General features: G+C 39.8%; 1 protein-coding gene across 1 annotated transcript; it reads right to left on the bottom strand.

The window, feature by feature from the left end:
- Positions 1-18,144: 18,144 nt before the first annotated feature.
- On the bottom strand, positions 18,145-65,594 carry LOC120525682 (rho-related GTP-binding protein RhoB-like). Its single transcript, XM_039748194.1, has 3 exons — positions 64,894-65,594; position 64,481; positions 18,145-19,915 (listed from the first exon to the last, which is right to left on the bottom strand). Exons 1-3 carry the CDS (start codon positions 65,427-65,429, stop codon positions 19,478-19,480), a joined length of 975 nt encoding a protein of 324 aa, XP_039604128.1. The 5' UTR covers positions 65,430-65,594; the 3' UTR covers positions 18,145-19,477.
- Between the last annotated feature and the right edge of the window lie 6,495 nt (positions 65,595-72,089).

Genomic DNA, 72,089 nt, shown 5'->3' with positions numbered 1-72,089 from the left:
AGCATTTATACTATACTATATTTTATTCTGTTTCACCAGCTAAGTATCAGCAGTAAATGGTTGTGTACCAGTGTGCACCAGCACCTAATGATCTATTAGCATATTGAAACTCACCCCGCTCTTCAATATACTTATAACAATGTGCTCTAAACTCCGATGGAGATCCTATCAATGTTGTATAATAATACAATGTGAAAACATCCAAGGTGGTGAATACTTTTTATAAGCACTGTACATCCATCCATCCATTATCCAACCCGCTATATCCTAACTACAGGGCCAACTGTACATCACCCACAAATACCACAAAAATACAATGTGACATGAAACAATACCATGCACTGAACATCACTTTAAATATCCAAGATCATTTTGATTAAATAAAAATTAGCAATATACAGGCATACAGTATGCCATTATTGTAGAAAAAGATTCAAAATGCTGCAAACTAAGTTTCAAAAAATGACTTCTATAGCTCCTTATTTGCTTTTATCAAAAAGTACAAGAAATCTAGCGACAGGACAATAACATAAAGAAAATAAAGGACAAACAGCTTCTGGGTCTTCCCTTAGGTACATCTGCTCTCATCTCACAGTCTGTTGAGGATAACAGGCCACGCAGGGTAGACCAGAACCCCCCTCTCTGAAATGACAGGCTGCCTCTCCTTCTGGCAGATTCCACAGCCAGCCCAGCATGCGTCACCAGGACAATGACTCACTGACCAACTACTCATGCTTTACTTTCCTGAGGTTTACAACAGACATTACGTGTTTCCTTCTCTTATTCAAACACAGGGCTGATTTTTTTTTTCCTTTTTTTGCTCTTTGGCATTTGAATTCAGTCATTTAGAACCAATTACCCTATGTTTCTCCTATTAGATACACAGCAGAGCCTAATAGTTAAGGAAAAGGACTATAAAATGCAATGTTGTCAATTGAAGTTTGTTTTTGGAGTCGCAGTGTGACCCTGAGCAAGCAACTTAACCTATATTAATAGCCACAACTGTAAGATGGGAATTTTCTGTGACAGCACAATATGGTCATAATAATGTTAACACGTTTTTTAATGTTTTGTGATACATTTGTGTTGCAATTGATTTCTATGATGTTTTCCTAGTTATTATTCCCTTTTAATATAACTACTTTAATCTACCAACATACATGTACTTATAAAGCACTTTGGGATCATGTTCACTATTGAATATAACTATATCACTATATAAAATAAAGGTTTTTAGTTTTCCTTCTGGTGGCCTCTAATTCCTCTCTATCCTCATATACTGTAGTAATTAGCTTTGTAGTTTTATATATATAGTGTCTAGTGGTGTTGTTCACTAAATAAAATAAAGTGTGCTTGCTTTGTTCTTACATTTCTGCTAAGAATGTTAAGGCTGTAATGCTTTTGTGGAGAATGAAGTTTAATGGTTAATGATTTGGTCACATAAGACAAAGCTGACAGTTCAGTTCCCAACTTTAACTTGCTCTGTAACTCTGGACATGTTACTTAGCATGCCTGCGTGGCAACTGTAAAAAGAAATTTACTATAATATAAAAAAGTTGAATCCAAAAACAATGACACTGCTATAGATAGCGTAGGCCAGTGGATATGGAACTGGTCAGTTACAGATGTGGTCTCCAGTTCAACATTACAACACTACCTCCATGTGTATCCCAAAGCAAGTGGCTTAACCTGGCAGTACTGCACTACTCAATAAATGTTCTGCTCCTGTGTACTCTTAAAACAGATTAGGACAAAGTTCTAAATGAAGGCTCTATACAGAATAAAATGTCTTAAGATAGCATTGATGCTTGTTTACATGGTGGATAAGGAACTGGAGCATGAAGCATCTTGGGATGACACTCACTGTACAAAGGTGACACATCAAAAATGGTTGGTTGTCTGCCTGTTATTAGCATTCAAATGGTTGCATCTGCATTTCCCTTTCTTTCTGTTTTTGAGTGTGTAGGCGAGCTTCTTGATCTCGGGCTGTTGAGCAGATTGCTCTTTTGTCTACTTTACAGGATATTCATTAAATGCCTTACCCTGATTTTCTTCTCTTAAACGCTTTGCCTTTTATGCATGAATTAGCAGATCTTTCTCTCATGCCTCTCTGTGGATGTCCTCGAAAGTGAAGATGAGATGATGGGGGAAGGGGGACATGGAGATGGATTGGGCCCCATCTGTGATTGAAGAGCTTTAGGGTGATATGGAATTAACCAGTTGCTACCCAAAATATCGGCTAAGCTGCCTAGAGGCTTCTTTGTTAGTAGGTTTACAGGCTTGCAGTGGTGCCCAGGATTTCCATTGCAGCATTCATCTCTTCATTTGCTTCTAAAAGCACAATTGGCAACATGGAGAAAATGAGTGTTATGTGTATTGTTTATTCCTACATATAACAGGGAACAACTGCTGCCCACTTATAGTGCAATGAAATATGCTTATACAATGCATATCTAACTGTAAAAAGGCGAACATCAAAGAAATAAGGAAACAGAGCTCAAAAATGACGACAGTGTCCTATATATATATATATATATATATATATATATACAGTGCATCCGGAAAGTATTCACAGCGCATCACTTTTTCCACATTTTGTTATGTTACAGCATTATTCCAAAATGGATTAAATTCATTATTTTCCTCAGAATTCTACACACAACACCCCATAATGACAACGTGAAAAAAGTTTACTTGAGGTTTTTGCAAATTTATTAAAATTAAAAAAGCTGAGAAATCACATGTACAGAATTATTCACAGCCTTTGCTCAATACTTTGTCGATGCACCTTTGGCAGCAATTACAGCCTCAAGTCTTTTTGAATATGATGCCACAAGCTTGTCACACTTATCCGTGGCCAGCTTCGCCCATAAACCTTTGCAGCACCTCTCAAGCTCCATCAGGTTGGATGGGAAGCGTCGGTGCACAGCCATTTTAAGATCTCTCCAGAGATGTTCAATCGGATTCAAGTCTGGGCTCTGGCTGGGCCACTCAAGGACATTCACAGAGTTGTCTTGAAGCCACTCCTTTGATATCTTGGATGTGTGCTTAGGGTCGTTATCCTGTTGAAAGATAAACCGTCACCCCAGTCTGAGGTCAAGAGTGCTCTGGAGCAGGTTTTCATTCAGGATGTCTCTGTTCATTGCTGCAGTCATCTTTCCCTTTATCCTGACTAGTCTCCCAGTTCCTGCCGCTGAAAAACATCCCCACAGTGTGATGCTGCCACCACCATGCTTCACTGTAGGGATGATATTGGCCTGTTGATGAGCGGTGCCTGGATTCCTACAAACGTGACGCCTGGCATTCACACCAAAGAGTTCAATCTTTGTCTCATCAAACTACAGAATTTTGTGTCTCATGGTCTGAGAGTCCTTCAGGTGCCTTTTGGCAAACTCCAGGCGGGCTGCCATGTGCCTTTTACTAAGGAGTGGCTTCCATCTGACCACTACCATACAGGCCTGATTGGTGGATTGCTGTAGAGATGGCTGTCCTTCTGGAAGGTTCTCTTCTCTCCACAGAGAACCTCTGGAGCTCTGACAGAGTGACCATCGGGTTCTTGGTCACCTCCCTGACTAAGGCCCTCCTCCCCCGATCGCTCAGTTTAGATGGCCGGCCAGCTCTAGGAAGAGTCCTGGTGGTTTCGAACTTCTTCCACTTACGGATGATGGAGGCTACTGTGCTCATTGGGACCTTCAAAGCAGCAGAAATGTTTCCGTAACCTTTCCCAGATTTGTGCCTCAAAACAATCCTGTCTCGGAGGTCTACAGACAATTCCTATGACTTCATGTTTGGTTTGTGCTCTGACATGAACTGTCAACTGTGGGACCTTATATAGACAGGTGTGTGCCTTTCCAAATCATGTCCAATCAACTGAATTTACCACAGGAGGACTCCAATTAAGCTGCAGAAACATCTCAAGGATGATCAGGGGAAACAGGATGCACCTGAACTTAATTTTGAGCTTCATGACAAAAGTTGTGAATACTTATGTATATGTGATTTCTCAGTTTTTTATTTTTAATAAATTTGCAAAAATCTCAAGTAAACTTTTTTCACGTTGTCGTTATGGGGTGTTGTGTGTAGAATTCTGAGGAAAAAAATGAAATCTTAGCAAGTGAAAAGTACTTATATCATGACGTTAAATCTTTTTTTTCTTATTGTAAGAATTATTGACTTGTCAAAAAACTTGTATTTACAATTATTTAGCATGTTTTGAGAAATCTTGTCAAGTAAATTTTGCTTATCCCATTGGCAGATTTTTTTTGCTAAATAAAAGCAAAACAACTCTCATTTAAAATTTTTTTGTCTAGATTTTGCATATGCATTTTTTGCAGTGTACTATATATATATACTAGGAGGCTCTGCCCACTGCTTGCTTTGCTCATCAAACATAGGGCCCACTTGGCCCACATCTATCCTGCAGCTGAGTCACTCTGTCAGAGAAAGTGATTATATTTAAAGATATGTTACTAGCCCCCCTGGCGTGTTTGGCGCCCAACCCCCAGTTGCAGCCTAGTAGGCCGCCCCACGACTGTCTTGATATTTCAGTTTATAATTTAAAAATGGAATAAGAACCTGAAAATCTAACATCACCTTAAAGTTCGATAAATTCTGAAAAGAATGATACCAAAATATATATTAAGGTTTTAAAATAAGCCCCATTTAAAGCGTGACAAAAAACGTGACATAAAAAGGTCACATAAAATCATTGCACTTTTAGGCTTAGGATTTTATATATATAGAGTAGATATTGTCAGGGATGCCAGGGACGACGACCCGGCCGGGACGCCCTGAAGGACCGGAAGAGGGTCTATGCCCGCCCTGAATCACGTGGGGGCCACCACCCTGGTTGCTTTGGGGGCCACGGGTAGAGGGCTTGGAAGCCCAACCCTGTAGGGGCCCGTGGTCACCGCCGGGGGTGCCCCGATGCCTTTGGAGCCCTGGACCTCAGCACTTCCACCACACAAGGAAGTGCTGGGGGGAAGAGAAGAAGGGACACCCGGAGAGCTTCCGGGAGTACAGCTGGCTCTTCCGCCACACAGGGGCGTGTCGGCGGGTGATTTCCGGGGAGCAAAAAGGGGCCACCTCCCTTCGTTCGAGGCTGGAGTCGGGTGGAAGTAGGACGAAGTAAGAGGAGAGTGTTGAGGCGGCCTGAAGAAAGGTGTTGTGTGGCCATTACTTTGGGGACTTGGGGTGTGTGCACTTTGAATTGTAAATAGTTTTAAAATAAACATGTGGTGGTGACTTTACAACATGCCTGCCTGTCTGTGTCTGGGCCACGTCCACAATATACAAAGTATATATATGTCAAAGGAGATGCGGCCACTCCTCCAAAACTCCTCTTCAATGGTGATACAATGGGAAACAAATACATTTTTTTAACCTCCTCTTTGCTCGATCAGCTGCTGGGTTGCTGGTGCTGCCGTGCTGCGTGATCTGTATTTCGTACAGCACTTCGAACGTTTAAAAGCTTGTACAGCACCTGTCTTTTTATCTAGCGGGGCATGAAAGTGTCTCTCTGTCTCTCTTCAAAAGATCTCTCTTCCAAAGATCATGTCTCCTCGCAAGATTTTTTTTATAATAGAGAGATAATATTTTGTTCCAGTCATTGTCTTTGTGGAGTTTGCTGTAGGTGATAATAATATATTCTGTTGATATAGCAGCTTTCCTATTTTCAAAATGCCTACTTTCCACTTTCTTCCTTCTTTCCAAAAACATACAAATTAGGTTGATGAGTACTATAAACTGGTCCTGTAGGAATCATTCCGTGTATGTAAGTGAGTGCACCTTGTGATAGACAGCAACCCAGTTCTTGACAGAATCGAAAACCAGGTAATTCACCCAAAATAAAAACTATGTTGATATGAGGAAAACATGTCTGCTGCTCAAAGACAATATCCAGGTCAGAAGCTGAATCTGAGTTTTGAGTATAACGGGACTAACCACTGTCCCAGCCCCATAATGTTCATTTCTGTATTGAATGACTACATTTAAGTTATTAATTTCTCTCTATTATGAAAAAAAAAATCCTGGAGAGAAACATTAGGGTGACGAGACGTGATCTTCATGTTAAGATCACGGAAAACACTTAAAAGACCCGCAAGACTAAACAGATTGGCCACGGAGCATCTCACGGGGACCTTAAACATGAGACTTTGTTCCAAGAGATTGACCCAGGACCGTCTTGTGATGACGTAGAACATGAGATTCTTGCAAGACACGCCCTACTTACAACCAATACAAATAAGAGCACGGCTCTCAGCAGCACACTCAGTCATGTTTTGGCTTTGAGCACACACAGATCCAGGGCTCTCAGCGCATATAAAGCGTATAAGGACAATACAGTACGTTATAAATGAAATGTAGACGACTAAGCGAAGAAGAAAGCAGCGCGGAGAAAAGAGACTCAAAAGTGTTGGAGAGACACAAAAGAGAAAGAATAATCTAGATGCAAATTCAGAAAATAAGGAAAGTAATTATCAGCCCGGAACTAGTGGAATTGAAAAAAAAAAGCACATCCAATCCGGACGTTGGTGCTATACACATTCAGAGCAGGTTAGAGATTATGAAAGCAGTGGAATTCGAAAGGCTCAAAAAAAAAAAAGTGGGCGCGATACACATGTGGAGAAAGTTAAAGAATATGAAAGTAGGAAAATTAGAAAGTATAAAAAAAAGTCATTAAACACACGTCTCAAAAAGATTCAGCACATTGGGACTCGAAAGATTCCAAATATTGTTTTTACAGAAGTTCTGAAATAAAAGTGAAACTAATGAAATAGCAACAATTCAAAGAAAAAAAAATCTTAAAAGTGTGTATCAGTGGTATTTATAAAAACTAACCAGTAATTATTCATTTTTGCAAAGTCCTATTCATAGACACAGGAGAGGACAGTATATGAATCCAAAAGTCACTCCACTCTGGCCACCTAAACTTTAATTTTTATCTGCATTTACTGCAGTCTGACCTGAATTCCCATAACCCAGGGTTATAATACTTCACGCTGCATACTGGTTAGAGAGCTTTAGCAAATGCAGATTAAATGCTGCAGGTATAACTGACATATGATCATTGTCTAGCATAATGGTTGAAGTAGCACGCACTTTAAAACGTAAGGCTGTTTTTGACTCACTGTGTGACCCTTAAGCTACTAATCCTCTTTTGATTAGGGGGATATGTAAAAAAATGTACCGTAAAGCACCTTGGAATAGTGTTTACTATAGACAGGAGCTATATAAAGAAAAGACGGTTTGGTCAGACACCTTACAACCCCATGGATAAAATATCAATAGAACACAGGACACACACAGAGGCCATACTCACTCAGCACCTGCTGATTTTTTTAAAATGACCTCAAGGAAATGGATGGTAAATGGATCAAGTACATGTTCATACACTGTTCCTCCACAAGTTTTGGATAGACATCATATAAATCAATGCACGCTGAGTAACAATTGCAGTGGGGCAATTCATATTAGATAATGGGCCTGAGAGTGTGTGGTGAGACAATGCATACGGGTTTCTGGAAATCAGACAAGGAGATCAAGCAAACTCCATATGAAAGGCATCCCTAATCTGAATGTGAAGTGGGGATTGAACAACTTCAAGCAAAGGCAGAATCTGTCATGCCATAGGTCCATTCCCCATTATGTCCTTGATTGCAATATTTAATGTAGAGACTGGACCTAAACACATGCAATTAAAACAGTACGCTAAATAAATTACCTTTATTAAATGTTCAAAATCATCTTCACCATTATTGTTATTGCTATTATTATTATGTGGCATAACAGCACAGTAGTTAGCACTACATAGGTCCAAATCCCAAGCCCATTTGTTGCCTAAGTAGAATCTATATGTTATCTTCATGTTTGCATGGGTTTTTCTCCCACATTATCAACTCCAATTTGTCCCTGTGCGAGTATGGGAGTGTGCATGAGTAATATGAGTAGTAGTATTAATAGTATTTCCATGTGTACAAAACAATCTGAAACTTTTACTTGCATATCTGACTATCAATAATGTGCAACCCAACACCACTTTCTGGTGCATTATAAACTGGACCCTGTAATGTCCAGTGTTGGTTCCTGCCTTGCATCTGATGTTTCCAGAATATGCTCTTGGCCACCATAGGTCTGAAATGGCTTAAGTGAGTTTGAGTTTGTTATTCTATTCTTATCATTATTATTATTATTATTATTAGTAGTAGTAGTAGTAGTAGTAGCAGAGCCACCACAGTGGTTAACTCTGTTGTGTTACAGTTCTGGAGTCCTGGAGTTTGCATGTTCTACCCATAGCTCCATGGATTTTAGTCCCACATTCCCAAGTTGTGCATGTTAGACGAGACATGCAATTCAAGGTTGTTTTTTTCCCATGTGTCTGATGCTATTGGGAAGTGTAAAGTACATACACCTCTGAACTGGAGTAGGTAGGTTCAATAATGCATAGGTGGGTGGATAACAACAACAACAATAATAATAATACCCTGCGATAGACTCGTGGTGTTTGTACCTTATGTTTTGTGCTTGCTAGGATAGGCTTAAGCTTCCCTGCAACCCTTCCCTGGATAAGAAAATGGAGAGATAGTAGTAATAATAATTATAATAATAAAAACAATAATAATAATAACCTGAGCACTTACAACTGCTTGCCTAGGTCTCCAAAAGTATCCTAATGAAGTGAATGCTGTCAAGATGAAGAAAACTACCATACTTGGAACTGCCCACATACTTTGTAAAGTCCTGACCATCAGGCAGTAAGACCTAAGCAACATGGTAGGTTCTAGGGAAAAAGCAACTAACACAAACTGAGAGATAAATAATAATAATGTAACAATTAAAAAAAATAGGTAAAGTGACCCTTGATTGCTCACTTGACCAGGCATTTTAATAGTTGTGTTAAATGGCTTGTGATAATGTACATGGTGAAAGGCACTACACTATTTTAGGTGTTTCTCATGTCTTATGCTGGATTAAATTGGGCACTCAATTTTGTATCCTGAATTGTAATCTACATCATTGTAATAAAAAGAACAATTTGATAAAATTTAAAAAAGTGTTGCAAGCATATGTTAGCCTTTGATTTGTGAAACCTCAGGTCAGGCACTCAGAAGTGAGTGGCAAGGTTCCAGGGGATTGGGTTCAGTTCTAATTTGAAATGGAATTCCTGGAAGTAGTTGGTTTGTCAAGCATAATCAGAAGCATTTATTATTTTATCTTAAGTCATTATAAATCAGCCCTTTCCTAAAGCTCTCAATACGCCCAATCCATCAGTTTAGGTGGTTCTCTTTTAAAACAATTCCATATATGTAGCCATTGGAAGGTCTTGTTGCTTAAAAAGCAACTATATATAGTCAAGAAACATTGCATGATATTACAAATTGAACAGGTCAACCAGAAGAGAGACTAGTTTTGGATGAATTCATTATTGGTATAATTGTAGGTATTTTAGGTTTGCCTTCAGGGCATTTCAGCAGCCTAGTGATAAGATCTTAAGTCAATGCCTATCAGAAGCAGATGTGACCTCTGAGCTTAATAAATGCACATGATGCACAATACATTAACACTTTAGGAATGACTGAGAATGTTAGCCGTTAGTCATGTGATCTTGTCTGAGCTTTATGTTTGGTTGGGTGTGGTGTAGCTGCCTTTCTTCTACTGGAGCAATATTAACGATATAATATAGAAATAAGAAAATCACAATATTTTCCATCCATCTTCAGGGACAAAGAAGCCAGAGTTTATCCCACAGCAATAAGTGCAAGCCAAATAACATGGATGAAATGCCAGTCCATCAAGATGTATAGTTACTGAGTTATTTTAAGGTTCATCATCAATCTGACAGTAGGACTTACAACTTTAGGAGGAAATGGGAGCTTCTGAAGGGAACATACTAGGCAATAGAAGATAATGATTGAGAGAGATGAACCTTTTCAATGTAAATAAACTGAGATTAAGAGGAGACATGACTGAAACATTCAAAATTATGAAGAGAATTACTACAGTGGGTGTTATTTAAAAATGACTTAATCACCAAGAACACAGATGGGAACTGGTTAAGAATACATTTTGCACAAATGTTACAAAGCTTTTCTTCACAAAGAGAACCAAAGATACATGAAATAAATTACTAACTAGTGTGGTAGATGGTGATATTTTAGGGACATATAAAAACTACACTTAAAGTTGCTTTAGACAAATTAGTTGAATAGTATCGGCAAGCTTATTGGGCTGAATTGGAAGAATCACAACACTTTTACTACCTAATTCAACTGGATTAGATTCCTGCCATCTCATCATAAGAAAGAGTTAAACTTCTTCGACACTTGAACATTAGTTGCAAGACAAGTTGGCAAAAGCATTCGCTTTTTGCAAGGTGGATAGGACTAAATCTAGTCAACTTTTGACATGTTTTGTGCAGGCCACTAAAATATGAACGAATTACCTCTTTATTCATAACAAGAAATGCACAAAATAAGCTATCAGAAGACAAGTAAACGGTTACACAAAAAATACATGTCTACATTCCTCCCATGTTGGAAAAACTGTTATCTAAGAGCCCTAGCACTCTGTTGTGACAAGTCTTCAGCATGCAGGAGTCCAAAGTATGTGATGTGTTTCCTACTTTGTCTTAGCACTTCCCTCCAATGTTGTTTCAACAAAATTAACTGTTGCAGACCTTTTTCTTTTACTAAATGTGTAATAGGCTTAGTGTGAACCACCATAAAAAGATACAGTATGCCACCAAAGGCAATCAAATTGGAATTTTGGTATTGATATGGTTTACAAATAACTGTCACCTTCTCAACCTAGTGATGCAGGGATTACTTAAAAAAAGGTCATAATGAGACCTGGAGGATATTTTTTGCATATTAACATTAATGATATTTTGGAAAGAATGACCAGCTTTATATTCTTAAGAGCCTGCATCGCTAAAGATCTCTCATGGTATCTTAACTCAGCATATCTTCTTAACAAGACTCAACAGAACCTTTACTTTTTGTGTAGGTTAATGAAATTAGAATCCATTATCCTCACCAGTGTCTACAGGAGCACAGTAGAAACCATACTGACTAGAATGTGTCTCAAAAACTTCTTATGCAAACCAGGACCCAATTGTCGAAAGTGTTCCAGGACATGCTCATCAAATGTAGAAGGTTCACAAATCTTTGGGGCAAGACAGGAACCAACCATTTATAGGGTGCCTGTCTATAGCAGCACACACTGACCCACATCCATCCTCACTCATATATTTAGTCAGCATGGGTCACCACTTAATCTAGCATGTATGTCTTTCACATGGAGGAGGAAAACAGAAACGGGGTGGACCTACACACTCCACAAAGTAATTTCTCAGGCTAGGATTTGAACTCAAGAGCTTTGGAGCTGTGAGACTGCAATGCTCACCACTGTGATACCTCAAAAGGAACAGAATATAAAATAACCTAATTAATGTGATGTTTAATGTATGCCAATACAATTTCAGTCTCTCTAAGTGGTGCAAGTTTTACTTCCCAATTGTAATTGTATTTAATCTTAAATTAACACAATCTTGCCACTGATTTTTGGACCATCACCAATATTTCCTGTTTATTTCATAAGGTTAGTGTTGAGGTTTGTGTAATGAACAGCTAGTAGACATGTGAACTGATGGCATCTTTCTAGCATGAACATACAAGTTTCATTTCATTACTAGCAGGAGTACCCGGTGTTGCCCCGGAATCTATAACCTGTGAATTTCCGAAATGAGAGAAACAGAATATAGAAATAGAACAAACAGTTTTCTGATTCACATTCTATTGTAATTGATAATATAAGTGCTCATTCCAGAGCCTTTAGATTAACTATATTTTTTGTTTCCCTTGTGGTGAGAAAATGAACAAATTCTGAGGATTGCTGATTCTAGAACATGTTACATAGAGTTGTGAGTGTGAAAAGCATGGATTTTCAAAATTGATGCCTGCAACTTGTAGTGATCGCCCTTGAGCCTTATTAATTGACATAGCAAAAGCGAAACGAACAGGAATTTGGAGCAGTTTGAAATCAAAGGGTAAATCATTCGGAATCAGCGGTATTCTTGGTATGAAAACATCTTTACGTCTTGGGCAATGTGTCATGATAGTCGCTGCAATAATATTTGGATGGAGAGTCTTGACACAAAGGGAAGTGGTATTACACAGTACGGAGCGTCTGTGTTGACCTGTGCTGCTATCTAACTGACGTTGGCAATGGTAACTACAGAGAGAAGTGACATACAACCGCTGCTGCGTATGTGAAAAATGGCGGGGGAAGGATACTGTCTTTCTAAGGCGAGTCTCCGTTCAAACGTGCTGCCATATAACAGACGATGGCAAATGAAATACAGCACTATTAGTGCGTGTGTGAGTGTGACTCGCGGAAAAGTGGGAGTGTCATTAGGTCATGAGGAACAGGTCGTTCACGTTTTACATCTATGCAGAAGTTCCTTTTCAACCGATCAAAGTAGTCGGCCTTCTCATACTTGGACACTTCCTCCATCTCTTGGCAATTTAAAGAAACATGGGTAAAGAGCAACACACAGAGACCAAAGCTGCTGCTAGATGGCGCCACGGTGAAGTTCTGTTACAACGTGCGGCCATCTTAAGTATGGAGACGTGTGCCAAAGGTTGTGTCGGTGAAAAGGTGCTTTGCGGTTCACCAAGAACATTTTTCTGAACGAAACATACCCCATGACCTTCTCCTGGTCACAAAGGAACCCTATGCCCAGTTTGGTGCCGATCGGACACCCGGTGCAGATTTGTATGGCGGACAAACAAACATACATATACACACACACATACATCGACTCTGCTTTATATATTAGATTAGATAAGCAAACAGAATATTTCGAAACATTTTAAAATCTTGGATTTGGAAAACTTAACAGTGTGTTTAATTTTTTTTAACACTGACAACTTACCATACTGTATTATGTTTATTGTTCATTATTGCATGATCAGATATAAACAAGATGATTGTTATTTTAATTAACAAACTGACAAATTTTAAATAGTGATGCTGTACGGCACAGATGATTTTCACTTGGTAACTAATACCTATTATTCAATACAGCCACCATTTCTATGTGCTGCACCCATGTTTGTGCATTGTAACTTTAGGCAATGCATGTGTATGTGAAAGACACCCAAGATTCCTGTAGAAAGAACACCAAAAAAATAAACAATATGACAGAAAATGTAAACAACTTTTCTTCATCCAGTTCAGCACCTACTTATCCAATTCATGGTCATGATGAACTAGCGCATATTGTGCATATGTGGGGCACCGGTCCATCACAAGGTACTTTCACAAGTATAATACCACTGGGCCAATTTAGTCTTACCAGCTTAACTAAAATGCATCTTTTCAGAAACAAAAAGCTGAGTATCTTATAAATTACCAAAGCAGACATAAGCATACATGAAAACTCCAAGCAGACAGACCAGGGTTTGAAGCCAGAACTCTTGAGTTATAATGGAGAAGCACTAACCATCTTATCACCTGAAAATAAGGATGAAACACTTAAATAAAACTACCATTAAACTATTCAACAAACATACAACATAACACAGCAATACACTGTAATGTAAATTATTCAATAACTACCATAACAGTACCAGTTTGCAGACCAGCATTGTTTGAAAGGTCCTCTACTTGGGACAAATAACTTAACAAATCTGAAAATCCTACATCCACCAGGGTCTACATGTTTAATGGTGACAGGCAATAGAACAAAAAAATGACTGAACCATTTAGATGTCTTTACATACATGGTATTATTTTTAATATTAATTTTGGAAGGAGTAAGGATGGAAGATGATTAACCGGTAATCCAGTAACTAACCCTCATACCTCTTTACAAAGCGGTTCTAGATGTGGACAGGGTATAATAATATTGAAATAGTTGGAAGGGCAAATTGACCATAGAACCTTTAGGCCTATATGTTATTTGAACAATTACAGTATATTTTTTTTTAAATATTACATTTTATTTATGAAGCACCATTCCTGTGCTCAGAGTCAAACACTAAGCTGAGACTGGAGACTGAACCAGTAACCATTTGGAAAGTTAGTTGTCTATCTATTCCTGTTTCTTTGTGTGTCATTTGTGAGATTATATACAGTATATATATTTACAAAAGGTATTCCACTACTACATAATCAACCTTTTCAAATGGCAAATGAGAGGAAATATTGCTTCACTTCACAATGCAATATAAAATAATGGGTAACTGTTAAGGTACTCGAAAATAAATGTTTTACAATTTTCCTTGGGTGATCCAAAGTCGGCTTTTTATGTTTTGCTTTGACACTAAACCCACCTCTGGATTTTGTGCCACTTGCCCGATGAGTCCTTTAAAGTCAATGTTTCGTGAGAAGGATGCCTGCTGGATATAACTTAGGGACTCAAAACACAGAAATCTTTTTTTCTGGGCTTTAATAATGCAAAATAATAAAAGGGCAGCATGACATGGCTGTTTCATAGAGTTTAAATTAGACCCAATGATCAAGTGGCTTCTGTATAAAGTTGGCATGGTCTGCAAGGACTTTTCTCTTACAAGCTGGAAACAAACTGTTTTAAACTTTTGCAAATGTGTACATCCCACCTTAGATGGGCCCCATTTTCCAAAAAAACCCTCTTGTAAACCTGACCAAGAAATAACATGACAGAATAGGTTGTGAATTTAGGATGAGAAAGGGATAACTGCCTTTATGGGTTGTGTTATGGCACAGGGGTGTGAAATCTACACCATGAGTGCTAAAATGAGCAGATGCTTAAAAATGTTTTTTTTCAAAAACATTGTATGAAGAATCAATAGTGACCATCCTGTAAGAAACCAAAAAACTACAAAATCTTTTAACAAATGTATATGTACATAGATGTACAGTATGAACATACTGCCTATGTATTTTTATAAACTGCATATGATTGTGTGCTATTTAAAAGTATATTATGTATAGTTCTCCACAGTGTAGGAAATAGGCAACATTAGAAGTTACATTATCATCAAAGCAATAACAGCAAACAAAAGCTTTCTAAATAGAGCAGATCATCGTGTTCATTATTAAGACTAATCAGTCTCCACTTAATATGTACAGGAAAGCTATGAGAAAATGCAAGAGCAGACAGGTTTAAAAAAACAAAAGCACACACACACACAGGCAGGGTCACGGGCTAGAAAGATGGTGCCGGAAAACTGACACATTAACAAGGTCATTGTTAATCTCCCACAAGTTTCATTCTCGGTACTCCACTGTGCCAAAACATAATTTCAGATTCAGTGCTGCAAACTCAGAGTTTAATGTTCCTGGATGCAAAGGAGTTAAAACAAAAAATGTGTTGTGCCACGAGCACACTGTGAAAAGAGAACTTTGACAGTAATGAGTGAATGTTTTAGTTTTTAGCAGTTAACTAAAAAGCCAGTTAAATTCCTTTTATTTAAACTGTGTGATTTCTACAAAAACGTCACTTTCATGACTGTGCCAAAGGAAGGAGAAGGCATCAGCAAATAATGTTGCAATGAAGGACTTCGTTTAACAGAATATAAGCCTAAATTTAATTAGTATATAGGAGCTTCATCAGTTTATTAACCAATTCACCTGTGCAGCTGATTTTTTTAAAAAGTCCTTAATGAAAAAGTGTTTATGTAACATTGACCAACTACAAATATATAAATGTGCTTTGTTTCAGAAATACACAATGCAGTACCATACAAACAAACACAGATAACGGGGTGGGTGATTTAGTCTACAGTACCTTCTGTATTACCTTAATACAGGTCAAGGTTATAAATCATTACAGAAGTATAAACCTCACTCTTTTTTGTCTCATGAAGGTGTTGGTTCTTAATCCCCTGAAATGACACTTTCAAAAAGAATTTGTGTGTGCAACACAAATACATCCAACACTAACATAATCTGTTTTTCCAAAATTGTTAGAGCTTTATCTTTTACATTTTATACAAAACTGTTGGTGGTTTTGGGTATAATGGGTCACAGGTGCAGCAATTAGGGTGGTCAAACAATCTGGCCAGTACTGAATGATCTGAGAGCATTTTAAATTTCAGCACTATAAGCAGAACTTTTCCGTGTCAGTACAGGATTATTTTTCCCCTCCAACTCCCTACTGATCCATTGTCTGGAACCAGCCGCTGCAAGGTGTCAGACCCCAACCTGCCAGAATCTGACACAATGCAGGACCAATCCCTAGATCAGGTATTTTATCACACTGCACATTCACTCAAACAGGCCTAATTTAGAGTAAACTACAGATCGAATTATGCAGATCCAGATTGTCTGGATGACTTTGATTTATGTGGGGACAATTCCAGGACGATTCTTCATGTCATCAGTTCACACACTTCTTGATGGTCCAGGATTTTTCAGTTGATTTTCTATGTAATATACTTAAGTTATAGCGTAATGAAAATTGCATAATTAGATCTTTACCACCCTATAGAAAAGGTATGTGGACAAGCAGTGCATATAGCAACTGCCAGCAGAGGGATAGGGCTTACAGCACCACACCAAGCTCATTTCTTGCCAATTTATAATTCACAATCCTAAAATATCCATCAGTCAAAAGCTTACTACAAACCTCTGAATAATAAAGTAGAAAATTACTATATGATGAGCTTTGACAGATGACCAATGCTTTGAACTGAAACCTCTTGGAATACTGCTTTCCCTCTACCTTGCATTTTTTTTTTTTTTTAAATATTAAAAATTTATGGGATAAACACTTTTTTAAATTGTGTTATTTGTCCACACTGGCGTAAAATGTTTGATAATCTGCTCCACCCGAATGGGATCGGGGGCAATTCCATTGCCTAATAAAAAAAAAACGCCCCACACAGCTTTGGCTGTAGAGCTCCAAAAAGTGTTAGACACACGGTGCTGTGCTACTTAATACAAAAATGTTGAGAGCCAATACATTCAAAACCTGTATGCACATTAATTCAACTATTCCAAGTACTAAATGTAAATATTAAAAAGAGCAGCAAAACACATACACACACACAATCACTTAGACGTGTCTTCTATACAGAAGCCTTCCTTCCCATTAACCATACCGCCCCCCCTGTCTCCAATTCAAGGTTGCTGGAATTAAATTAAAGGCAAAATAAGGAGCTCCGCATAAACATTAAAACTAGTATACTAGTTAGTGAATATGTACTGTGAAAACTGGGTCCATTCGGTTAGATATACATCAATAGGTGGCATGTAAAGCACCACTCTGGCAGTGCCTAATGAAATTCATTACCAGGTGAAAACTTGAAGCTTCAGAGGTATTCTGGATAATACAGTAACACTGCTTTCATCAAGTTGAAGATTAAAAAACAGCAGATACAACACAAAACATAACAGTAAGATACATTTCACATATGGCCAGGTTAAGCAGGACACGTATCCACTCAGAGGGTCCAATGTTGGATATCCAATTAATCTTAACAGCCGTATCTTTGGCATGTGGCAGTGTTAAGACACACACACACCCCATAGGTAGAACTTGCAGACTCCACACTGATGGTGCCCAGGCGAAGACTCAAAACCCAGGTCTGTGGAGATGTAAAAACCACTTTGAAGAAGTTCCAAACAGTGCTGCTTCCACTCAAACCACCCCAATTTTAAATAACAGCTTAAATATATCAGTATAGAACACTACCAAAATACCAACGCTTTAAAAAGCATTCAATAGCATTAAAAAAAAAAAAAAAACACACCCACAGATCCTACCCTCACCTACACCTTTTCCCTACATAAAAACTATAGGAAAAGCTTTCATTAGTAGTCCAGGATAAAATTTGAACCAATTTGATGGAACTAATGAGAAAATGATAGCATTTGAAATTTGTTGGGAACTAAACACCCTCGGCACTAGGACCAAGCAGATCCCCTTACTATGTATGTGGACGATCTCCACCCAGAACTACAAGAAGGCTTTTCAGAAATGACTGGGTTTGCGGTCAGTTAAGATTTGCAGATATTACAATTCAAGAAGTAAAAACTAAATACACTTACTCTAGTAAATGATCCACAAACCATTTTAAAAACACCACACTCAACAAAATTCTTAAAAGAAAGGGTAAATTGACAATTCTGCTTAACAAAAGGGACGAGACACAGTTATAAATTTCATACTTTTAATAGGTTGCAGAATGCTTTCTTTGTAAAAACTGTATACACCGTTTATGCACTCATCGCATTATGTAAACATGATATACATCTTGGGATTAAGAAGATTTCAGCCACTTTTGAAACAAAAGACAAACATTCTCTGTACCGCAGGCTAGAAGGCGTATAAAAATAAAAACATCAGAGTGGGACAAAAAACCATGGTGCCCTCTCGTTAAAGAAAACAAACAAAAAATAAAATTAAAAAAAAAAAAAAAAAGAAAATACACCACACACACCTCTTCGTTAAACCCCGCATACACTTGCTACTAAAGTAAACAGATCGAGGCTTTTGGGTGTGCGCTAGCCCAATCCCCATTAACCAGCTTCAAGCCGAACACCCCCCCCATCCAAGGTTGTCTTTTGTATCACACTGCTACACTGTATAATGAAACGGTTAAGTGCCCTTCTGTGGTAAAACTTTAAATTGTGCATTTGGGAAACACACACAAAAATGAACCTTTACAAGAAATACAAGTCCCATGCATTCACTAGAAAATACAGCATATCAGTAGTCATCACTGACTAATAGCAGGCACCTTGTATTTGTGCTGGCAAGAATTTAATGCAAATAAACCGATTCATCTTAAAACAAGTGAGGAAAAAGCCCTACTGCCACCCTCCCAAAATTAGAAAATAGAAAGGGGTGACGGTGGAACAATGGAAAGCCTAAAACAATCAATGCTCAGCAGCCGTACATTTAAATGTTCATTCATCGCCATAACCTTCTTTATCCTCGCTGGGAGGTCTGTTCACTCGCGTTACATAATGCGGTGAGCCCCCACCCCCCACTCATCACCTCGGAGTGCGAATGCCCCCCATGACCACATTCCAGTGTTGTAAAGCCACCGCTGCAGAGTTCAAATTAGGAGGAGGAGGGGTGGGAAGGTCTCTTGGGGTGAGGCGGCACAAAGCTGTATGCCGCCTTGCCTGCTTTTTTAGCAGCGCCAGTCCTGCCGACTTTGTGTTAACAGGCGTCAATGTCGTCCAGCCAAAGGCGACTCTGCCCGATAGAGACCGGGCGCTCCGCTAAAAGTAGTTCGTTTTCCACGGAGGAGTCACCCACACCCTCGCTCTCTCCCTTCACTCACACACGCTGTCGCGATGTCTTCGTCGAGTTGGTGGTGGCGAGTCTTCAACTAGGCAAGGCGCTTTCGCGTCTTTCAAAGGCAGTTTTTTTGTTTGTCCTTCAGACCAATTTGGTCATAACGACGACTCGTGTGGGTGATTAGAAGGGAGAAGTCACCAAGCAAAACAAGGCAAAACTATTTCGGGGAAGTGAACGGGCTCATAATAGTTTGCAGCAATTGACACAGCTCCCTGATGGCCGGGGCCTCTTTTGCAATGCTGCTCGCGTGGCCGTCTCGAAGACCTCACGCACCCCGTCTTTGGTTTTGGCCGAACACTCCAGATAGTCGTACGCCTGGATACGGACGGCCATTGCCCGCCCGTCTTCGGTTTTCACGGGTTCCTGCTTCATTCTAGCCAGCTCATTACGGACGTTTTCATCGTTGCGCAAGTCCTTTTTGTTAGCCACCAAGATAATTGGCACGTTGGGGCAGAAATGCTTGACTTCAGGTACCCACTTCTCTGGGATATTCTCCAGCGAATCCGGGCTGTCCACAGAAAAGCACATAAGGATAACATCTGTGTCTGGATAAGAGAGGGGGCGGAGGCGGTCATAATCTTCCTGCCCAGCAGTATCCCACAACGCTAGTTCCACTTGCTTGGTGTCCACTTCGATATCGGCGACGTAGTTCTCAAACACGGTGGGCACGTACACCTCGGGAAATTCGTCTTTGCTGAAAACAATGAGCAGGCAGGTTTTACCGCAAGCGCCATCACCGACCACCACCAGCTTCTTTCTAATAGCAGCCATCACGTCCAGCTCCGAAAAATACGTGGGATAAGCAGACAGAAATGCTTTTGAGTCCTCGACTTTACTATTTTGCACAATAAGGCGAGTCTTTTTCAGATGTTTGCTGGCTGCAGTAAATAGGCAATCTCAGTCACGCAGTACCACTCGAGCTCCTTTGTTCCCTCAGTACAAATACAAGCAGAGGCAAGCTTTTCCTAATGGTTATTACAGTCGCGTCAGTTCCCTTTATAAAGAGCCCGAGCACTTTCTTAATATAGCCCACCAATCGAAGCACACAGGATGAGCTCACTGCTGTCAAAACGTCTGCTGATAGGCTGGCCGGCTAAAGAGGGTATGGCTTCTTAGTTCGCCACGAGGACTCACTTTCAAGTCTGCAGGCAAGCCGCTCTTAAGGAAGCCAAGCGGCTGCAACTGGACTGCGAATTATGGAACCGCGTTTTCAGTTCCTTTGTGCTAAGCAAAAAGATCAGAAGAGGACACACGTCATTCTAAATTAATTAAATGAGGGGTGCACTGTTAGAAGTCGAAGCTGTTAACCTTCATTGCTTACGATTACTTTTTAAACTTTTATCAGCCATATTTCGTAGTATAATATGCTAATATTCTAATCAGTTATTATTTGATTGCAGTTTTCAAATTGTAAAAGCCCATCCTTCCGTTTTCTAACTATACGGTCCCTCATGCTGTCATAGTAGGCTTAATGCACCCTGGTGTTAAAGAGTTTTCTCTTTTTTTTTTTTTTTTGGTGAAACTGTCTGTACTACAATCTTAATGACCGGTAACGTTAATAATTATCACATAAACGTATCATCCACTCCCAAAACCGGTATTTCTGGATTATTGATGTTGTGTTGTTATTCTGATTAAAGTATCTGTTTCTGGGAATGGCTGCTTAAATGCCAGTGCTCATATTTTATCAATATTAACACGATTTTGGTAAAGTTTCAGTTTTAACAGTGCATACATTTTTTATTACAGAAGGTTATGAAGGACCAGTTGTTTTTCTTTGATTTCTAATTATGAATGATTTTTTGAACGTTTATTTACTAGAATAGTTACAGGGAGAAATCAGGTGGTTTAATTATCTGATTTTACCTTTTTTTGTTTACAATCTTCCTCCATTACAGATTTTACCATTTTACCGAAGTGACTGAATGTTTTACCTCTTGTAATTAATGTACCTCACTGTTAAAAGAACTGTGAACCAAAAATAAAACCATTGCAGGCTGTCAGATTATATGTGCAGCAGTATCTTCAATGACGGATTTGTATGGTTTCCCTGTGTGAAAGTGAGATGTATCAGGCCACTGATTTTATCACAGACAAAATACATTCAGTCAGTTGTTAAGCATTTCTAAATCAGCTGAGTATAAGCCAGTATGATTCAATGTTTATGTGTATTCCATGGTGGGCCTACACATTGTCCAGCATTAGCACTTGGTATTTGGCCATTCCTTGTAAATTAGGTTGTGTTTTAGTGAATCAGAAAAACTATTGTGTGTGGCAATGGTCAGTTGAATGGTCAACTAGACAGGGCTCCAGTTCATCATAAAGTCCACACATTTACATACCCACACTCGCACGGAACCAATTTGGAATCACCAGTTAGTCTGATATGAACATCTTTGTGGATGGAGGAGAAAAGCAGATTACCTGGAGGAACGCCAACAAAGACAAGGAAAGCAGAGATGTAGCAAGGAGCTAATTTCATGGGAGAGTGAGAAAGTACATGAATAATAATTCAGTCTCTGATCATAAAATATATTTCAAGGGAGGTTCAAACCCAAAATCCCCCCACCTCCTGACTACATCAATAATGGTCTGGTGAAGATTCCACAAGAACACCACATGCTTTACCCAATGAGCCACTTTATAAATCTCCTGATCTTGCAAATTCTCATAGATAAAACATCTCCTAAATATGCAACAGTAATAATTTTTCAAATGTTGTGTTTTTCCAGTATCAATCACCCGAAAAAATCTCTCTTTAAAAAAAATATTTTATTTTAACTTTGTGCTGAACTGTAATTATGTCTAATTGCAGTCTATTTTCCTTCTCGCTTGTTTTTAACATGTCTATTCTAAGCTGGAGTACATTAATGTTAGAATGATGATACCTTTAATTCTATATATCTCAAATATATCCTTCTTTTAAAGGCAGTAGAGGCTAAAACAAAATGAGACAACTGCTTATCTCACTTCCATTGTCACCAGCCTATGGCAAAACAGAATTAGAAAGATCTATTGCTGTCAGCCCTCAACACCTGTTTTCCTCCTTGAATACACATCCTCTTTTTAGACAGTGTTAGCTCATCATCACTTTCACCACAATCATTGGACCACATACAGTACTTCCAATTACTTTCCACTTACAAATGTCTGACACATTAACTGACACAATGCCTACCCTCAAAACAAGACAGCAAAAATATTTTAATGTAAAGCAACATGTTGAATGCTGTATTGGTCTGGCTATGTCCCATTCATAAAATATTTTTTCATTCTGATGGCTAATAGAAAGGAAAACTTTAATATATCTGAAAAGAGCCTTATGTTTGAGGGTCAGAAATTATGATATATTCCTTTTACGAAGGGACCCCTGATTGAATTGTACCCTAAAATATATTGAAGTACAAGGGCCTGATCTAATGTGCCCTCCTTAACCCTGTGACTACCTTTTTCTAGGCCTTGCATTTTCCTCAGCATGCAACAAAAGCAGGCAACTAGGACTCCAATTGAGTTGCACATTCTCCTTCTCACTCTGCTTTAGTGAGCAACGATTGATTTATTTTGACGAGAGGTACAGGATCCTTTCAATTTCCATTGCCCTCTGCTGTTGCAATTTTGAAGCTGCATCCATGCAAAAGACATGTTTGAAGGCCTTTCATTTCAGTCATTTTCCATGTGTTTTCTTCGGCGTAAAGTTTATTGTAAAAGTGCTTTTGAGACCCTCTAGCTTATCTCACTGCTGTACCACTAATTTGGTTTGGTTACCCCTGAGCCACTGTAACCTTACAACAATGGGAAAAAAGGCATAGCTAAGAAATTCTGTTCACTTCCTCTACCTTTGTTTTACAGGTTTTCCGCTTTGGTTCTATCTACACACATTTTTACTCTTCCTTGATTTGTCTGTTCATCCACTGCACAGTCAGGAACAGCAGTAATATATCCCACTGGTACTAAGCTGATCATCAGTCACATACCTGCATTCATTCAGACAGTGCCAATGTACTCTCACCAGTTAATTTACAAGTATGTCTTGGGACTGCTCTATGAAAGCAACATCCATGAAGGTAGCCCATTCAAACACAGAGGTAACATCCATGCATCAATCCATCGACACATTTTATATCCATCCATCTATTTTATTTTAATAACTAGATATTGTAGAAGGCAAATCCAGATGGAAATTACAATTACTGGAATATTTTAAGTCTATGGTCTGACTCCATAACACACACCAGTTGCATACAGATATCAGTGTATATGGTTAATGTACTTTTTAAAAGTTACATTTTAGGTTTTATATAAAAACTGCTTGTCTACACTGCACTGTAATTTTGTAGCAGCCGGAACATTTTATTTTGTATGAGTCCTGTAATTTCAAGCTTAACTTTCAAATTTGGATAATAGCGCCATCTAGTGGCAGAAGAACACATTTCAGTGAAAGCATGTACATTCTACATGATTTTAATTCACAGAAGTTACTTAATCATTTTATCACACACTATTTATGCGTGGCACTCAGTATACTTTAAGCAGTTGTGTCCTGTGATTCATTGTCATATAACCTGTTTTTCAAAGTCCCCTTACGGCCTTATAGATAGAGCACTTTTAATGTTGGTTCACTCCATGTGGCAGTTCTGCCTCTACAGATTTGTACATAAATTGATCTTAAAATTTGCCTGGACCCTTTCTTCATCCTATTATACGTCTAATTATTGTCTGTGAATATTTGCTAAAAAAACAATTTCTCTCATTTCTCATGTTCCCCCATACAATTAAATGAATATGTTATACCATTAAAGGTGACTTTTGTAGATATTTCTAATTAGTCAGCAAATATTCACTTAAGTATTGCTTTATACTTGTCACACTCAACCAACCAATCAGTCATCCATTTGTCCTCTGAACCCATTTATGGGTTCCCATAACCCATTACAGGGTCATGAGGAGCCATCGCTACAGCCTTGTGTGCAAGAGGGAAAACAACCTCTGAGGGGATATCAGTCAATTCCATAGCACACCTACTATTTAAAATGTCTTGATAAGTTGTACTCTAGGAATGGCACTATATAAAATAAAGATTGATTGATAATGTTTATGGGAGATCAGCATAGCCATAGTTGCACTTTATAATACTAATGGACAAAACCCTAATAAGCACCACTAGAAGGTTCCATATTAATCATATAATAAAACAGTGGGTCCAAAAGCAATAGACCAGATTAGACCATTGGGAACCTTGTAGTACTGCTTTGCACATCAGGAATTTCTCGACAAAGGGAGACAGTAGTTTTAAGTTTAGGTAGTTATGTTAATCAGGGTGATGTATTGCATATTAGAACACGCAGGAAGAAGTTCATTGTACCTGTACACGTGACAATAATGACCTTATAAACCTACAAACCAGTTAATACTCACATACTCGATGATTTCAGTGCAGGATTGGTTCTGCAATTTATACTCTTTTTAAACCAGTGGTTGCAAAACTTAAATTACGTATATTGCATTTTGAAACAAAACTCTTCATTTATGTATATTCAATACATGGTAGTTGTGTTTAATTTTAATATATGTACAGAACTATCTAATGAGAATTGTGGTAGAAAACAATGCACTAAACTAAACATTTGCTGCCTTTTTTAATTTTTAATGGAATTTTTCTAAAAAAAACATTGATCAAATCACATGAACAAAATTGTGGCGTGATAACAGAGGTGAGTAGAATGTAAGTTAAGCTGATCTAAGTTTTCCGTTTAATCAAATGAAGTTATGTATTTAGTACATTCTTTTTTATCATGGTACTGCAGTGTGGTGGTGTGTTGCATGGCTGGACCTCTAAGTAAGAATTACACTGTACTTGGAACATGCAACAATAATATTAGTACTACCAATACACATTAGATTGTGGTAATAATCCCAATAATGCTTTTTATTTACTTGTGCTTTTAAAGACACTCATGGATACATTACAGGATAAACAAACAGATATACATGTAAGTATAAATAACAATAAAAAATGTAAACAGGGCATTTGAAAATCAGAAATACAATCTGAGAGGGTTGAAATTGATAATCTATTTTAAGGGGAGGGCAAGTTTAAAGAGATGAATTTAATTTTTTTTTTTTAAAGGGAGAATGGACAACCTTTGAGGAGAGGAGAAATAATGGCACACGAAGAAGGCCACATAATGAGCAGCAAAATGAACTGCAAGGTGATTTTCTTTCTTGAAGAAGACCTTACAAATACAAAGGGGGTGGATCATGAAGTTCTTTGAGGGTGAGTACCAATAGCTTGTGATCAATTCGGTATTTACCTGAAAACAATTAAAGTTTATATAGGATAAGGGTGAGGTGATCCTGAGCTTTAGTTTGACATAGTAAACATGCTCATAAATCTGGATCAGATGTAGCTTGTTTATAAGTTTAGCAAGGGTGCAATATAAAATATTGTCACTATAGTATAACCTTCAGAGTGTAAGTCTTTATTTTAGTGTTTAACCAGTAAAGTGGGACAGTGAGGGACAAAGTTGTGAAATGTTATGGAGGTGATAAAACCAACAAGGGACACAGAGTTAAAGTGGATCTCAAAATACAGAGTGCTGTCTAAAACAACACCAAGGTTTTTCAACAGAAGGACATAGTGGAAAAATGTCAAAGGTGTTAAATTATATTTCTGTAGCTTTTTGCTTGATAAACAGTTTTTTAGACATATAACTATAAAGCTTTATTAGGTGATGTATCATTCAACATTTGGTATTCTCAGGGAGAAGGAAGGGCAAATGTCACAGGATTTGACTGAAATATAAATATCGGTATAACAATAATGCAGTACACAAATATAATAAAGATAACAATGAAAATGAAGGGGCGGCGCAGTGGGTAGCGATGCTGCCTCACTGCGTGGAGTTTGCATGTTTTCCCGATATCTGTGTGGGTTTCCTCCGGGTACTCCGGTTTCCTCCCACTGTCCAAAGACATGCAGGTTAGGTGCATTGGCGATTCTAAATTGTCCCTAGTGTGTGCTTGGTACCATGATGATACATAATCAAAACAAGAGTGAGAAACTATGGGACTAATTCTAAAGACATATCATGGGTCATATGTCAATGTTGAGAACTGCAGTCTTTCAACTGAAAAAACATATATCTCTTGCTTATGTTTGATGGGAGACCATGAATGAGCAATACAAATAATATCTGAAAAAGAGATATTCCAATAGTAGTGTGTGTGAGATGATAAACTAAGATCTACAAGGATAAGAATGCTTAGTTGTCTAGAATCAGCAGCATGTAGCAGATCATTGGTGGCTCTTACTAAGGATGCTTCAGTGCTATTTTAAAATGGTCCTGAAACTGAGAATTAAAAAATACATTCTAGAATTTTAGCAAGAAATGGGAGATTAGAAGTAGGGAGATGGTAGCTGAAATTGTTGTAATTACTGCCAGCACTTTTAATCTCAGGGTCAATAGTGACAATTTTAAGGCAATCTGGATCAACACCAGAGCAAAGTGTAGAGTTAATAAGAAAGCAATGGTGAAAGGTTAATGAGCTTTGACTAAGACAATAGGACAAGCCAAGATGACAAGTGGATGAGTTAGATTTACAGATCAGCACACTCAAAAATTATTGACTACAGAAAAAAACTGAAAAATATGTTGTGATGTAGTTATGAGTACTCATCCAATCTGAGATAAGGGCAACTATGGTGTGGTGCTAAGGTGTTGTTAAACAACATCAGATTTGTATTGGAAATATTTTTTTACAAACAGTAACACACCTTTAGCAAAAATGGCAAATGGAAAATGATCCTGGGACTACTAAAGCTTATTAAACTGTTGAAAAAGAGAGTTTTTATCATTTCCTTAAGAATTATAAAATGATAGTTGCACCAGGCTGTTGATAGAGCTTCTCTGTATTTAAGAAGGTGGTCTGCATAAGCTTAACTTTGTTCAGGTAGGTCATTTCTTTTGGTTAAGCATTCTAAGCAAGGCCCTGTTGCTCCTCTGTAAACCAGGTTGTGATATGATTCCATGAAACATTTGGGGGTTTAACAGCAGCAAGAAATCAAACCAGCAAGAGCACTTTCAGATCTGATTCTTTTCAAAACCCCAGATTCATCATTTGCATGCTGTAAAGTCCTTTGATAGAGTACAGTATGATGCTAACAGTAGAGCTCAATTAATTCAATAAAGTTCATTCAAAATTAAAGTAATATTAGTAGTAGCATTAGTACATCCAAAATTAAATATTATTATTATCAGTAGTAGTAGCAGGGTTGTCATGTCTACAAAGTACAGTGAAATTCTTACATGGATATATGGCCAACATACAACATGTCAAAACACTCCAGTGCCACAATAACAAGAATAGGTTAAAATGTATAACTTAATTTCATTTAATAAAAAACTCGAATAAGCTATCTTCAATTTTGTAATTATAAGCAGTGCAGGTGAAGTAGTGGCACTGGGGCCTGTGGTGACTTGCATGGTTGTTGTTCTGAAACATGCTTGTCTAATTGTTATCAAGATGAAAATGTTAATGGTGTTACCATTCCCACAACTTCATGAAGCTTAATTATTACTATGAATGTTTTATGTAGCTCATATACTGGACTTATTTCATTGTTTGTGGTAATTTTGAATTGGATTTAGTTTAACTTGATTTGAATTGGGTTATATATATTTTTTGAGCTAGGACCAATCAACTTCTAGTTACACCCATGTTAACCTGATATAACTCATTACGCTGTGCATCCAACTTGTAAAATTAGGTAGGCAGACACACACAATGTCCACAAAAATGGTGCAATGTTTAAAAATTACTACTGTATTACATGTGAAAATAGTGAGATATGACAGATATGCAAAATGTTCTCTTGACCAGAAGGCCAGTTTGGAGACACCAGCATGTGAGGAATAAACCATCACCTGCACCCTTAATAAACCAACACAGATTTAAGGATTTAAGGAGAACATGCATACGTTCATATTTATCTTGAACTATGTCATCATCAGTCAATCAACCAAACTTAATTCTGTACAGCACTCTTCGCAGATAACTGTATCAGAAGGCATACTTCAAAGTAAACCATAAACATTTTGAAAAAACAAGATAAGAAAGTGCAATAGAAAATCTTTCCAATTTGTGAAAAAGCATAAGGAGGTAGAGACTAGGAAAATCCACAAAAGTAAAAATTAACTGTTAATGAATGCAAGTGGATTAAAAATGAGAGTTCATCTGGGCACCAGCTTTGAATTCAGGTGGATTTTACTCTTTTACATGGGTTTGCAATCAGGATTTTTTCCTCTCTTATACTCAAAAGTAGTGCTTAGCAGCTCCAGATTGTCCCATTATCTGGCTTGCATTTTGCAGGCATCCTGTCTGCAGCATGTCCCTGCCAAACGTCTATGACTTCTGGGAAATCGCTACACTTTCATATGCTAACTGGGACAAAGCACAAGTGGAGATTGCATATATAATCTCTTCCCAGTTCAGTGCTTTGTAACTTAATTTAAAAAAAAAAAGATGTTTCCTGTTATTCAATTTGGCATTATTCAGTCAGTGGTGTAGCTGGGCGGAGCGGGTGGTCCGCCCCGGGCGCACATTTTTGGGCGGCATTATTGGCCACAAGGCTCAGTACAATTCGTATGTAAGCAGCAGGGTTCGGAAAAATATCACTCATGAATGAAAAAAGTCAAATTCTCAGATTTTTAACCACAAATGATTAAAAAATAATGTTCAGACTGTCCTTTTGCATCAGACACAGCAGTTTAAAATGTATGAGGCAATGACAAAAATAAACATAAACGTTACACCGATAATAATTTCTAGGAAGATAAACAACTAATTTACAATTTATAATTTTGTTTCGTTATTAATCCGAATGCGTTCTGCTCTGCACAGAAAACATCCCCACCTATTACTTTGGTTCTGGTTTTCGTAGCGTAATTATATTAAACTAATAATTAGAACACGGCTTATCAGTGCGTCTATACTATATTCTTGTCTAGTTGATGCTTATAAATATGTATATAAAAAATTATTGCAGTTTCTTTATATATGAAGAAATCTATGCAAAATGTATCTTCATTTTTCTCTATACGTCATTTTAATTTTCTATTTAAATAGTTTAACATATTCAGATATGGTGGAGGGCGGCAAATTGAAGCCCCGCCCCGCCCCGAGCGGCACGAACTCGAGCTGCGCCACTGTATTCAGTATACATTTTTTGCTTGTAGTGTGCTAGTGACTTAGTGTGTTTAGTTACTAGAACAATACAGTTCTTAATGCATACAAGTTCCATATCACTTTTGAGACAGGCTTCAATTCCCTATGACCTTAAAGTTAGATTAGGAGGACTCAGTAAAATGATTGGTGATTTGTCTAATGCTATTTAATATCTCCCAAATAATTTTTGCTCTCTCCCTGCAGAAGTGTACAGTATGATTGTATGGCATTGTCTGAATCTGATTAATGAAGTTATAAAAATGAAGGAAGCCAGAGCCTGAGTCTATTTCAGCAATGTCAGTATAATCGGAACAGGATGCCATTCCATCACTGGGCATCCTCACTAATACTGGACCAGTTCATAGTGAATGAAGAACACTTTGGGATTTAAGAGGACTACCAGAACAACCAGAGGAGAAGTCATACCAGGTTAGAAACTAGATACTGACTATGAATAGGCTGTTATTTGAACACAGTTTCCTTGAAACATGGGGCAAGGGGCTGTAGTTCTAACTATTGCACCACAGCTCAATCAAAGTATATTATTAAATATTTGCAAAGCCTTAAAAATGAGTAGGTAATATGTTTTCAGTAAATCTAACTGAAAAGAGCAAAGCTGGGTGCACAGAAACTAGGAATGGCAATGCCAAGAGGCAATAATTTGTAGCCAATAAAGATAGGCTAGGTGGCAGTCTTTATACTTTTACTTACTTATGTATACAGTATAGTTCAACAGTTATGTGTTAGGTTAATTGGCAAAACTAAATTGACCTATTGAGGATGTGTATATGTATGCCCAGCTAAGGACTGTTGTTCCATTCGGGGTTGGTTGTTTTCTACTCAATGCTGTGTAGATAGACACCAGCTCCCCGTAACCTTGCACTGGACATATATGTTATGAAATTAGAACAGGATAGGGTGTGCAGTGTATAAAGGTGTTAATTTAATCTTCACATTCCTCATGTATAATCCCGTATGAAATGGCCCTTCCTTTTGTGTGTCTTATTTATATATGCCACATAAAGGTAAAGCATGACTCACAGTCATAAGTCCTATAAAAGGCAGAGAATGAGTCATCAGATTTGAAAGGGAGAGGTCACCATTAGGACAGGTTGTGGGAGAAACTCTCTGTTGGACATGTGTGTGTGTGTGTGTGTGTGTGTGTGTGTGTGTGTGTGCATGCGTGTGTGTGCATGGCATGGAGTACTATCTGATTGGAATCTCTTATGAATACACTTGATTTGACAGCTAAAAAAGCAGGATTAGGGTTTAAAGCCATGTGAAACTTAAAGTGTCAGTCATAGTGTTAAGCACAGAAATAAACTGCAGTGCTTAGGTGTTGTTGTACATACTGTATAATCCTTTGAAACACCAATGTAGATTTTTCCTGTAAAGATACATTGAATATCATAGTACAAATATTTTTGAGATTTTAAAAGGTTTTAAAAATTTCTTTAAAGCAAACTATTTATTAATGTTTAAAATATTCTTTAACCAGCAAAACTTCAAGTGGCGTTACTAAGATCAGAATTTTTCCAAAAGTTTCCATTATGAAAAATAGTGTCCAATATGACAATGTTTATGTAACTGTAACAATAATCTGCCACATTACACAAGTGTAGTGCAAGTATGTCACATTTCACTGTCCTACTGCAGTGCAGATACGAATATGCATAGTGTGCAACTCTCCAAATACGTCTTATGAAAAGGGCTTGGCACCGTTTTTTTTTTAATATTAAAATTTTCAGAACAAATATAATAATATCTAATGCAAACTTCCTGAAAGATAATAACATTTTCTGAGCAAATATAATAATACTTAATGCAAATTTAAATGCAAAATGACAACTACCCCTGGTGGAAGAACCGTGGCTGAGGCCTCACTCTCTGTGGCCACCGGCAGGCTATCTACAGCCTCATTTACAGCTCCTCAGTACTTCTGTAGTCTCTTATTTAAATCCATTCATTTTCTGTATTTGTTTATCTTACAGGTTTGTAGGTGGTCATAGCCTATCTTAGTAACATCAGGTTAGCTAAGAACCAACCTAGGATGGTATGTTACAAACACACAACTAAGACAGGACACGCTTATGCACATGCACACAACCTAAGAATCTTTCACACTGGGTGAGAGTCCCTGAACATGCTAAACGTTTGAGATGCTGGAGAAAACCTTTTAAAGACTTGATGTTAGTTTTATTTACTTTATATTAGAATTGAATGTATTATAATTTATACAGTATTTAATTTTATTTATTAATCATGTAATTTTTACAGTTTTGCTTATTCATTTTTACAATCTATGTACAACACTTTGAGCTACATTTTTAAGTATGAAAGACATATTAATAAAATTATAATTATTAAAACTGGACTAATAGGAGAAAACCCACACAAACTAGGAAAACATACAAACTTCACACATGCTGTGAGACATTTTTTTTCTAATTATAAATGTTAAGGGGTGTAAAATCCAGCGTATACAATAAAGAAGCAAAGTTCCAGATTTTGATCAACTGCAGCAGGTGTTCTGAAGTTGTACCTGAAGGGATATTTGACATTTCTTTGAAAGAACGGCTGCAGTATTGCTGCTTTTGTAGCCACATCAGCAACTAGAAACAGGATTCCAGCAACCTTCCAGACGTTCTAGATGTTTTTCCATAACCAGTAAGATCACAATATCACTACAGTGACAACATAAGACATATGAGACTGTTGTTTAAAGCTGCTAAAAGCATTATGAAGGCCTGAAGTTAATTTACAGGTACACACACACACACACACACACACACACACACACACACACACATATATATATATATTGTGGACTATGGCCGGCAGCTTATCCCAGCCAATACCTCCAAGCCGCCAGGTGGAGTCCTCCCTGTAACGTGGAGATGCCCCAGGTTCCAGCAGAGCATCATGGACCTTAGAGTTTCCCTTCACAGCCCTGCTGGATACCATGGGGACCACCAGGGGACGCTGCAGGGAGGCACAGGGACTTCTATTTGCCTTATAACCTGGAAGTACTTCCCAGTCGAGGGGACAGAAGCAATGTTGTACTTCCGGGTTAAAGAAAAGGAGTTTTCACCTGACCCAGAAGTGTTAAGAGACACATGGACTGAGGGACAGAAACACTTCCGGGTCGAGAAGCATAAAAGGACGATGGGTAACCCCAGCAGCCGGAGCCGGAGTTGTGAGGAAGTGCGACAGAGCTGCTGGGAGGAGTGGAGGTTTGATTGTTTATTGTATTGTTTATTGGAGTAGTGTGGAATAGTGGTGCTTGTGCACAGTATTATAATAAAAGATAAAAATATTGGACTTATATCAGGTGTCTGACGTGTCATTAGAGGGTTCAAGAGGAGCCTATATAGCGCCTTTATTACACTGGCATAGTCGGCAGGATTCTCTGGCCGTCTCTTAGGCAGAGGACCTGATTAAAAGAAATAATTTTGTGTACAGAACCCTCAGACATCGTCACGACACGCGGTGAAATCCACACTGACGCAAGCTTTACGGATAGTGCTGCAACACCGGAAAACCCCACTACACATCACTACGAGATAGGAAAGAAATCCGGGAAAAAGAATGGGGGTGGCCAAAAAGAGTGGATTACCGATGACAACGCATGTCTATAGTAATACCTGGTGCGACGTAAAGAAGACAGGGCAATAATCGACGCTGAGAGGAACTGAGCGTTAAGGCAGCGGGATAGCTGTCGGACATCGGACAGAAGGGACAACCTCTTAGTACAATAGGAACAACATCGGAGTCCAGAGGTATGCGCCATAAAAACGTCCGAGTCGCCGGGACCTTATCTTCGTTGTTTTGCAGGAGCTTGTCTTCTCACATCGGACAGTAAGTCGAACGCCCAATTCCCACCTGAGCAAGATGGCTGTGATGACGTAAGCTCTGACTGATCTAGGAGTCTGAACTGTGGATCCCTATTCGACACAAATAGTCACCTGAACTTTCCCGGGGCAGGCTGGGGAAACCAAAAGGACAACCAATGGTCATATGACCAGGATGGACTCCATCCATTCGCCGAAAGAGGACAAGTGATCGAACCCACAGGATTGTGGGAAGGAGAAGGTCAACGTCACTCCATAGGTGAGGTTGTCATTTCCCCGTCGATACTGAGCTCCCTGAAGGGGAAGGGGGAGGCAAGCGAGTTGACTCTAGCCACGAATGACGGTAAGGAGGAACGGGATTTGACTGAGTGGTCCGCCGCTAAATTTGAAAAGGCGGATCGCAGTCAGCCAGTGGTGGCGACCCGTGCCTCTACCATACGGAACTCCAATTCCCAAGAGCCTGTGCGAGTCCCAATTAGAGCACATGTCAGACACGGACGTGCTCATTGGTTCCCAGCCGGAAGGTAAGCCTAGTTTTTGTTTGAGCTTGCCTCCGGCTGAATTAAAAAAATTTTGGACGTACGCGAGTTAGAGAAATTGCTCGAGCCTGTAGTTTTTTACAGACTTTGGAAAGGATTAAGAAGGACATCGAAGAACTTGGAGCGACGGCTGAAGCGCCCTTGAGAAAGGTAGAGGGTTACCTACGTCAGTTGGGTCGGGAGTCTCCCATATTAGTTGATTTGGCAGTACAGATGAGTATTACGGGTACCGTACATAATACAGGGACGCAGAGTGATTCGGGCCCGCAATTAATAAGTAGTGGGTGCCAGGTAGCTGTGAGCCCTACAAAGGAGAGTAGTATAATGACCGAGCCTCCGTGAGAAGGATTGATAGGACTGGAGCAGCTGAATAGTGCTGTCTACCGGAACGATGAGATCCTAAAGACAGTGGGGGCAGTTATTTACAGGTCGAAGGGGGTGCAGACAGTAAAAGGGCTCTCTCTTTCCCATAGAGAGACCCAAACTGTGCACAAACCCCAGAGTAATATATATATGTATTATATATATATATATATATATATATATATATATATATATATATATATATATATATATATATTGTGGACTATGGGCGGCAGCTTATCCCAGCCAATACCTCCAAGCCGCCAGGTGGAGTCCTCCCTGTGACGTGGAGATGCCCCAGGTTCCAGCAGAGCATCATGGACCTTGGAGTTTCCCTTCACAGCCCTGCTGGATACCATGGGGACTTATAACCTGGAAGTACTTCCCAGTCGAGGGGACAGAAGCAATGTTGTATTTTCCGGGTTAAAGAAAAGGAGTTTTCACCTGACCCAGAAGTGTTAAGAGTCACATGGACTGAAGGACAGAAACACTTCTGGGTCGAGAAGTATAAAAGGATGATGGGTAACCCCAGCAGCCCGAGCCGGAGTTGTGAGGAAGTGCGACAGAGCTGCTGGGAGGAGTGGAGGTTTGATTGTTTATTGTATTGTTTATTGGAGTAGTGTGGAATAGTGGTGCTTGTGCACAGTATTATAGTAAAAGATAAAAATATTGGACTTATATCAGGTGTCTGACGTGTCATCGGAGGGTTCAAGAGGCACCTATATAGTGCCTTTATTACTATATATATATATATATATATATATATATATATATATATATATATATATATATATATACATACAGTGGGTACGGAAAGTATTCAGACCCCCTTCAATTTTTCACTTTTGTTATATTGCAGCCATTTGCTAAAATCATTTAAATTAATTTTTTCCCTCATTAATGTACACACAGCACCCCATATTGACAGACAAAAAAAAGAATTTTTGAAATTGTTGCAGATTTATTAAAAAGAAAAACTGAAATATCACATGGTCCTAAGTATTCAGACCCTTTGCTCAGTATTTAGTAGAAGCACCCTTTTGAGCTAATACAGCCATGAGTCTTCTTGGGAAAGATGCAACAAGTTTTTTACACCTGGATTTGGGGATCTTCTGCCATTCCTCCTTGCAGATCCTCTCTAGTTCTGTCAGGCTGGATGGTAAACATTGGTGGACAGCCATTTTTAGGTCTCTCCAGAGATGCTTAATTGGGTTTAAGTCAAGGCTCTGGCTGGGCCATTCAAGAACAGTCACAGAGTTGTTGTGTAGCCACTCCTTCATTATTTTAGCTGTGTGCTTAGGGTCATTGCCTTGTTGGAAGGTAAACCTTCAGCCCAGTCTGAGGTCCTTAGCACTCTGGAGAAGGTTTTTGTTCAGGATATCCATGTACTTGGCCGCATTCATCTTTCCCTTGATTGCAACCAGTCGTCCTGTCCCTGCAGCTGAAAAACACCCCCACAGCGTGATGCTGCCACCGCCATGCTTCACTGTGGGGACTGTATTGGACAAGTGATGAGCAGTGCCTGGTTGTCTCCACACATACCGTTTAGAATTAAGGCCAAAAAGTTCTATCTTGGTCTCATCAGACCAGAGAATCTTATTTCTCACCATCTCAGAGTCCTTCAGGTGTCTTTTAGCAAACTCCATGCGGGCTGTCATGTGTCTTGCACTGAGGAAAGGCTTCTGACAGGCCACTCTGCCATAAAGCCCAGAATGGTGGAGGGCTGCAGTGATGGTAGACTTTCTACAACTTTCTCCAATCTCCTGACTGCATCTCTGGAGCTCAGCCAAAGTGATCTTTGGGTTCTTCTTTACCTCTCTCACCAAGGCTCTTCTCCCCTGGTAGCTCAGCTTGGCCAGGCAGCCAGCTCTAGGAAGGGTTCTGGTCATCCCAAACGACTTCTATTTAAGGATTATGGAGGCCACTGTGCTCTTGGGAACCATAAGTGCAGCAGAATTTTTTTGTAACCTTGGTCAGATCTGTGCCTTGCCACAATTCTGTCTCTGAGCTCTTCAGGCAGTTCCTTTGACCTCATGATTCTCATTTGCTCTGACATGCATTGTGAGCTGTAAGGTCTTATATAGACAGGTGTGTGGTTTTCCTAATCAAGTCCAATCAGTATAATCAAACACAGCTGGACTCAAATGAAGGTGATCTCAAGGATGATCAGAAGAAATGGAAAGCACCTGAGTTAAATATATGAGTGTCACAGCAAAGGGTCCGAATACTTAGGACCATGTGATATTTCAATTTTTCTTTTTTAATAAATCTGCAACAATTTCAAAAATTCTTTTTTTTTTGTCTGTCAATATGGGGTGCTGTGTGTACATTAATGAGGAAAAAAAATAATTTAAAATGATTTTAGCAAATGGCTGCAATATAACAAAGAGTGAAAAATTGAAGGGGGTCTGAATACTTTCTGTACCCACTGTATATACAGTGGTGTGAAAAACTATTTGCCCCCTTCCTGATTTCTTATACTTTTGCATGTTTGTCACACAAAATGTTTCTGATCATCAAACACATTTAACCATTAGTCAAATATAACAGAAGTAAACACAAAATGCAGTTTTTAAATGATGGTTTTTATTATTTAGGGAGAAAAAAAAATCCAAACCTACATGGCCCTGTGTGAAAAAGTAATTGCCCCCTGAACCTAATAACTGGTTGGGCCACCCTTGGCAGAAATAACTGCAATCAAGTGTTTGCGATAACTTGCAATGAGTCTTTTACAGCTCTGAAGGAATTTTGGCCCACTCATCTTTGCAGAATTGTTGTAATTCAACTTTATTTGAGGGTTTTCTAGCATGAACCACCTTTTTAAGGTCATGCCATAGCATCTCAATTGGATTCAGGTCAGGACTTTGACTAGGCCACTCCAAAGTCTTCATTTTGTTTTTCTTCAGCCATTCAGAGGTGGATTTGCTGGTGTTTTTTGGGTCATTGTCCTGTTGCAGCACCCAAGATCGCTTCAGCTTGAGTTGACGAACAGATGGCCAGACATTCTCCTTCAGGATTTTTTGGTAGACAGTAGAATTCATGGTTCCATCTATCACAGCAAGCCTTCCAGGTCCTGAAGCAGCAAAACAACCCCAGACCATCACACTACCACCACCATATTTGACTGTTAGCATGATGTTCTTTTTCTGAAATGCTGTGTTCCTTTTATGCCAGATGTAACGGGACATTGGCCTTCCAAAAAGTTAAACTTTTGTCTCATCAGTCCACAAGGTATTTTCCCAAAAGTCTTGGCAATCATTGAGATGTTTCTTAGCAAAATTGAGACGAGCCCTAATGTTCTTTTTGCTTAACAGTGGTTTTGCGTCTTGGAAATCTGCCATGCAGGCCGTTTTGCCCAGTCTCTTTCTTATGGTGGAGTCATGAACACTGACCTTAATTGAGGCAAGTGAGGCCTGCAGTTCTTTAGACGTTGTCCTGGGGTCTTTTGTGACCTCTCGGATGAGTCGTCTCTGCTCGGGTAATTTTGGTCGGCCGGCCACTCCTGGCAAGGTTCACCACTGTTCCATGTTTTTGCCATTTGTGGATAATGGCTCTCACTGTGGTTCGCTGGAGTCCCAAAGCTTTAGAAATGGCTTTATAATCTTTACCAGACTGATAGATCTCAACTACTTCTGTTCTCATTTGTTCCTGAATTTCTTTGGATCTTGGCATGATGTCTAGCTTTTGAGGTGCTTTTGGTCTACTTCTCTGTGTCAGGCAGCTCCTATTTAAGTGATTTCTTGATTGAAACAGGTGTGGCAGTAATCAGGCCTGGGGGTGGCTACGGAAATTGAACTCAGGTGTGATACACCACAGTTAGGTTATTTTTTAACAAGGGGGCAATTACTTTTTCACACAGGGCCATGTAGGTTTGGATTTTTTTTCTCCTTAAATAATAAAAACCATCATTTAAAAACTGCATTTTGTGTTTACTTGTGTTATATTAGACTAATGGTTAAATGTGTTTGATGATCAGAAACATTTTGTGTGACAAACATGCAAAAGAATAAGAAATCAGGAAGGGGGCAAAGAGTTTTTCACACCACTGTATACTGTATATATATATTTGTCAGACATGTGCACTTCGGAGTCAACCAAAGGGACCAGGAAATGACAATTTCACGCCAGGCCAAGGGGCAGTAGGGTGCACTGAACCTCTCTTCTCTCCGCAGGCCAAACATGACAAATCCTTCCTGTCCCAGCCCCGAGGACGTCACTTCCTGTCCCAGCCCTAAGGACATCACTTCCTATGAACCAGCTATAAAAACCCCTCATCCTCCATACTTAAACAGTTCTGTTTTGGGCTCCAACCAGTACACATTGTACTCAACTTTAAAGCCTTTTACAGCCAGAGAAACTATATGGGTGGCTGCCCCAAACCTTTGTTGTGTGTCTGGCTGTTTGTTTCACACTGGCGTAGTCGGCAGGATGGTCTCCTTAGAGGAGCCTGGACACAACGTCCAACCAACAAAAAACAGGTGGGAGAGTATCGTTCCTGAGCTTCCATGGTGAGATCGGTTGGTGTTGGTGGAGGGAACCTGGGGTACGATTCGATCCAAGGGTCTGATACAAAGCCCTGGGCATGTGGACGTAGGGCTTACAGAATTGGGACAGGGACAGATTATGGGCTCCTTTGTGAATGGTCTCCTCCCAAAGCCCCCATAAAGGGAAAGAACCTTGGTAATTGTGGGATTGCCCCAGGTTGGCAGGCAAGGAGACTGATGCAGTGGGAGTTTGATCCCCAACTGCCAGTGGCTCCCCAAGCCATGAAATTATGGACAAAAGTCGGGTGTTGGCTATGGCCCGAATGAAATAACACCCAACAAATAGACAAACAAGTAGCGTGTGCGCTACTGCTCAAAGCTCTCCCGACTGACCTCACCCAGCTGGCCTGGGGTCGGCTAATCAAGAATATGGTCTCGCTAATCAAGATCATACAAACCGTAAAGGCGGAGACCTACCCAGGGAAAACAGAAAGGAACCCCTGTGAACCCAGACGATCTTATGTCCCTACCTCAATGCCCTGTCACCACCCCACGGAGCAAACCCGGGAACCTTCTAGCCAGCAGTGGCCATCATTCTGTGGTGAGCAAGGGGCACGAAGACTGTGAGGTGCTGTGCTCTCGCTAACCTTCTGGCTTGTGAACTTATTGGGAAGGTTTTATTAAACAGGATCAAAACACCAGCCCTCTTTGATTCAGGCAGTAACATTTGAATTGTTGCTCGCCACTTAGTGTTGTTGCGACAATGGCGTAAAATGAAGACCAGTATAACCTGTGTACGCGGGGACGTCCGTCAGTATAAATCCACCTTGTGTTTTGTCAGCTGTGACGGGGCGGTTAAAAAACTGATGGCAGCCGTCATGGAAGACCCTCCGTCCCCGGTGATACTCAGGAGAGACTGGTCAGACAGTAAAAGCGGCATAACACTCCACCTTCCTAAACAACCATTGAGCCTAATCATGGGTGCTATGAAGGCATCCTCGGCTGACTCCATGCCATGTTTACAGCAGGGAGATGGCCGGAGTATGGCCTCTACTGATGACATGGTGATCTCAGGGTCATCGCGCGTCGATACATCAAATCCAGGCGCCACAGCGGTACAGGTGGAAACCACGTCCATTGAGGTTGCCTCTGACCCTCTTTCTCAACTGCACTTCCAATTCAGGCAGACACTGGCTTCTTTTAAAAGGGAGCAATGGAATGATGACTCCTTTAAGTTTATAAAGAATGCAGTTGTTCTGATAAATGTCCATTGTACTCAGCATCCTATCCACAGGGTCCTCACTTTGTGCTAAATAACGACCTCCTATATTGGGTGGCTGAACATGAGGGGGAGATGCACTCCCTGTTACAAGTCCCACGGACTTACTGGCAACAAGTCTGTGAACTAGCACATATCCATCTCCTCGGAGCCCATTTGGGGACCGAAAAGACTCTCGAATGTATCAAGCTCTGATTTTTTTGGTCAGGAACCAATGAGTAGGTTCATTGCTTTTGCATATCCTGCCCTGAATGTCAGCTGCAGAAGATTCCAAGAAGGGACCATGCTTCTCTCATTCTTCTACCCTTGGTTGATGTCCTTTTCAAACGTGTCGGGGTTGACCTAGTGGGATCCCTGGAACCCTTGGCCCGGGTCCATAAATATATAATGGTCCTTGTGGATTATGCCACCCGATATCCTGAAGCTGTTCTGTTGCTCTCAGCTACTATTAAGGCTATCGCACGGGAATTAGTAGGGTCTTCTTGCGTGTTGGCATCCCTAAAGAAATCCTTACAGATCAAGGGACGCCCACCTCAGAAACGTTCAGGGAAACAGCCAAGTTACTGAGAATTAAACATTTAAAAATCTCAGTCTATCATCCTCAAACCAATGGTTTAGTGGAGCGGTTCAACCAGACCCTCAAACAGATGCTTCAGAAGGTGGTAAGTGAGGACGGAAGGAACTGGGATCAGCTCCTCCCCCTTGTTCTTTTTGCATACCGGGAAGTCCCACAAGCCTCTACGGGCTTCTCACCATTTGAGTTATTGTAAGGATGACAACCCCGGGGCATATTAAACATTTTAAAGGAAGGTTGGGAGAAAGAGGCCCTCCCTTCCACAAGCATATTAGAATATATCGTGCAGTTACGCAATAGATTTGCTAAAATTAGGCCTATTCTCAAAAGTCACTTGGAAAAAGCGCAAGCAGCTCAAGCCTACTGTTACAACTGCGGCACATCTCTACGGTAGTTCCGACCGTGTGATTGTGTTATGGTACTTGTTCCTACCTCCCATTCTAAACTCCTGGCCCATTGGCAAGGATCTTATGAGGTTAAGGAATGGAAGGGGCTCCTAGACTATTTGGTTAAACAACCAAATCATTGACCGAGCGAGCGGATATACCATGTTAACTTGCCGAAACTGTGGAAGGATAGAGATTCCGATCCCTTCTCTGGACAGCTCCGCTCACTCTTCGCTTGTACATCTGCCCTTAACTTTAGTCCTGACTTGACCACCCTTCAACACCGAGAGCTGGAAGCAGCCATCTCGGCTATTCCTGTAGTGAACAAAAACCCAGGGCGGACCTCACTGGTTGTGCATGACATAGTGACCGAACCCGGGGTAATAGTCCAAGAACACCCATTTCACCTTCTGGAGGCAAAAAGAACTGAAGTGGAGCAGGAGATCAAATGGATGCTGGAACTAGGTGTGATAGAGGAGAGTCATAGTCCCTGGTCAAGTCCTATTGTATTGGTCGGAAAGCCTGATGGAAGTTGGAGGTTTTGCAATGACTTTCATTGTCTTAACCAGGTCTCCCAATTGAATGCCACGTGTAGATGACCTCCTTAAAAAGCTAGGACACGCCAAATTCTTGACCACCCTCGATACTGGCAGTTTCCCTTAACGGATTCCACAAAGGAGAAGACCACATTTAGCACCCCTAACAGACATTGGCAGTATCGTGTCCTTCCATTTGGGTTACATGGGGGCCACGTAATCTTTCAGCGTCTGGTGGACAAAGTGCTTTGGCCCCATAACTCATACAGTGCTGCCTACCTGGATGATGTTATTATCTATTCCAGCACATGGAAGGAACATGTACAGCAGGTACAAGCGGTATTGCGGACACTGAGCAAAGCCGGCCAACGAATTAACCCAAAGAAATGTTTCTTCGGGTTAACCGAGGCCAAATAGTTAGGCTACCTAATGGGCTGGGGTACTGTACAACCACAGTGTTCAAAAGTTGACACCATATTGAAATGGCCCTGTCCGAGGACCAAGTGGCTACTATCGCCGGTTTGTGCCCCATTTTTCCGAGAGAATGGCGCCCTTGATGAACCTCACAAAGGAGAGGTGCCCAAATCATGTGGTATGGGATGCTAAATCGGAAACTGAATTTAGTGACTTGAAATGGGCCCTTACGTCCACTACAAATTTTGAAAACCTCTGACTTTTCTTTACCTTTTATCATCCAGACGGATGCTTCAGACACAGGTCTTGGTGCCGTATTGAGCCAAAGCATCAATGGAGTTGAACACCACGTCCTGTACCTCAGGTGGAAACTGTTGGACCGCAAAACCAGGTATGCGGCAGTGGAGTGGGAAGCCCTGGTGGTTAAATGGGCGATCACCCAGCTGAGGTACTACCTCTTGAACCATGAGTTCACCCTGGTGATGGTCCATGCACCTCTGCAGTGGATGGCTTTGCACAAGAAGTCGAACCCACCGGTCACGAGGTGGTTCTTGGACCTCCTGCCATACAACTTTTCGGTCTTTTACCGCCAGGGTAACCTACAGGCCAATGCCGATGCCCTTTCCAGGTGTCATGACCTCTCGACCAGGTACGCCTGACCTGATGGGTCTGGGCTGAGGGGAGTGCTATGTCAAACACGTGCGCTTGGGAGTCAACCAAAGGGACCAGGAAATAACAATTCCATGCCAGGCCAGGGGGCAGTGGGGTGCACTGAACCTCTCTCTTTTCTCTCTGCTGACCAAACATGAGAAATCCTTCCTGTCTCGGCCCCGAGGACGTCACTTCCTGCCCTGGCCCTGAGGCTGTCACTTCCTGTGAACCAGCTATAAAAACCCCTCATCCTCTATATTTAAACAGTTCTGTTTTGAACTCTAACCAGTACACATTGTACTCTACTTTAAAGCCTTTTGCAGCCAGGGAAACTATACGGATGGCTGCCCCAAATCTTTGTTGTGTGTCCGGCTGTTTCTTTCACAATATATATTTATATACATTGTGAGACTTGCCCGGACACCACCAGTTGGAAACCATATCTTTATAAAAGCCACACGTTTATTTAACATAAATAAACACAGTCCAAAACACCACACAATGCACACAGCAATAATCACCCACAATGAACTTTTCTCTATCTCTGTCCTTGGCCGCCAATCTCCTCCTGGGAGCTTTGTCCTGCTCCCACTCCCGACTCTAGCTCCCAGATTGCTGGGAGGCGGTGCCTTTTATTCCCACCCGGATGTGCTCCAGGTGGCTGATGACGATCTTCCGGCAGCACTTCCTGGTGTGGTGGAAGTGCTGCCCTTTGCCCCGGAAGCACCAAGTGTGGCGGAAGTAATGTTCTCCCAGGTTCTAGGAGGCTTAAGATGCCCCCTGGCGGTGGCCACGGGTCCAAACAGTCCAGAACCCTTTTTCTCCTTTCCCGTGGTCCTCTCCTGCTCCAGCGCGGTTGCCCCCTTGTGGCCCGGAAGCTATTCTTATGACCTTCCGGTCCATTTAGGCGTCCCTGCTGGGTCAGAACCCCAGTCATCTGTGACAACATATATAATTTATTTAACAATATCACTGTGGTCTTACTTCTTATTTGTTTTTGTTCTGTGCAGTGTATCATGTTATACACAATGCTCACTTCTTCCACTTTTTTTACATTTACAGGTGATTCATATGTACCCTTTTGACAGAATAAAAATGATAAAAGAAAAAATAATAAGCAAATGAGAGACATAACAGGAACATAGCTAGCACTCTTGTCAGCCAGCCAATACTAAAAAGCAAACAATTGTTTCTTGGCTACCCAATAAAGGACTCATACTCCTTATCTTGGAGTACAAACAGGAGGGTGGGCCAGCTTTTTTGCAATGGACATCTGGAAAGTTAGATTATATTTGGTGTTTAAGATTCTAAAATACTGTGCTCTATGTGCAGTGAAAGATAGAAGGTATCCAGCACCTTAGATCAAGACCACACCTACACCAAGACAAGTCCAGCGTTCAAAAGATTAACATAAATATCTTCAAAAAGGCTTCTTCTCCACACAATCCAATGCAGTTTAAATTCAGTTCTGTTTTTTCTTTTGATGGTTTGATGGAAACTCCGGTCTTTACCAGGAACTGAGAAGAATGGCTATGAGGGCTCTGAGGATAGATAAGGAGGCTTTTGTTAGAGGAAACTGTGAGCAAGAGACACACTGTCTATAGTCTAGTGACCTTCGTCCTGCTTATAGAGGAACTGAAGCATTATATTCATCCAAAATATATTCCTTGTAGAGTCTGGAGTTGTGACTCACTTCTTTGAGCAGCTGTTTAAAGCTGATCCTCTGGCTAAGATGTTGGACATTTCTGAGTCCACAGTTTTTGAAGCTGATACTCCAATTAGCTGTGAACCACCCAGTCTCACTGAGATTGTATAGGTGGTGAACCAGCTGAGGGTTTTACACCTAAAAAGTTTACCATCGACTGCGGCACTGAGGGTTCTCGCTGAGCACAAATGGGAATATTGGCAAAATTTCTTTGCAGCCTTTGTCGATTTTCATTAAGCATTTGACTCATTTGATCAAGACACCCTGTGGGACAACCCGAGACTTTGCAGGATCCCCCAAAGTTACAGAATGTCATGTACTCTGGTACTGTGAATGGTATCCAGTGACCTAAGACAAAGACTGGGCTTCTTTGGTACTGTGTCTCTTCAGGGAATCCTTGGGGACCACTGGTTTGACTTTGTGTTGAACGGGTGGTTGCACATGGAGTCCCGAATAAGCACATTACCTACATTGTGAGGGAGCATCAGTTATGACACTAATGGCATGTGTTGCAATTCTCTGAGGGTGGTCCTGCTTGCAGAATCATCATTGTTGAGTGGCTGGACCAGGCCAAGGGGACATCCATGTAATACCCGGCTTTGCAGATAGAATGTCATTTCCGGACGGTCTGCCTGCCTTTGCCAATTGGGATCCTAAGCTGTTTTGTCGTGTGGTGGTTGCGGCAATGTGCCATACCAGTGTATGCTCCCCAACCTGACCTGACCTGACTCTGACTTAAGGAATCAAGAATACTTTATATACAACACTGTTGTATCAGGAAGCATTTCCAGGTCCATGTGACAGGAGAGTGTCCTCCCATCATTGCCCTCCAGCAGCACCCAAAGACACCCACATGGCTGTTCACTGGAACTACAACTCACATGCAGTCCTGCACATATCCAAATAGGAGCTACACTAGAGGGATGTTGCCACCCAATGTACTGGAGAATCCATCCATTATCCTTCTGTTAAATGGGCCTCCAGGTTGTCAAAAAGAATATGAACCATCCTGGTCAGTACTTTCATCTCTCCATATCTTGACACTGCATTACCTCTTGATTCCATTACTGAAGCTATGTTCAAGGTTGCTTCCTGCACTGCACCCAAAGTGGCTTAAATTGATAGCTAGATCATTGGGCATATTAATAAAATTCCCTGCTTCAGTTGTCTTTTCAGCAGACAGTGTTAAAATACTCCCACAGATTAAAGCTGTCTTTGCTTGACATTTACCAAGCTACAAAGATGGTTTGATCATGTGTTTAGAATGCTGGTCAGACTCAAGGTAATTGCTTATAACTGTGTATGCAGCACAAATTTTATAATTGAAATATGAAGGAGTGGGTGACTGTGATGGTGATGCTGCTGCCTCGCAGAAAGTAAGCCAGAGTTCAAGTCCCAGGAGCTCTGTGCATTGAGTTCTACCCATGTCCATGTAGGTCTCACGGTTTAGTCTGGGGATGCTAAATTGGCTCCTGATGTGTGTGTGTGTGAGTTCAGTCTGTGATGGCGCCCTCTCCAGCTTCCATGCAACCCTGTTCTGGTTAAGTGAGTTATTGAGATGAATAAATGGAAATATCAAGTGTTGAAAATTTGATATTAGGAGAAAATGTTAAGAAATTTTTAGTAATGTTAACACTTAAGATAAACAATATTTTCAATTAATGACTTTTTCAAAAGAGGAAAATAAATTAGGCCCATCAAGCTGCCCACCCACAGCTGAAGCCAAAGGGGCCAGCCAAAGATCCACACTGGATGGTGTGGCAGTCCATCTTAAGGAGATGCAGTAGGTCTAGTTTTGGGTGATGGTTTGGAGTTTTTAAAGATACTATATAAGCTAAATATCAATTGAGTAATACGCTAATGAGATTTTTTACCATATAATTTTCAATTACAGCTGTGACTGTTCATAGAGGCTTGTTTCTCACAGAGGTGAGTCGCCATATGCAGCGTGTAAAACGGCTTACGAGGGGTATCCCATGGGATCCTTAAAACAATCCTTTACAACTGAGGTTAAAACACAATGAAGTAAGCAGTCTTTAAAAACCGAGTTTTCGGTTACGACGCACGACCGCGTGCACCATAGCAAACTGTTTTACACGCTACATACAGCAATTCACATCCACGACAAACATGCATCTTCTTCACTCACGGACAATTATATGTTGCTCTCTCCAGAGTTCCATTTTTTCATTCACTTTCTGTTGTATCCTCAAACCCTCCCTTTTTAGACAACTGTGTCTTTCCAGAAGTGTTTAGCATTCAATAAGTAATTATGCATGAGATTGAGAATGTGTCTACCCAGCGCAGAGAGGCGTGGGTAAGCCGTTGAACCCCATTCGGGCTGCAAACCGTGGAATTCCCACTAAGTGCAACTCATACGGTCCCACTGGTTACGTCCCTACCCTTTGTGCCCACCCCCCTCCCACCTCGCTACTACCATGGTCGGGTGTCTTGGTGGATTATATATAGAAAAGCAGCCAAAACCGCACAGAGCAATGAAAAGTCTACATGAGTCACAGGTGCATCTGGACTGTGCAAAGACGTCAACGACTCAAGTGACGAGTTGGAGGTGGGCACATGAGCGGGCAGTGAATACTGAATGAGAAATCAGCAGACTAGCATGACGGAGGGAGCTGAGTGGACATCCTTCTCCTCTCCTGCCGTTCCACACTCTGCGCTTGAGCGCAGTGCACTCGCATCCCTCCGTATGGCAGGAGAAGGCGTAATGAGGGTCCGCCAGTTTTCATTCACGGACGATTGTGTGTTGGTTCGTTCCGTGCATTGTTATAATGTTGCTTTTCTTGCTGATTTATTACATTACCGATTTTTCAAATGTTAATTTTCTCTCTGTGTTTAAAAATCTTTAAAAAACCAGCCTGATTATGCGGCGTATGGTACGCCGTGGGTTGGCTAGTTCGTTTTAATTGAATTGCCTTTTAAAGAGTTGTTCCCCTTAATTTCTTCATCGTTCCTCTGAATTTCTTCATTTCTTTCCTTAAATGGCACCAAAATAGAAATGAATTGTGACGTGTTAAAAATAGGTTAATTGAAAACTTTTATTGCGCCTGCGTAAGGAAGTGTACCCAACTGCTGACAGAACCCTGGAATAAAAACATAGTTTGTGTGTGCACTCCTGCAATGGACTAGAAAGCCATTCAAGATTGATTCTTGTTATATGCCCAATGCCGTTGGTAGAAGCTCTAGCTGCCTACAGTCCTACTTAGACGGTCTGAAATAGAAATTGTTTTTTTATGTACCACATCTGTCAACATTTCATCTAATTTTGTAACTGATTCCCCTCTTGTTTTCCTTCTAAATGCTTAGTTGCATAATTTATGAGGTGACAAAAACCCTGTGTGGAAGATCATGCAGTTCATTGACTAAAAGTATCATTTGAAAGGGAAATCATGTAGCACAAAGGTGAAAGAAGTGGCATCTGATTATGCTTTGGGAATACTTGATTGTTTACAAATGTTTATTTACTTGGTGCATTTTGTAAAGTTAAGCAAATTTAATTTGGCCTTTAATACATGACTGGAGCCAAGAATTAAATTTTCACTGTTTATTTTGAGCCTCAAGGTGATAACTAAGTGAAACAGGAAGTTGTTGAATATTTCAAGGTGTGATCAAATCAATTGAACTTTATTTGATTTAACACAGTAAGCCCAATCGCAGGCAGCTTTACAAGCTAAGCCAAAAGACTGCAGGAGAGATAAATAAGTAATTGTAATTAATAAAACATAAAGAATCAGTTTTTAAGTTTATAAAAATTGGTGTGTCTTGCTTCATTGTTTTTCTTTTTAATTTTTGGAAACCTAATTGAAAATTGAGGTTTATTATATCTTCACAAAAAAAACAAGGTAGATGCAATATATACTTGATTGCCTGTTTATACATGTTGTGCACATGCTTAATCTAATCTACTGGAGCCTATTTCAGCTTTAAGTAGATAGGTAGGAAGGAACAATCTCTGGCTTGGTCACCAGTCAATATTAGGGCACAATCATTCACACATACATACTCACACACTCATTCACGGCCAATTTATAGTTGCCTGTCTTCCTAATATGTATGTTTTTGGGACATAGGGGGAAATCTGGAGTATCTAGAGGAAAAGCGCACAGTCAGTATTAAGTCAAGTTTTGAAGGTACCCAAAGTACTATTGCCTAACACACTACTTAATAGCCTATTTCTTGTATGTATAACTCTTAATGTGAAGAAAAACATTCCTGTGTTTGTTCAAAATTTACCCTTAACAAGCTTCAACTGAGTCCACCCGCTTTTGTTGAAGAACTGATTTTAAAATAACAGCTTGGATCCATTGTTTAAATTCCTTCCATAATTCTGAACTCTTCTATAATGTCACCTCTTAATCTTTCTTTGCTTTGCCTATAAAGGTTCAGCTCCTTCAATCTAATCTTATAGCTCATACCTCTTCATTGTTCTGTAGTCAACCTAGTCACTCAACTCTAAAGTTCTCTACCAAGGAAAACAAAACAGCGCGCAATATTCCAGATGAGTGCTAGGCAACTTACAAGACTTCATTAGATGTTTGATATCCATAAGTTATCGTAACAAGGTATGGAGTCACTGATGAGTTTGAAGAGAATATATCAAATATTGTGTATGCTGTCAATGATAGATAGATAGATAGACAGATAGATAGATTTTTTATTTTTAAAAATATCTTTATTGTATCAAGAAGAAAGATGGGAAAAACATTCTGTTGTGTAAGGTTTAAGGCCCCTGAGGAAGTGATGCTGACTCTCTTATCCTTGGCCACTTAAATAATAATAATAATAATAATAAAATTAATAATAATAATTAATTACATTACGAATATATGGACATGTGTCACAACTGGACATGGACTTTATATCTTCCCTGGTCATGACAGAGAAAAAGAACAAGCCCCAGGGGATGTTTATTACCCCCTACATGCACTAGATGGCAGCAGCCCTACGTATCAGCGACCATTTAAGGACCAGCAGGGAATGCTGGAATTTGTAGTCTGGCAGCACAGCCCTGCTGATGTCTGTGGGTGCTGCAAGGGGAAGCTGCAGGGAGATGTGCTCCCCAAATTACGGGACTGCCATATGAGCCAGAAGTACTGCCGGGTCCTTAATAAAAGGGACCACACTCCCATGTCCAGGCGAGTTGGAGCTGGGAGGACGTGGAGCAACACTCAACTGGGGGAGAGCAGTGTGGTGGTGAAAAGAAGAGTTAAATTGTAGAGAGAGAGAAAGGATATTGGTGCTTGTGCTTTTTGTTACTTTGTGGAAGTGTGTTTATTAAACACTCCTTTATTTGAATCCGGAACTCTGTGTAATTGTGTTTGGGGGTTTGGGGCTTGCTGACGCCCTGGTTCTATCACACCCCTAACTAGCTTTGAGAGATTGCCAAGTATAAAGTACTGGGTCCTTATAATCTATGGTTGGGTAAACAACTTTGTAGCAGTTATTGGTACCTAACCGCTTTAAATGGTGGACCCAAAACATTATAGGTCAACCTTTCCATTCTTGTAAATTATTTAAATCAAGTGTGTCATTTAGTGGCCTATCTCCCAGACAGTGGTTGAAGTGGCAGGACTAGATGTCCACTGACACTGAAAGAAGCAGTATTGGCAGATAGATGGGAGTGCCCTGGCGAGCTATCCCACATAGTTAATCAAGTGATGAGTTTATGTTATCTACAGAATTTCTTAGAATACTCCCCAATTGTAGACTGAATCAACAATGGAGATGAGGAGGAGGAGTACTGAAAGATGACGGAGGTCTTTGCCATGAGGAGCCATGATAACTCCTTGGAGCTAAATACCAGAGTACAAAGACAAAAGAATTGGCAGATTTCAGGCTTTCCAAAGAGCCACTTTAAGTGGCTATTGAGTAATCATATCATACAATACAATACAATACAATACAGTTTATTTTTGTATAGCCCAAAATCACACAGGAAGTGCCGCAATGGGCTTTAACAGGCCCTGCCTTTTGACAGCCCCCCAGCCTTGACTCTCTGAGAAGACAAGGAAAAACTCCCAATAAAAACCTTGTAGGGAAAAATGGAAGAAACCTCGGGAAAGACAGTTCAAAGAGAGACCCCTTTCCAGGTAGGTTGGGCGTGCAGTGGGTGTCAAAAGAAGGGGGTCAATACAACACAATACACAGAACAGAACAAATCCTTAATACAGCATAATAATAAAAATTTTAGAAGTACGGAGCAGAATTTAACAGTAGATGATATCACATAATAAGATTTGGATATTTTTAGAGTCCTGGAGACCTCATTCATCAAGCTGCCTCCCCATTTGGCCATTCCACGGCTGAAACATTGCTCCGATGAAAGGACCCCTCTTTCCTCTTTTCCTGTGATCTTCCATCAGGGATGACTTTACCATAGGCAGGCAAACAACTTGGCAGGTGGGCCGTGGCACCAATTGCCACATTTGGGTACCGAGAACAGAAACAGAATAGGTGTTTTTTTTTTTCCAGATTTCCAAAATAATTTATAATTGTACAAGCTTGTTATGTTAGACTGCTGTAAAAAGAAAATTAAGTCTATCCATTAAAAAAAAACTAATTTGAGTAATGTGTTCATCTATACTAATAAAAGGCAAAGCCCTCACTCACTCACTCACTCACTCACTCACTCATCACTAATTCTCCAACTTCCCGTGTAGGTAGAAGGCTGAAATTTGGCAGGTTCATTCCTTACAGCTTCCTTACAAAAGTTGGGCAGGTTTTATATCGAAATTCTACGCGTAATGGTCATAACTGGAAGCTGTTTTTCTTCATTTACTGTAATGGAGATGATCTTGAATGCCGTGGGGGCGGAGTTTCGTGTGACATCATCACGCCTCCCACGTAATCACGCAGTACATAGAAAACCAGGAAGACCTCCAAAAAGCGCTGAAGAAAACATGCATTATATAATTGAGAAGGCAGCGAAACAATAAGAAGCGAGCGAGTGACATATACAACCATATTCATGAGTTCTGCTACTTCGGAAACAAAGCACGATGTAAACCTACACTTTAAATTAAGTTCATAGACAGGCTTCCGCTGGCGTTTGTAATTTAGTGCCTGCCCATATAAGGCCGTCCGTCAGCGGCAATCCAATAGCAAACTCCACTAAATATTCACGGGTGAAGGACTGTGCTTATGGAGAGGAAGATGAGATGGTCAGGGTGGTGTTTGACACAAACTCAGCGAAACTGCGAGAGAAAGGACTAAGGTAACATTAAATACAGCCATGGACATCGCACAAGATGGCACCAGCACAGCTGGGAACCTTCGATGCATGTACACCGAGCGGCTCACGTGAACTGACGCAAGTGCACAGATAAAAGCAACAGTTCCAAAGAGCTGAACAAAACCAAATTACACAATTGAAAAGGCAGCAAAAATATGAAGCGCCTGATACATACAAGCATATTCATAAATCCAGCTACTGCGAAACAAAGCACACGTGGAAAAAGTCAATGTCCCGCTAAAGGAAGACAGTGTAAAAAAAAACCCTGCATGCAGTGTGTCAGGTCTCAGATAAAGAAGAAGACGAGCTGTTTATTGATGCAGTAAGAAACGAATCGATGAAAGAAACCTGTCATCTTTACAACGATTGACAAACAAGGAATGTAACTTGAACACAACACATCCTACAAATACGAACCTGATTGAAAGAAATAATGATAATCAAATCCTTGATGACAGCAACACTCAGTAACACTCACAAAACAAATACTGTATATTGACAGTCATGTTACGCTATTTTTAAAATGTTCCCTTTTCTTTTTCTAGCTTTTTTAACACACTACTTCTCCGCTGCGATACGCGGGTATATATATATATCCCGATCTACATACTCGAATAATGGATACTTTATTCGCCATCAATGATTGTTTTGGTAAAGCCATACTCAGTGTATTCATTAGATGAACGGTAAAAAAGTAAGAGCGAGGGGAGGATGACTTATTGAGGCATGCAGGCTGTAGTGCGATCAACTCTATCTGAATTGCGCGATCACATTTGAAAAATATATCTTTTCAAGTTCTATTTAGTCCATATGTGTCAAACTCAAGGGCGGGCCACATCCGCCCGGCGTAATTATATCCGCCCCGAGATCATTTTATATACTGTATTATTGTTATTAAAGCCCGGTATATGAAGCGCTGGTAACACAATAAACTACAGATCCCATAATGCAGCGCTTCAGCTGCCTTGCCGAACACTTACCGCGTTAATCAAGTCTAGCTTATGATGCTGCAAGTTATTGCAACTAGCTCACACGATGCTGAAGAGAAAAGTTGATTCTGAAAATAGAGCCTTTAAAAACCGATGGGAGGCTGAGTATATGTTTACTGAACCCGTGTGTCTCATTTGTGGAGCTAATGTGGCTGTAATTACAGAATTTAATCTAAGATGGCACTATGAGACAAAACATCAGGATAACCTGAATGCAATGCAGAAGATACAGAAAGCAGAATAATTAAATAAGAATCTGACACTTCAGCGGACGTTTTAAAACCGTGCACAATCACAAAGTGATTTCAAGTGAAGCTGCTTTTATGGGAGACACAAATGCACCAGTGCACCTTGCCCCACTTTCCCTGTTGCCAAGTAATGTTAAACCAAGTCGTCACTACGGTGTTCCCAAACGCACTTTGCTGATAAACTGAGCGACTGCGCACTGAGTTTGCACGGCGCTTTGGTGACTTTGAAGAACAAAAAAAGTCCGTCTACATGCGGCTCGAACCTTGTGCATGTTTGGTACCACATATCTGTGTGAGAAGCTCTTCTCAGTGATAAAGACTAACAAAACAGCACACAGGAGTCGCCTCACTGATGAGCACCTGCAATCCATCCTGAGAATCTCCACAACACAGAACCTCACACCAAACATAAACGAACCTGTTGCCAAAAAAAGATGCCAGGTGTCCAGCTCTAAAATGACATATGAGCAAAGACAACTGAATGATTTGATTTGTTATTGCTGAAAGGAACACATTTTATTTATATTTCCAGGTTTTGTTATGCAGCATGTTCATATTTGAATTTGTATAATTTTGACAGGATATATTTTTATGGAGAGCAAAATCTTTTGGGATATTTAAAATCTAAGTTTATTTTTTATATAAAATTACATAAGAGTAAAGAAATTTGAATGTTTGTTCTTTTAACGTTTACTTTATTTCTAACTTGTATAATTTAGACAGGATATATTTTTATGGAGAGCAAAATATTATAAGTTGTTTAAGGTTTGAGTTGATTTATTCAGGAATAATATTCCTGTCTGTTTTTACCATTCCTACCAAAGATATTTCTGTTGACTAAATAAAAATTCCTTCTATTTAAAATTTAAATAGAACTTGAACAAATACGATAGTTCATAATATCCACGCAGACTTGCACGTAAGAGCGGGAGTTATCCGTTTTAACAAGCAGCGTATTGCACTGATACGAAATAGCTGTGTGTGTATATATGTAGATATGTATGTATATGTATATATATATTTGTGTGTATATATGTGTGTGTATGTATGTATGTGTGTATGCATATGTATGTGTATATATGTAGATATATATATGTATATATGTGTATATATATATATATATATATATGTGTGTATATATATATATATATATATATATATATATGTGAACGCTGGCCCCGCACAGACAGACGGACAACATATTTTTCTCCCACACACCATTTATTTACAATATATACAATAATCATAAAAGTCACGCACTCACAACCCCAGCCCTTGGCACTGAATCCCCAAAGTCCAGGGCCCACAGTCTCTGTGCCTTTGTCCTGGCCGCCTCCTGTCCTCTCTCCAGCTCTGTCCACTTCCACCCGACATCCACTAAATGACTGGAGGGAGGCGGCCCCTTAAATAATGCCCCAGATGAGCCCCAGGTGTTTCCGGCCTCTTCTCTTTAGCCACGCCCCAGCGTGGCGGAAGTGTCGGCTGCTTTCCTGGCAGCTCTCCGGCGCCACACAAAGTCTCCCCGCACTTCCTGGTGTGGCGGAAGTGCCGGGCTCCCGGATACTAGGCACCGGGCGCCGCCTGGCGGTGGCCACGGGTCCCTACAGGGCTGGGCTTCCAAGCCCTGTACCCGAGGCCCCCTGCCTAACCAGGACGGACGCCCCACTCAGTCTGGAGGAGGCACACGCCCTCCTCCGGTCTTCCAAGGCGTCCCGGCCGGGCTCCATCCCCGGCCAAAGACCACACAGGGTAAACCGGCATCGGGGCGCCGCCCGGCGGTGTCCACGGGTCCCTACAGGGCTGGGCTTCCAAGCCCTGTACCCGTGGTCCCCTACACAACCAAGACAGACGCCCCCTCGCGGTCTGGAGGAGGCACAAGCCCTCCTCTCCTCCTCCTGGACCACAATATATATATATGACAACAACACTCATCACTCACAACAGTGACAAAACAATTACATTGACAATCATGTTACGTTATTTTCAAAATGTTTCCTTTTCTTTTTCATTGCTTCTTTAACACACTAATTCTCCGCTGCAAAGCGCGGGTATTTTGCTAGTTACAAGTATATAATAGAATCCATAAGACTATAAGCTGTGATAGCAGCTTCATGAGCAAGAGTCTCCATTTAGGAAATGACTTCCTGACAAACACTACAACAAAGCAGTAAGTATAGTAACTGTGTGGTCCCCGGTTAATTCATTAACTGTTAAAAGATTTCTATGCCCTCCGTAAATCTTAACATTTCTCCAAAGATTTGTAGTAATCACTTAGAACATCCCATGCTTTGGGAGCCATGAAGCCTTCACGTGCCATTTTACACGTTTTTTTGTCTTGTTATACGCAGCAACTTTAAATGGAACAATTTCCAAAGAAATCAAACCAGGGGCCATGGTTAGAACTTTAGCACCATGTGAAGGTTCATCATGTAAGGATAAAAACTATTCCTGAATCTAGTTGGTGCAGATGCTAATGGTCTTGTATACCATTTGCTGGAAGGGAAAAGGATAAAAAGTCACTTTGCGGCTAATGTCTTTAATAATATAGTTGGCCGTTCTAATACAGTTTGGATTATATACTGTATGTGTCTTGAATGGAAGATAGCTGTTTACCAGTAATGCTCTGAGAAGACATACTGTAGTTACACTCTGTGCTGCAGAATGTTCCTGGGCTAAATATGTGCTACACCAGGATGTTATTTTGCCAGTGAATATGAATTCCATTGTACACCTATACAGGTTGGTGTGACTTCATAATGTGTAATAAAGTAAGGATCTGGATGAGCCTTTTTGAGTATAACAGAGATGCATTGTCAAAATCTACATATATCTGGTTTCCCATTTCTACAGTACACTGGATTGGTTTGGCAACTTAGACCTGCTGTTGAAATACTGCTAGAGCAGACTCTTCCTTCCGAGGAGACAGGGGTCATTTATGGTGGTGACATGACAAAAGCATGAAGGAAAAATGCACATAGTAACGGGTGATTGTGCTACAGCTGTACACTGATCTACCACAATGTTAAAGCCACTGACATGTGAGGTGAAAAACATCAATTATCTCATTACAATGGCCCTTGTCAAGGGGTGGGATATACAGGGTGAGTCAAAATTATGTTAACATTTTAATGGCAGAAACAATTTATTCACAAAACATACTTCATATGTGCAAGATGATTTACAGGAATGTCTCAACCTGTTCACCATCATGTTCAACACATGCATCATATGTGGCACATAAATTGTCCACAAAAATTGTATCTCTCTATTATAATAAAAAAATCCTGGGACGAGATGAGACTTTTTAGCCTGGGATGAGACGCGACTTTTTCAGAGAGATACTTTCATATCCCATGAGACTTTGTGCCAAGAGATTTAACCACACCCAGGGCCGGAAATAAAAGACAAAAGAGTAGATGACAAAGTAGAACGTCATAAAGAATTCAAAAAGTTTGGCACGATCCACATGCAGAGCAGGTTAGATATAATGAAAGTACTAAAATTCGAAAGTCTCAAAAAAACGATAGTAAAAATTGCATTAGTGCAAACAAATGGAAATTATTACTCGGTGAAATGATGAAACAGCAAAAAGAGATCACTGGGTCAGAGCAACCCCAAAACAGCAGGGTCTTTTGGGGTGTTCCTGGTATGCAGTGGTTAGTACCAACCAAAATTGGTCCAAGGAAGGACAACTGGTGAACCGGCAACAGGGTCATGGGCATCCAAGGCTCACTGATATGTGTGGGGAGCAAAAGTTAGCCAATATTTTTGGATGGAAGTGGCCTCTTTCAGCAGAATAAATCTCTCTGCTACACTGAAAAAAATGTTCAGGATTGTTTGAGGAACATGACAAAGAGTTCAAGCTGTTGATTTGGCCACTGAATTCCACACATGTCAATCCAATCAAGCACCAGGGAATGTATTGGATGAACATAACCAATCCATTGAGGCCCCACCTTGCAACTTACAAGACTTAAAGGATCTGCTGCTAATGTATTGGTGCCAAATACCACAGGACACCTTTACATGTCTTGTGGACTCCATGCCTTCGACGGGTCAGAGCTGTTTTGGACAATATTAGGTAGATATAACTTGCATATCTCATCATATCATTTAAATTAATCATGTTGGTTACTTATGTACAGTAAGATTTAGCACTTTGCCCAATGAATAGGAACTGGAAATATATGAATATTCATTTGCATTTCTGCTTTCAGTATGCAGTATGTTGAGGATAAAATATCTTTTAATACTGTGTTTTTGTGGTTATACTGGATGACAAAAAATAAAATAATTATAAATGATATGTTGATGTAATGGTCTGGGATAGCTCCATGCTCCCCATTTGCTTCCGGGAGCCTCACGAACCTGTAATCATCAACAATCATGGACTGAGATGAGACAGGTAAATGAGGACACACACATTCAGCAAGGGGTTGGTGCAAAAGTGTCAGTGCTTTTATTTAAAATCCAAACAAAAGTGCAGTGTCTAAAGTGCAGTGCATCAAAATCATCTTTCATAAAAAAAATAAATAATCCATTAAAATGTGGAGGTTAAAATGTTCCATAAAGTTAAAATCACAGGTAGGTTCTGACAACAAACACTCTCTAAAATCTGGAGTCTCCTCAGTTTATCCCATTAGGACATGCCAACAGGTACAGTCTTCCCTTAAATACAGGTTCAGGGGCCTACTGCTTGTCCGTCAGTATGACATTCTTCTGAACCCCATGCACACTTCTCACAGCCAGTCCATTGATGTATATCTGGGAGATGCCACACAATGGAGCCGTTCCTGCTCCTCTCTGTAGTTACTCTAAGGGGCAACCCTTTCTGCAGCCCCGCATTTGAGTGCAGGCCTACCGCTCGCTTCCTTAGGGCATACCCCTGACCACTTGCCTCCTTTCCTGACGACATGGGCTCCTCACTGCCCTAACTCTTTCTCTTCCTGTAACCTCCATTCTCTATTCTCTTTGATCCTTTCTTTAGATTTGCTCTGCCCCTTTTCTTCCTTTATACTGTCTTGATTGGGTGCAGATGTTGTCCCCCACTCACTCTGAGGTGCTCACCTCTCTAACCTCTCTCTCTCTCTCTCTCTCTCATTTCTCCTAGGGCACAAAGCAGAAAATTGCCGACAGTGGGGTAACTCGCGTTGAAATCGTAGTTGAAGAACTCCAGGCACTCGACGGTCACATTCAGAAACTCCTGTCCCGACGGAGATACCAAAGAAGACCTGAAGGCCCGGCTGTTGGATAAATCGTCCTTGCCATCTGGAACCGGCGAAACATCAACCCTGCGTTGTGCCGACCTCACCCCCGCGTCTCGTAGGAGCGACGCCGCTGATGACCTCGGTGGATTTCAGCTATGCAGGCTGTGGTTCAAGGCCAGAGCACCTCCATCGACACAGGCGAGCATCCTATCTCAGATCCGGTTTGACCCTCTCCGCGTCCCCATTTCGCCTTCAGCCCCTGGTGATGTAATAGTGGTAGGTGATTCTATCATTAGAAACCTTAAAGTCGCATGCCCTAAAGCAAAATCGTTTGTTTCTTGTTTTTCCGGTGCTCGTGTCCGAGATGTAATAAGACGTGCGCCAGCAGTCTACGAGAAACACAAGGAGAGGGCAGTTGGAGCAATCGTCTTGCATGCCAGCGTAAATGATATAAGGCACCGACAATCAGAAATCCTGAAGGCTGACTTCACAGCTTTGATTAAAGACACGAAGGAGAGGACCCCATCCAACGAGTACTACAGTCATCTTCTAGGAATGAACAACTGGCTACAGGGTTTCTGCAAGAAGAAGGATGTCCATTTCATCAACAATTGGAATCTCTTTTTGGAAAGGTCGCATCTCTTCAAGCGTGATGGCCTGCATCCAAACAGTTTTGGCGCCTGGGTCCTCTCCGAAAACATATCGAAGGTAATTCGTTTTTTCTTGACTATCTATCTCTGCTCTTAACCCCTTCCGAAATAATACTGTTGTGCCAGGACATGATAAATGTTTAATAGAGTCTTCCGTTAAAGTGCACACATTAATACTGTAATAAGCAATCTCAATGCACGTAGAAAACCTAGGAAATACGGCATAAACTCCAATAATCTAATTAAAATCACTATTTTAGAGGAACAATGTATTAAAACTATAAAAACAGATCACAGATTAAACAAAAAATACACACAGAGCGGCGCTAATAAAAATAATTTAGTTCCTATTCCAAATATCAATAACGCACATAGTATTCATCTCTGCACCTCGAAACATTAAATATGGCACTATTAAATGTTAGAGCTTTAACTAACAAAACGTTTTTATCAACGATCTTATTAGTGATAAAAATAGATTTATTGCACTAAATGAAACATGGCTTAATTCAGATGCGCGCTGTTTTAATCGAATCTGCCTCCGGATTACAGTTTTACTCATGCAGACCGCCAGGGAAAAGGGGGGGATTGGCTAACATTTACTCGAGCGATTAAAATGTAAAGATGTCAGTTTTGGTAAGTTCAAGTCCTTTGAGTATCTCGCCGTTGTTATTCATGGAGATTCTCAAGTTCTAGTACTATCCGTGTATAGACCTCCTAAATATAACGCGTCTTTTTGAGGAATTCTCTGACTTAATGTCAATTTTAATTACTAACTATGACACACTCCTAATAGTTGGCGACTTTAATTTTCATATAGATAATCAGTGTGATCTAAAAGTAAAAGAATTTATGAACCTCCTGGATTCTTTTGATTTGAGACAACTCATAAATCAGCCTACACATAAAGCAGGTCATACATTAGACTTAGTGATTACTAAAGGACTGAAAGTTGATATAAAACAGATCATTGATATTGGTCTATCAGACCATTTTCTTCTACTTTTAATATAGAAATAATGATAAAAACACTCATGAGAAGCATATTGTTAAAAACGCTTCTTTGACTCGCAGCAGCTTTAAAACTTACAAACATTTTAAGCAATCAGTCCGTTTATAGTGCCAGCTATAATAGCGAGGATAATGTAAATAGTAAGGTGGAAAGATTTAATACTAAAGTGAGAGCTGCTGTTGACATAGTTGCACCTGAAAAGACAGTGAAAAAATCTTCTAGCATTGTTATACCATGGAAGACCCAAAGAGTGTCTGATTTAAAGAGAACATGCCCAGAGCTGAGCGTCAATGGAGGAAGACTAAACTTACTATCCACCATGAAATATTAAAAGTCAAAATAACAGAATACAATAACACTGTCCGTCTTGAGAGACGCTGCTATTTCTCAAGATTATAAATAACAATGCTAGTAATCCCAGAGTCTTATTTTCTACAATTGATCACCTACTGTACTAAACCCAGGTAACTCAAAGGAATGCCTCCTAAGTGCTTCCAGTGAAACCTGTGAGGCTATCGCTGTATTTTCAATCAAAAAATTAATGAGATTAGAAATAACAGAGTATATCCCTCCAACACTAAGGATCCTCCTAAACCCCAGCATCCTGTTATAAACAAATTAAACTCTTTCACTAGGATAGATTTACCTGATTTACAAAAATAATCTCTCAATTAAAACCTCCACCTCGTCCTTGACCCAATACCAACAAGGTTTTTCAAAGAAGTATCAGGCGTGCTAATTGATAATGTTCTGACATAGTAAATTCGTCATTAGATACTGGGGTCTTCCCAGACTGTCTTAAGACTGCTGTAGTTAAACCCCTACTTAAGAAACATAATCTTGACCCTCGCTCTTGAAAATTTTAGACCCATCTCTAACCTGCCTTCTTAAGTAAAGTTCTGAGAAGGCAGTCATTATGCAGTTAAATGACCACCTAAATAAACATGCTATTCTTGATAAATTTCAGTCAGGTTTTAGAACAAATCACAGCACAGAAACTGCACTCGTTAAAGTAGTAAATGACTTTGCGGTAAATGCAGACAGAGGCCATTTATCTGTTCTCATCCTCTTAGATCTGAGTGCTGCATTTGACACCATTGATCACAACATTCTTAGAAATCGCCTTAGGCAATGGGTGGGCCTCTCTGGCAGGGTCTTAAATTGGTTTGAATCCTACCTGACAGGGAGAAAATTTTTGTTAGTTGTGGGAATTACAACTCAAGACACATGATATCCATATGGTGTTCCACAAGGCTCTATCCTGGGTCCGCTGTTATTCTCAATCTACATGCTTCCGTTAGGTCAGATTATCTCAGGGCACAACGTGAGCTACCACAGCTATGCTGATGACACACAGCTGTACTTATCAATAGCACCTGATGACCCTGATTCTATTGATTCACTAACACAATGTCTGACTTGTATCTCAGAATGGATGAATAGTAATTTTCTCAAGTTAAATAAAGAGAAAACTGAAATTTAGTGATCAGCAATAATGGATACAATGAGGCTATTAGAAATAAACTGGATACATTAGGATTAAAAGTCAAGACGGAGGTAAAAGCTTAGGGGTGATTGTTGACTGTAATCTGAATTTTAAATCACATATTAATCAGATCATTAGGACAGCATTTTTCACTTAAGAAACATAAGTAAAGTTAGACCTCTTATATCACTGAAAGATGCTGAGAAATTAGTTCACGCGTTTGTTTTCAGTAGACTAGATTACTGTAACGCACTCCTCTCAGGACTACCCAAAAAAGATATAAATCGTTTGCAACTAGTGCAGAATGCAGCTGCTAGAATCCTAACTAGGAAAAGAAAATCCGAACACATTTCTCCAGTTTTAATGTCACTACACTGGTTACCTGTGTCATTCAGGATTGACTTTAAAATTCTGCTTATGGTTTATAAAGCCTTAAATAATCTCGCCCCATCTTATATATCGGAATGTCTGACACCTTATATTCCAAATCGTAACCTCAGATCCTCAAATGAGTGTCTCCTTAGAATTCCAAGAACAAAACTTAAAAGAAGTGGTGAGGTGGCCTTCTGCTGCTATGCACCTAAAATCTGGAATAGCCTGCCAATAGGAATTCGCCAGGCTGATACAGTAGAGCACTTTAAAACACTGCTGAAAACACATTACTTTAACATGGCCTTTCTATAACTTCAATTTAACTTAATCCTGATACTCTATATGTTCAATTCATCATAACAACTATTCATGGTGGCTCTAAAATCCGTACTGACCCCTACTCTCTTTTCTGTTTCTTTTTCCAGTTTCTTTGTGGTGGTGGCCTGCGCCACCTCCACCTACTCAAAGCTTCATGATGCTCCAACAATGATGGATGGATTAAAAGGCAGAAGTCTACGTGACCATCATCATCAAGCCCTTCCGTGAGAACCCTAAATCCAAAGAGGACTGTTTCATTTATGTTAGGTAGAATGCCCAGAGGGGACTGGGCGGTCTCATGGTCTGGAATCCCTACAGATTTTATTTTTTCTCCAGCCGTCTGGAGTTTTTTGTTTTTTCTGTCCCCCCTGGCCATTGAACCTTACTCTTATTCGATGTTAATTAATGTTGATTTATTTTGTTTTCTTATTGTGTCTTTTATTTTTCTATTCTTTATTATGTAAAGCACTTTGAGTTTGTATGAAAATGTGCTATATAAATAAATGTTGTTGTTGTTGAATGAGGCACCTGACTGATCTGCTTGCAGCCAAGCACCCCAAACAACTCCCGACCGAGCGCCACCATGCCACACACCCACACCTGATCAAATCCTGCATGCTGTAGGATTTGATTATTTATATAAAGCCACACTCCATCTTGGAACTCTTATCACAGATCTTCCTTTTGTGTGTGTGTATTTTTTTCTTGTTAATGTCATTATTTGGCTGTCATTTTATCATCACTGATGCCTGTAGTCTAATACACTATGAAACACTGTCACTTCTCCAATACAATTGCTGCTGCTCTGATCTTGCGTGGCTCCTACCATGCAGTTCTAACTTCATGCCACCAGCTCAGTTTCACACCACTCACCTGTGGCCAGAGGCATCAACATCTATACTCAATTTTCCCAATTCTGTGAACCGATCCAAGCCAGGATCTTTCCTGAGGCCTGCCAGAGGCCATACACCCATGGCAATGGATGTCAGCAAAGGAGCAAGTCTGTTCTGGTAACTGCTGCTTTTAAAGTGCCTGATCATCTCTCTATCTCTCTCTTATACTTACACTTACACACGCACAGCCACACCCACAAGATGGCTCCACCTCTTATGACATTTAACACACCCATTTGATGGCCACTTTTGTCTCATGCACATTTTTCCTTTGTGCCCTATACAGTATAAGGCAACCTACTGGAGATATTCTACCACTCCATAGTGACTAAAGAATCTTCTATGATGTAAAAGCCAGTTTAAGGGATGTAAAATGACAGAATAAATTAAAAGGGAAGGTAAATGACATTACAGGCCTGACTATGGCAGAAGTGGTCACCATGACTAATACAGCACATCCTCTACAAGACAAGTTGTCCTTGACTGCTTTAAGGCACAAACTCTTTCCACCGCGATGTGCTAAGATGGACTACTAAGGTTCTTTTTTCCCCACAACCACTTGAGTGTATCATGCATTCCTCCTCAAATGTTACCCATTTTACCCAATTCTAAGATACACTGGCAAAGAGACAACAACTCTTACTATACATACTATACATTACATTTACACTGGGCATATTTTGTGCAGCTCTTGGTCGTACACTTACTGTGTGCAATAGTTTGCAATTTTTCTTTACTGATCTGCACTATGTTTAATGTTCTGTATTGCTGCTCAAGTAAATTTCCCTTTAAGGATCAATAAAATCAATACTATCTATCTATAGTCAGTGTGACATATTTGGTTGTTTTGTTGTATTTTTCAAACCTATAATCATCTCTTCTTTTTTTGGAAATGAATGACTGAATGAATAAATATTTTTGCTTAATCAGTCTTTCTGTGTCATTGTGTTACACAGTGGTTCCCCCATTTCATAAATGGCTTCGCAGGAAGGAGTGCTATCATAATATATATGCTGTTTGATCTTTTGGACATTTTAAAATTCAAAGAATAAAGAAAACAGACAGTAAATACAAATATTTTTTATATTTAAAATATTTAAATACACATTTCTTGTACCTAATGAATATTGTAAACAATGAATCTCTCATAATAACAATGACAATCATTTACCACAATATGTATGTGATAACAGTTACAGTGCAATTCATAAACTAATCACGCATTTCTTTTCAATCAAAAAAATAATCTTTACTTTATGATTAGGTAACACAGCCTGTGATAAATTCAGATTGTAAGATATCTGTATTAATGTTTTTATTCTCATTTTTCTTTTAATATGCTACAAAGTTCACTTGTCTCGTAATACTTTAAAGTAGTACAACAAAGTGCAAGTATACAGTTTAAAGATAAATAAGGAACTTGCATTGTTCTTTTCCCTGTATCCAAGTCTAACTCACTTCTGGGTTGTGGAGAAAACACCACTGGGTGCAAGGCTGAAACAGTCATCTCGTACATGCACCACCACTCAGAGAAATGAGATCATACAACTCTGTACAAATAGCATGTGGGATTCAAACCCAGAAAAAGCAGAGTATCTAGGCAAAATTACACTGATATGGAAAGAACATGCAAACTCCACACAGATAGTGACCATGTGCTGGATTCAAACCCAGGACTCTGGAGCTCTGAGGCAACAGTGCTAACCACAGCATCACATATACATATGATGAAAATGGCACCCAATAACATAACACTTTAAAAAAAAAAATATATATATATTTTTTTTAAATAGAGCAAGAAGTGAATGAATTGTGCCCATTGCCAATACTACTTAGTTATGGTTGATGCCAGTCATTTTTAATCAACTAACATTCTTTATGGTACAGTTGATGAGAATAAGTAAATACTTAAAAGTCACTTATGACAAAAATAATGCATAGTTTGTTTCTCTGATAAAATAATCTCAGTTTTTTTTTTTTTTATTTCACCCGCTTGCTTTCCACAGAGGGCTAGCAAGTTGCTCAGAGTTCTGTTGTCAGAGTGTCAGCATCTTGTTTCAAGGTTCATCTCTTGAGTAAGATTTAAAAATTAACAAGAGAAACAAATGGGCTCACAAGATTTTGCAGCGGTTGGCCCTGACGTTCAAAGGCCGACGTCTCTTCAACAGCGCTGCTCGTGTGGCTGTCTCAAAGACCTCACGCACTCCATCTTTGGTTTTGGCTGAACACTCTAGGTAATCATAGGCCTGGATTTGGGCCGCCATAGCTCGGCCTTCCTCAATTTTTATGGGCTCCTTCTTCATCTTGGCCAGCTCGAAGCAGACATCTTTGTCATTCCTTAAATCTTTTTTGTTGGCTACCAAGACAAAAGGTACATTGGGGCAGAAGTGCTTGGCCTCTGGAACCCACTTCTCAGGGATATTCTCCAAAGAGTCCGGACTGTCTACTGAAAAGCACATCAGAATAACATCTGTGTCTGGGTAAGAGAGGGGGCGAAGGCGGTTATAGTCCTCTTGTCCAGCAGTATCCCACAAAGCTAGTTCCACTTCTTTGCCATCCACCTCAATATTAGCAACATATGTCTCAAATACAGTGGGTACGTAAACTTTTGGGAACTCATCTTTGCTGAAGACAATGAGCAGGCAGGTTTTACCACAAGCACCATCTCCAATAACCACTAACTTTTTCCTAATTGTAGCCATCACTCAGGTCTTCTCAGATGGATAAGAAGAATATAAAATTATCCACAGAAATAAGTCCTCTCTGTAGGCAGCGAGGCAAGAGTTAATTGTTACAGCTTGAGAAAGGCAGTCCCGGAGATGCAGTACCGGCTTCTGCTTGCTTTCCTTTGTTGTTTCAAAATCAGACTCCTCTCTTTCTGAAGTCACAGGCCACTCTGTACTAGAAATTCATGTCTAGCTACTTTATAGATGGTCTAATTGCTTTCCTAATATAGCTATCCAATCAAAATTCACTGGATGAGGTCACTCTTTAAAAAGAACCAGGTGACAGGGCGGGAGCTGGGGTGGGCAGGGCTCACATAAGTCCTGGTAAAGAAAGCTAAAGTTTGTAAAGAGACGCCTGGATTGTTTTACAGATTCACTGCTATGAGATTAGTTGGAATACTTTAACCACAACCTTTTTTTTCACTTTGCTTTTAATCTGCTTTTATTATTAAGGCTTTTTTGTGACCACATTTCTAAATGAAAAGCAGAATTTAATATCTCTTCTATTAATCTTGGGTTTACTATCTAGAATGTGTAATTGCAGTTCACCATGTCCTTTGTATTGCTGAATTATGTGAAAAAGAAAGACAATCAAAGGGATTCTACTTACTGACATTTACTTATTGATTTCTCTTTTACTTGCTTTGTAGGTATACATGTGTCATTGTCTGTCTATTTGTATCTAACCATACAATTGATCATATTGAATTATACAAAGAAAGGCAATCTGAGTAAAGGTGCGACACTATAGACATCTATCTGAATAGTATCCTTGTGCTATGGCAACACTTACAACTGGAGGAGTTACCAGGGTTGAAAGCATAATAAATCTGCACCAGACATAGCTGCCTTTAAAATCAACATTGTCATGTATACAGAGCTGAATGCAGTTGTGTCGATTAGCCGGCTGTTTATTGCTGTATTTCTTTGTTCAGTTGCCAATATCAGAAGGAAAAGATAATCTACACAATCCATCCATCCATCCATCCATCCAACCTCATTCTATTATTTGCTCTATTTTATTCAGGGTTGTGAAAAGCTGGAGCCTCAAGTGATCATTTACAGTAAAAGCAGACCAAGTCTGTGATAGCACTGACATTAAAACAATTTCTAGTTATTGATCATCTTGACAGTATTTGTAATTAAGCGCTTTAAACAAAACAAAAAAGAAATTGTAAAAAAGCAGAATATAACCTCAGATGATTAGGAAATAAATAGGAAAGAATTCTTATTTATCACAAATAATACAATGAATTATTCATTCTTAGACCCACTTCAAGGGCAGAAGTTATTCCAGCAGCATCAGTTGCAATGGAGGATTCAGCCCCAGACATGGTGTATGTTTCTCACAGGACAAATATACATATGCAAATAAGACCAATTTAGTGTAACCAATTAATCTTTTTCCATATCTTTGGGGACATGGGAGGAAAACACGAGTAGCTGAAGGAAAAGACACAGGGAGAGCAAACACATTCTACATGAAAATAGCCAGGAATGGCATTCAGAACCCAAGATGTCCATAATTTAATATAATATGAGTGACACAACAATTAGCACTGTAACCTCACAGCTCCAGGAGACTGGGTTTGAATCTTCATTTCTCTGGGTAATCCAGTGTTCATCCCATATCTCTAAAGATATGTGGATTAAGTTACATTTCTAAACTAGTCCCGTTTGAGTGTGGGTGTATACGCCATAATGCCCTGCCATGGATAATATAATATAATATAATATAATATAATATAATATAATATAATATAATATAATATAATATAATATAATATAATATAATATAAGGGTTGCACTGCTGCCTTGTAGTAAGGAGTCCAGGGTTTGTGTCCCTAGTCCTCCCTGTGTGGAGTTGCAGTCTTGTTACAAAATTCGGGAATGCGTAAATTGCATAATAGGATTATCAGCATGCCCTATTTTAGGCTGGAATACAATTTCCTTTCCAATGGCATTTATTTATTTCTTGATCTCACTAAATGATTTATATTTAAATCTTTAGGTTACACATTTATATAACTGTCTAAAACAGGGTGAAATGTAAGTAATCAATGTAGACCACTGTGTTAATGTTTGCACTGCACCATACACTGCACATGTTATATGTCATTTGGTAGGGGATCTGTAAAAGCAGTGTTAATGTTTGTGAGGTGCCATCTACTGGAGTGAAAATGCAATTTATTTTATTACTAAAAATGTTTGTGATGAATAATATATTGGAATGGCAAATTCAATGCATTTTATTAATAAAAATATTGATGATACAGTATACCATATTTTGGAATGTGAGAGACATAGCTACCAGAACAGATACAAAGACAGATACACAGGCTTATACAGTATATATTTCTGTTTTGACAGTGCTACTATGCTAAAAAAACAAGCTTCTGCTGAAAGGTTCACATGATTTTTTGGGTGATGTACCATTGTGAACTCAGAGGCACAATTTGACAAAAAGTGTTCAGTAATTGTTCTAAGCTGGGCTATACTATAAATACCTCCAAGTACTTCCAGAACAATAGCTTGTTCTGTCCAGTTGTCTTTGCATAAGGTTATAACAAACAGATAAAGTGCATCTCAAAAGTATTCACAGTGCATCACTTTTTCCACATTTTGTTATGTTATAGCCTTATTCCAAAATGGATTAAATTCATTTTTTTCCTCAGAATTCTACACACAACACCCCATAATGACAACATGAAAAAAGTTGACTTGAGGTTTTTGCAAATTTATTAAAAATAAAAAAACTGAGAAATCACATGTACATAAGTATTCACAGCCTTTGCCATGAAGGTCAAAATTGAGTTCCGGTGCATCCTGTTTTCCCTGATCATCCTTGAGATGTTTCTGCAGCTTAATTGGAGTCCACCTGTGGTAAATTCAGTTGATTGGACATGATTTGGAAAGGCACACACCTGTCTATATAAAGTTCCACAGTTGACAGTTCATGTCAGAGCACAAGCCAAGCATGAAGTCAAAGGAATTGTCTCAAGGCACAAATCTGGGGAAGGTTACAGAAAAAATTCTGCTGCTTTGAAGGTCCCAATGAGCACAGTGGCCTCCATCATCCATAAGTGGAAGAAGTTTGAAACCACCAGGACTCTTCCTAGAACTGGCCGGCCATCTAAACTGAGCGATCGGGGGAGAAGGGCTTTAGTCAGGGAGGTGACCAAGAACCCGATGGTCACTCTGTCAGAGCTCCAGAGGTCCTCTGTGGAGAGAGGAGAACCTTCCAGAAGGACAACCATCTCTGCAGCAATCCACCAATCAGGCCTGAATGGTAGAGTGGCCAGACGGAAGCCACTCCTTAGTAAAAGGCACATGGCAGCATGCCTGGGGTTTGCCAAAAGGCACCTGAAGGACTCTCAAAACATGAGAAAGAATATTCTCAAGAGAAAACTCTTTGGTGTGAATGTCAGGCGTCACGTTTGGAGAAAACCAGGCACCGCTCATCACCAGGCCAATACCATCCCTACAGTGAAGCATGGTGGTGGCAGCATTATGCTGTGGGGATGTTTTTCAGCAGCAGGAACTGGGAGACTAGTCAGGATAAAGGGAAAGATGACTGCAGCAATGTACAGAGACATCCTGGATGAAAACCTGCTCCAGAGCGCTCTTGACCTCAGACTGGGGTGACAGTTCATCTTTCAGCAGGACAACGACCCTAAGCACACAGCCAAGATATGAAAGAAGTGGCTTCAGGACAACTCTGTGAATGTCCTTGAGTGGCCCAGCCAGAGCCCAGACTTGAATACATTTGAACATCTCTGGAGAGATCTTAAAATGGCTGGCACCCACGCTTCCCATCCAACCTGATGGAGCTTGAGAGGTGCTGCAAAGAGGAATGGGCAAAACTGGCCAAGGATAGGTGTGCCAAGCTTGTGGCGTCATATTCAAAAAGACTTGAGGCTGTAATTGCTGCCAAAGGTGCATCGACAAAGTATTGAGCAAAGGCTGTGAATACTTATGTACATGTGATTTCTCAGTTTTTTTATGTTTAATAAATTTGCAAAAACCTCAAGTCAATTTTTTTCTCGTTGTCATTATGGGGTGTTGTGTGTAGAATTCTAAGGAAAAAAATGAATTTAATCCATTTTAGAATAAGGCTGTAACATGTGGAAAAAGTAATGCGCTGTGAATACTTTCCGGATGCACTGTAGACCAAAGCTGACTTTTTTGTATATACTGTAGATGCACTATACGTTTATTTATGGGGGGACTTACATGTTCTTGTCGTGTAGTCTATATTTGAGCTTTTCATCTAGTACTTCACTTTTATCTTCTCTGTCCCAAACACTATCATGCCAGGTTAAACAGTGATTCTAAACTGGCTCTGAATTAGTTAATAAAGGTGCGTGCTGAGTGTGTCTTCTGAAGGACTGCTGCCGAATACAGGATTAGTTCCAGCCTTAAATTTGCTACAATGTTGAACTGAATAATCAAGCTACAAAATGAATGGCTGTAATAATGTAAATATTCTTACAACTGCAATCAACACTATAGTAAATTAATTCTGTAAGTGAATCTCTTATTATTAGTAGTAAATTTATGTTGAAATATTCAGGCCATGTGCTGTGTAATTTTATGCTTAAAAATCCATATACAATAATAAGTCCTGTGATGGCATGGCACACCTTCTGGAGTTGATTCCTTTGTATTTTATTCAAAATCACTATATTATCATTATTTTATGTAAAAATATTGTGTTTACTTCACATATTGTCAATAACAAAAAAGGATCTTCATGCATGTGTTTTCGGTGTACTCAGTACTACAAGTGATAATCTCCTAGCCTCATCATTCTAACAGGATCATTCAGAATTGATAATGGGTGGATGAACAGTTCTACAAATAATTCTTTATTCTTAATTAATTGCTCTAGACATTTTGTATTCATTCACTCTCTGTAGTGTTTCACACATTGGAACTACAAACATTTTTTCAGGCATGTTTTTAGGAAATTGAACATGCAACAAGTGTTTTAAATCCAGTTTTTTAGTGCCTTAAGTCACAAAGCTCAGCTACCCTTGTTGTGTATAGCAGATAAAGTCAAAGAAATATACATCTGCAATGCTGGTCAGATAATTCTAGTACAAACTACCATAATGTTATAATAATTTTACAGCCACCAATAAAAATAAATAGAATGAGGAAATAAATCAGGTAAATAACAGGCTAAGGAATGTCAGGCAATAAGAAAAGATACTATTACACCTACTGCACCTTGATTTATGATACAATCTTCACTTGGTTGTCCTGTTTTACTCTTACTAGCTTAGCAACCATGCCTAATATCCGAAGTGGGGTGGTGGAGTTCAGGGTGGAGTAACGTCCACAGAGAGCCTCCTTAGATAGGTCACAAACAAACACAGACGCAGAATAAGTCTTTGTGAGAACAATAAAAACTCATTGTGCATTGTGTAATCTGTACACATTCCAGCACCTTATCATTCTTCAGGTGCTCTGCTGTGGATTCTTCCTGGTTCCTTTTCCTGATTATGTTTTAAATAAAACAAAGAAGTTATCTAAATAAAATAAGTAGTAATTCGCCAAAATAGTTATTTAGTTCAATGACTTCTTTCTGGTCAGTTTGCCCCTCAACAAATTACACTGGTCAGTCCACCAAATAGCAATCTTATAATTCCTAGCCCTAGGGAAATTTGACTAATGCAATGACAAATCACCATTCCACCTATATAGATTACAATGGTAAGCAGTCCAGCATGGTGGACAAAGAAAGAGAACAATTTTATTACAAATGTTTTATGTTGTTAATTGATAATTACAGAAGCTAAATCATCAACTGGCAGAATGTCAAGCAGTTGTTGAAATGAAGATGACAGTCACCACTGCATTCTTCCCTGTAAACATAGAATGGTTCATATAAACATATATTATTACAATTGTATGTAAAAATACCAAACAAGTATCTTTATACATGTGTTTTCCTAATTGACATTCAGGATGTGCCAGTTCAGTGCCACAAGTCAGGAAAATAGATGCCATATGTTTCCTGTTATCAACTCATTTCATTATTTGTATTAAAACAGTTTGAGTTGATGACTAAGTAAACTAAGCAAAGAAACAAGAACAGAGCCAGACAAACCAATTTCATAATGTCTTTTGTGATGCTGCCCTGCCTTCTGCTGAATTGTGGTGGGATTACACTATGGTTTATAAATATTGTTTGAAGTAGAGGGCAGTCTTAGAGTAAATTATCCTTGCTGGAAAGAGGTCAAGGGTCCAAAATACACAAATCATTTGGATCAACACAACAAAAATCACAACAAAGCACTTATTTTCTTACCTCACTTCCCATTTTCCCCCACCCTGATTCTAGTTTCTCTTCCACCCAGCTGTTTAGACCTTTCCTCTCCAAAACTAGGGATCTTTTCATAGGTGATTTGGGGGAAGGGAATTTGCTATAGAGACCCCTTCCAAGAGTTTCATACAGCAACCACTGGTATATCCACACCACAAGCCTTGCATTGCCTTAAAAGGGCCATGTCTATAAAGACTGGTTGTTTGTTGCCTGGTCCTTATCAACTCCAAATGATACTATCTGCTGCCTTCTATTGTCCTAAGGTGTTTTTACTCTTGTATGCCCTACCTGGTATCACTCTTACT

This window comes from Polypterus senegalus, chromosome 3 (assembly GCF_016835505.1).
Source record: "Polypterus senegalus isolate Bchr_013 chromosome 3, ASM1683550v1, whole genome shotgun sequence".
Classification (NCBI taxonomy): Eukaryota; Metazoa; Chordata; class Cladistia; order Polypteriformes; family Polypteridae; genus Polypterus; species Polypterus senegalus.
This window is presented reverse-complemented; position numbering and strand designations above follow the sequence as displayed.

Bases quoted from the DNA above. Each gene is read 5' to 3' on its own strand.
- LOC120525682 (XM_039748194.1), bottom strand. From the start codon at position 65,429: ATGGCTACAATTAGGAAAAAGTTAGTGGTTATTGGAGATGGTGCTTGT.